We start from the raw sequence: 59,409 nt of genomic DNA on the forward strand, positions 1-59,409 counted from the left end.
CAAGCATGGGAGACAGAGAAAAAATGGCCCTTTCTCCCTTTTTCCCTTACTGCACCATGCAGCGGGTTTGGGAATGCTTGGTGATGTTTTAAGGCAACAGCTGCATCAGTGAACATGAAACCAAGAGGGTGGGATATTCCCAGCTCTTACCGCATCTAGGGCAGTGAAATTCAAGCCCCAGCATCACACTGTGTGACTGGCATTTCCCGACATTGCCCTAAGCCAAACCCCTCCTGGGGGGCAGTGAGAGAAGCTCACAGACCCTGTCCCACCACCTCCACATGTCCCTGGACAATGGCATATCCCTGTGGTGTCCTTCTTGGGGACCTCCAGACACCTTCTGCAAGGTCAGAGGGTCTTTGAGGGACCTCAGCAGCCATGCTGAGCTGGACCATGGCTCGTCCACATGCATGAGCATCACTGGGCTCCCGCAATCCTGAGCAGAGCAGGTTGGGCAGGGCATTGACCACGTCTGAGCCTCCACAGGGAAGTGTCCCATGACATTTTAGGAGCTGTGAAAAGTATAAGTGGCTTCCCTAGGCTGAGTCACCCTCCAGAGAAAGCATCCCACCTCCTGCCTGTTGAGGCCATCAGAGCAGGGTGCATGCTCTCATACAGAGCCCCCAGCATTGAGAACCTGTGCATCAATCTGTTATGGCAAATGGAGACACAGAGAGTTGTCAGCAGCCCCAGTGTTGTGGACTGGTGTCAGAAAATGAAGGCAGCCAGGAAGCAACATGTCACAGACAGGTGGAGCACACTTTGCTCTTATGTAGCTGCTGGTGAATCCTGAAATATTATGAGAGAGGTCGGAGCATCTACCCTCATCTTGCGATATAGGGGGGAAGTCAGGAATGGCCTGAGGTAACACAGGAAAGGATGAACAGACCAAAAAGAGATGTTGGGCTCTGCAGGACCTTGGAACATCTCCTTGTCCGTGGGAAGATTGGGTCCCTGGGAAGGTGTCCCTATCCTGTGAAGATCTCCTGGTCTTTGGCAATGTGCACCATGGCCCAAGGGAAGACAGCCAGTATTGCCTGTCTGCAAGTTAACATTAAATGCATTCTCCCTCTGAATTTCTCCAAAGTGCTTTCCATAATAAAATACACGGTTATTAAAAAATAAAAAATAACTCATTTGGATTCTACTCTGAATGTTTTTTCGATTGAAACTGTTGAGCTGCAGCATCTTTGCCTCCAAAGATGCCCCATCAGCATGGATATTATGTTTGGAGAGGAGCTGGCAGTGGTTGCAATGCCCTGGCACTGTTCATTGAAAAAAACACATTTTGCCTAACCAAAAAACAGTAAACAACTTCAGTTCTTGAGAGCTTTGGAGCTTATTGAGATTGTGAATATTTCATGCCATGCTGCCACTAGCTGCAGGAGAGCTAATGGACCCATGGCCTTTCAGTGCGCCTTGGTGGGCAGGACTGGCATGGGGCGAGCGGCTGCTCCAGCCACTCCAGTTAAAAGGCTCTCACAGATGCTTTATTTTACTTGCACAAACAAAAAGGACAGGGCAAGCCAAATTAGTGAGCAGAAACGAAATCAATAACCTCCTTCGAACCAGGCATGAGTGCTTTCATCTCTGGAAAGGAATCCCTCCTGCTTACAAGCCCTCTTCTCACTCCCTATGTTCACCTTTGTATAAAACCCCTCATCCCTCCCTGGGGTTGGGACTTTATTAGAGGCATCAGCTGAGCCCCTGTGTTCCCCTGAGCTGTCTGGGGGCAACTGAGGGGACTCAGCTGCATCCTTGCATCCTCTGACTCCTTCCAAACACAGTGAGAAGTAGAGCTGCTGCAGGGCTATAGGTTTCCATAAGTGCCTTTATCTGTGATGCTGATGGAAAGCCAGCTTTGACAAACACCAGAGCTCCCTGTGTGACTCCATAGAATATGAAGAAGAGGTGATGAGTTTTCCTACTCATTTCATTTTCTCTCCAATGATTAATTTTCCTTAGGTCTGAACCAGGTCATTCCCATCTGCCCAAAAGTGTATCTTTCCTCCTCCAGTTCCTCCAGCTTTGGGAAAGGAAATTCTCATTAAAAAAAAAAAAAAAAAGGCAGAGAAATAGGGCCAAATGTTGAAAACTTCTGAACTTAGAGAGTAAGACTAAGGGAAGGTTAAAGAAACCTCCAGTGGAGATGTCAAACACCTGCAGACAGATTACCTTTGACTTGGGGCAAGTGGGTAGGTGACTTTGCACTGAATAATGGGGCATGTCCTTTTAGCCACCAGTCCTGTGACTGGTTTCCCATGCAGATGGTGGAGAACATCATGTGCGTGTCTCCCATCAGAGGACAGATAGGAGAAGATGCTCTTTTTAGACTTAATGTGTCTCACTCTAAGCATCTGCTGGTGCTGGTGGTGACCAAGAGGTGCTGAAGGTCAGATCCAAGCCCTGTGGAGAGGGGTGATCCACTACTGTCACCCCAAAAGTTCATCCCATGGGTGGCCTGTACTCACCCCACTTGCACAAATCCTGCCCTGCTGGTTCCCATTGTGGTCTCTGCTATCCCCATTCTTCTGTTCTCTGCCCAGTGAGGAGCTGCTGTAGCAGTGCACCCACATACAAGTGCTGCATAAAGTGTGTGTCTTCTTGTCTGTATGTCAATCCATGCTCCGCTGTGGGTGCTGAGAGGTGCCACTGGCATGGCCACAAGTGATCCTCCCCAGGAAGCAGTGGGATTGCAAAACAGGCAGCAGGAAAAGTGCTCTGCAAGGATCATTTGCATCCTCTCGTCCTCCCACAGGAGGAGGATGCTGCAGGGAAGAGATGCGGACTGGGGATGCTCAGGCAGGGGAGTGCCTTCCACAGGGCTTGAGGCTGTGGGCAGGGTGGCAGAGTGAGCAGGATGCTTCAGCCATGAGAGGGCACTGCATGGCACCGCACAAAGCCGGGCCGTGCCAAATCGCGGGCTGGTCCAACTTAAAGGCCGTGCCAGACCATGGGCCTTGCCAAACCAGGGGCTGTGCCAAGCTGCCGGCCCTACGGGGTCATCAGACATGCCAAACAGTGAGCCATGCCAAGTGTGGGCCGTGCCAGCCTGGGGACCACACTGGGTCAATGAGCTGTGCCAAACTGGGGAGCATGCCAGAGAGCAAGCCATGCCAAATCCCACGCTGTGCCAGCCCCCTCTGCCTTGGTTCCCAAAATCATTTAAGCAGCCAGCTGCCATCAGCTTCCAGCCCCAACCTGCGTGTCTCTGCCACCAGTGTGGCTCTATCCCTGTGGGGTCCCTCCTGGAAAGAGCCATGACAGGGTGGAAAAGTCCTAGAAGAAACAGGAAGCTTAGGTAGAAATTCATCTTTTTATCACTGTCACCCTGCTCCTGGGAGATGCTGGGGATGTCCCCTCACAGTGACATTGATCTGGCCCTGCAGGCACATCCCCAGTTGGTCCAGCAGCTCCAGGTGGCTTGGGGAGGTCACAGCCACAGGAACATTGGGGAGGAGGTGCCATATCCAAGGGGGCAGTGGCAGAGCCTTGTCTGACCCTCAGCTGCCCTTGCCTTGAGCACTGCTGCCCTGCAGCATGCTCTTCTGTCACCTTGCTGCTGTATTTACTATTTCTTCCTCTCCCACCCCCTCTTTTGTGTTGAGACAGACTTCCCCGTCTCTATGGAAACCTTCCTCCTCTCCCCTCATTTCTTCAAAGAGGTTTTCAGCTGCTTCTTTAGAAAAGAGCTATTTTTAGCCCCGGCTTCCCCTGCTCCCCCACCCTCTGCTCTCAGCACACACTTTTCTGAATGAGCTGCACCCACCCGGCTGCCACCAAGCACCCATGGGTGCCACATCGCTGGTGAAAGAGCTGCTTATGTTCAGGTCCATAGCCCAGATCCTGTCATTTCCCTTGATTTATTTTATTTTAATTTTTTTTTTTCCGGGGGTATTGAAATAAAGGAAAAGCTTCAGTTCTGCAGAAAGGTCCCAGGAGCATCTGCAGTCTGCACTGTTCCACTGCCAGGTCCTTGTTTAAGAGGATCAACAGTATCCTTTGGGACAAGCAGAGTTCATCCACTGTCACTGGCTTCCATAGTTGAGCAAGGTGTGAGCTCCAGACAGGAGGGGCTTCCAGACAGGTCCTTTCAAAGCCTGCCTGGACAGGTTGCCCTGAGGCATGAAGGTCAAGGGGTCAATCTGAGACCACCACCACTGAAATCTCTGGGGGCTGCCTCCTCCCAAATCAAACTGTGCCATTGCATATGTTGGCATCTTCATCCTGTCCACGATCCCATTTTTGCTGACGAGATATGCACACCTGCATCTGCCTCAGTGAGCAGGAGGTGAATTCTACTTTTCCACTTTAATCACATTAAAAATGCAGAAACACTGCCTAAAGCCTTGGTGCTGGAGGAGCATGGTGATGTCTGAGGAGCTGCCCTGAGCTGAAGCATGGGTAGAAGAAATTCAAGAGTCTATCAAGAAAATGAATAGTAACAAATGGCCAGGTCCAGATGGTCTTAAGCACATATTTCCACGCAGGATATGATAATCCTAGCAATCCCATGGGTAAACCTGACAGAAGAAGCATGGCCAGTGAGGCCTTTCAGGAAGAAACAATGCTTCACCAGTCAGAATGGAAAGGAAAATCTTTTTGGGTACTAACATCTGTTTAAAAGATAGGAAGTGATGTATCAAATCTGAGGTGTCCTTAGGAAGGTATGGTTTGGCGAGAGAGGAAGTGTCCTGGAGAAGATTCCAGCATCCTGGAAAAGTCACATTTGGGAGAGCTGGATGATCCAGCTGGGAAAGGGAGAGAAGGAAAGGGCTATGACACAGGTCACTAAAATCCTGAACTGTCGCGAATGGTTACAGAAATGATAACAGAAAAAGTAAATGACACTTAGAGAAATTTCCAAGCGGCAAATGTGAAGGCAGCACATGAAGTTGTTTCCCACACAGCTTCAGTGTGCAAAGCTGCTGGAGGCAGCCAGGGTTCAGCTGCCAGACCTTCAGGTCCCAGGCCTGAACACCAAGCTTGCCTTGGGGTGTTAACTGCTGCAGTGGCGTTTACCTTCTGCCCTTCATAACCTCCGCAGAGGAAGCAGGGACATCCATCCTGTTGTCACACCATGCCCCATTCCATGGCCTATGTGTTCCTCCTGACACCTGCAAAAGCCACACTGGTAAATAAAATCCAACCTGGGGAATAACCTGGCTGTCAGCACCGACCATCTGCAGCTCAGGTGCAAGGTCTTCTCCATGCAGTCCGTCAGCCCAAGTAGTGGTGTGGCCTGGAAATTCTGCATAACCCATGATGTCTAGGCATGTGCCTCAATTCAAGGTTCACTCCTGGGTGCTGTGATGTTTTAGGTATGGACACCACTCTCTGCACATCAGAGGTGCTGTGGCAAGTGCCTTGTGCTGCTTTTCATGTAAACCCAGGTGGCATGTGCCAGACACGGGCCCTGTCCTTTCTCCAGGGCTGTTTGGGCTCATGGTATTCATGCCACCTTTCACATCTCATACTTTAAGACATCCTGTTTTTCATGCTTGCTTAATCACCATGCCGGTTAACCACACAATGACTGAATCCGGCAGCTAGAAGCACCACAGCCTCCGGGGGAGCTGACACAGGAAGGAACAAATCAAGGTCTGGCAGGGGTAGATGTACCAAGGGCTGCTAAACCCATGGCCTGTCTCTGAGCATCCCCAAACAGAAGCTGTTTCCTTCTGGCTTTAAATCTCCTGCTGCTGCTGTCTCTGGCTGGGAACTGGTTTGGTCCCACACAGAACAGCCACTGGGAGAGTATTCGGAAACAGTTGCCCTGAAGTTGGTGCAAAGTGATTTTGCTCATCAGCTTGGCTCACCACCACCACCACCACCCCCACCACCTCCCAGCTCACCAGCTGCCCTGGTGCTGACAGCAAATCGAGAGAGTGAAGAAAGGCAAAACCACACGAAACCAAAAAAGCTGAATACTGCTTTTCAAGGATCCTGCACAACTGCAGAAGTCAAAGCTGTCAGGCAAGGCAAAGGCAGAGCTCAGGCCCCACTGGAGAGCCCTGTGCCACTCCATGCAGACAGGGAGACCAGCAGGGTCAGACAATGATTTGTAAAACTGAAGACTTCAAAGTTCTCCTTCATTGCTGAGTTCCCCTGGTCCATTCCTGCTGCTCTGCTCCTGGCCCTGACCATCAGTTTGGAGCCTTGTACAGGGCCTGCCAGGGTTTCAGTCTCACAAATAGGATTTGCAAAGACATCCAGCACTTGGGATAAGAGCCTGACAAACTGCAGGAACCCTCACTTCCCAGCTCAGCAGTGAAGTAGAATAAAATCCCCCTTGCAGGGGCCCTTGGGTTGTGGGATGCAATACAGCAGAGTTTGCATCTGAAATTCAACTTGTGCTGGCACCGTCTCTGATAATTCATGTAGGGGACCCCTCTGGCAATCTGGGTCCTGAACCAGACCCAGCCTTTCCCACACTTTCCTGGCTCATGTCACCCATCCTAAATCTCAGCCAGGGTTTCAGCTGTGTGATGGTTCAACTTGCTTTATGGCATCCAGCTGTTTACCCCAAAGCAGGAAGGTACCCTCTTGCTTTTTAAATTGAATCTGTGAATACCAGAGGCAGGTGATTTAAAAGCAAAAGGAACCCAAAAAGTCTCCAGGTCTTCACTGTTCCAGGAAGACCACTTCCCACCAGTCTCTAATTGCTTGCAGATTGCCCAACTGTGGAAGTGAGACTGCTTCCAGCTGCTGCAGATTAAATGCAGCTTGTAAAATCATAATTTATTTTTCCATTCCCCTCTCACTCTTCGATATTTTTAAGACAACTGGTAACCTAGAAAAGCTCTTATATTGTATGGCCAAACTCACTTTTGGATGCAGCCCAAAGACATGATAGAAAGCCAAGGTCAATGTTTTTATATGAGCTTCAAGCCTCATTTCTTGAGATCTCCGTCTGCGATTAGGATGAATGGTTCAGTGCCTCCACTTGCATTGGCTTTGCCAAAACATCACCAGTGACATCCCTTTGTGTGACATTTAAAATCAAAATTTCAAGTCTTTGCATGGAGTGACTTCATTCTAAAAAGAGAGCACAACTCTTCAGAAGGATAGTTAGGATGCTGGAAATATGCAGATTTTACCCCAAGGTTTTGTTTCTCCAACACAGTGAATTTTCTTCCTGAGAACTACAGTAAATTTCAGTTTATTTCATCATGAAAAAAGAGTGGTGAGTTCATCCAGGGAATGTATCTCAAACCTCATCCTTGCCCCACTCTTCATAACCTGAATGTCTCCCCTCTGCTCCATCTCATCTTCAAACCCCCTTGTTACACATGCAGAACACTGACCCCATGCTCCAAGGTATGTTTTAGCTATTTTATTGAACTTTGTGTATGAAATAACAGTTTTAAGTTCTAATGAAAAACATTAAAAAAATAAATTCAACATCAGGTAAAAAAGTCACACAACCAAAAAAAAATCACTCATGTTTACTGGTAACTGAACACAAGACCCATGGCGCAGTGGAGATCACCAGGACAACAAGATGCATTGGCTTGTTTTAGCATCAGACCAGTATCAACAGAACAAGTTGAAACAAGTGAAACACAGTTCACTGGCCAAACCAAAATAAAAAAGAAATCAGAGCAACAAGACTGCACTTTACGTCTCCAGTCAAAAATTGCATTGTTTCTGTGACACCTGATCACTCCTTGCAGAGAAGACTGCTTGGTTTTTCAGTCTGATGCACTGAATTTCACAAGGCAATATTTCACTGTTCAAATATATCCATGTGTGGTCCTGCTGAGACAGTCATGGAGACCTTTCAGTACCACCCAAATCACTCACAGCCCAGTGACAAGCACACAGACACGGGAAAGCAAAGTCAAAATTATATCCAGCCATCTCAGTCACAGGAAGAAACCATGAAAATAAATTGCATAGTAAATGATGGGAAATTAATAAATGAGGACCTCCTCCTGTGTTGGAGTCAGGCTGCAGTCGGTCAGGCTGCAGCAGCCCTCTCCTGCAATGTTTTTGGGACCTCCTTGAAAGGTCCTAAATTCAGCCATGGGAATACTCCACCCTCAACAATAAAGGCAACTTTCTTCCTAACACATCATCTTAGGTGCACACACATTAAGTTTTTAGGCATTGCTTTACTGGCACTGCAAGGCCTGAATAACTTGAATGGTCAAGTCCCCCTCCCCATACACTAATGGCAGCAAGAGGGGCATGGCAGCAAACACATCATTTTGCTCTAAAACCACCCCATTTCAAGTACTGGTCTGCGATTTCCTGGCATTGCTACTTCTCTTAATGTAATTAATTGTGCATGTCCAGATATTTCAATGACTTTCCTGATGCCAGGTAAGGTGTTCTTCTCCAAAATCACCCTCAGAAATTGTAGGATCCATCTGAAACAGTATCAGTGGCCTGGCTTCAGAGTAGTCAGAGAAAATGGGTATGGAAACATACTGGGGACAGCAGCATTTCAGGCCATTTATTTTGAAGATGCACTGATGATGTCATCTTGGAGAGGGCAGAAAAGTGTGAAAAAGAAAGGCAATTTACCTGTATCAAAGGCTGGCAGACAAAAACACCAGGATTACAGAGCTTTGCAATTTAAAGGGGCCACGGCATGGCTTTAATCTCAGCTCAAGGGATAACCTTCTAGAGGAGTCTTTGTAACAAAAAGAAAAGCAATAGAGTGGGGAGCACACTGTCTCCCAGAGCTTTTTAGGAGAGAAAAACTGTCCCTTTAATTCCTTAATTTTAAAATATTTCAGTAGTGGTAGCAGCACGTGAGCATCTGTTTCAGAGAACATCCGCATGTGTTTAATTACAACCATCTGCACACAAAGGCTGATTTTTGAGGGTTCTCACCAGCACTTGTGGAGAGAGGCTGGAGGCCAGGCCAGTACTGCAGGAATCCTGACTTTTTCCCCAAATCTAGGGGAGCAAGCAGAACCTCACAGCACTGTGTGCATCATTTCTGAAAGCCCTCTCCAGCCATGCTGCTGAGCCCCATTCCACCCACTGTGTCCCTGAGTGTTCATGAGCACCCTTGTAGCAATTGAGACACCTTGTGAAATCTTTTGCTTTCTAATTTTGCCTGTTTCTTACAACATCCCTTGGCTGGTGTGCATGAACATCATCCTAGTGGCTTTATGCAACCCTACAGCCTCAAGTACCACCCTGTCCCCTTGAGAGTTTGACAGAGCCCTCCAGTGCCACTTAGAGCATCCTACTGGTTTTCCTTGCAAATCTTCCAGGTTGGGCCCCACAGCAAAACTCTTGTTCACTTTAATATCAGCCTGAAAGGGAGAAGGGATGGTGGGCAGCATTTGCTGCAGACAGCAGCTGGAACGTATACATGTTCAGTGTCTCAAGAGCATGTACAATGCATGAGTTCTCATCATCTGAACATAGCTTTGAAGGGCCATGAATAAAGATGAGCAGCCTGCAGTAGGATGATTATGTGAATAAATATATGCTACTTTTTTTGGATTTTCTCTTGCTGTCAGCCATCATTAAATCAGTTGTTTTTTGTTTTTTGGTTGTTTTTTTAATTGACTGGATATATTTTTTATTTGTCTTCCCTTGCCAAAGTCAGACCTCTCTCCCCACCCCCTTCCAAAATGGCATTTCAAAATGGCTCTCCTGACATGATGGTTATCTTTAAAACACAAAAGACTATATTCAGAGTCGTGGCAACACAGGTAATATACTGGACCAACAGTTGAAGCCTATAAAACTCACAGTTACTTTGATAAAGCACATTAACAATTAGCTGGTTCAGCAACCAAGCAAAAGAAATCCAACAGCATGGAGCACACGTTTGCCAAATGGTGGTTTCATTCCCAGAGCCACTATGTACAATATCAAGAACAGGCTGAAATTAGGCAAATTTCCATCGCTTTGAGATGTCTGTTGGGCAGGTTTGGGGCTGCATGGAAGAAGCAGAATGGCCAGAACTCGTGGGCCATCTCTGCTTTAGGAGCTCTGGCTCAAACCTGACCCATAAAAGGCTCTGCTCTTCCCGTCACTTTGTTCTTCAAAGCACACATTTCAAACCATAACTGGGAGACGCTTTAACACAGTGGCTATTGAAACCGGAAAAGGTATTACACACACACATATGCCGTAAAAAAACTCTCTGTAACACCAGTGAAAAATAAAAATAACTTTTGTACTGATACATTCTATCCCCCCTCTTAAGGGCTACTATTTCATGTTCCAAAAGAAACTAAATTTAACACCTTTGGGACAAGGACTTCCCAAGAGCCGGGGCTGTGATGCAGTCCAGAAAATCAACTCTCCTCCTGCCAATGTGTGATCTCGTCTGGTGCTGGTGCCCTGCAGGTGACACAGACTACCTGCTGAGGGATGCTGGATCTGACCTGCCATGAGCACTTGGGGCTATTTGCAGCCCAAACCCACCAGCATGGCAGAAAGGTGCTTGCACCTCAAGATATTTTCAGATTTGCCAAAGTTTTTGTTCAGTCTCCTTTGCAGCCTCAGGAGCAGGCTGCAAATGTCTTGTGCTGCAGAGGAAACTGCAAACAAATATTTTTTGCAGCTATTTAGCAGTTTGGGATGTGACATCATCCCAAAGAGTCCAGGTCCATCTACCCTGAGCCTGCTGGCAGCTCCATCCTCTGCAGTGGGGAAGAGAGCACTGCTAGGTTATTTGGGGCTCACAGTGAAGGAACTGGGCTCATTTCCCAGACACTGGACACATGTTTGTGGTCCAAGCATTAATTTTGGTACTGGGGAACTGCAGCACAAACCAGCCTGGGGAGAGGACACAGTTGCCCTTTACAGGACATGAGAATGGATGCCTGGGATACCTGGGAAATTGGGTTGTTACCTGTGCCAGGTTAAGTTACAGTTAGCCATGAGGTGACAATGCCTGCGAGCCCATCCTCAGAGCATCCATGCTGTGGTTATCACCAGATCCTCAGGGATTTGCTGGCAGAGCAATGTATGGGGTTGAGGCAGAGGGGATGCCTCTCCCAGCCACCTTGGGCTGGCCTTCAGGTAGGACGTGGCCAACAGTGAGGATAATGAGAGCCACTGCTCCAATTAGCTTTAATTTGAGCTTTTTTGGATTTCACACCTCAGAGAGCTCCATTGCCATAGTTCCCTGGCACCCCCAGCTCATCTCGTGGGCTCAGGGACCTGCTCCTGGGCTTCTGACAGCAACCTCGGCCCTCAGCCCACCTTCCTCTGCTCCCATTGCTGCTGAAGCCACCGTGGAGCCTGGTACCAGCAGCACCACACCCACACCCTTCCCAATGCATCCGCAGCTACAGGGTTCCTACCACACTGGAAATAAATGCAATCAAGCCCAAGAAACCCTGTCCTACTAAGGGCCAGATGAACTCTTGCTCTTAGTTCCCCAAGGTAACCAATGTAGCTTTGAGTAGCACTGCTGTTTTTTCACTTTTTTTCTTTGCTTAGCATCCCAGCCCATTTTCCCTGTCCTGCACCTGTGCAGAGCTTCAGTGACTTTTGTTTTGGGAAGCCAGAGAATTGCTTCTGTGGCTCCACCACCACCATAGGTGCACGGGCACAGGAGGAATTCAAGCCCAAAAATGAGCCGTGGTTTGTTGTTGTTATTTTTTTGTTGTTGTTGTTTTGTTTTTAAATTAATAAATAAACATGACCTCACCAAAGTCAACATGTCCTTTTGAGAACCACATCAACTCCCCACAGTGGAGGGAATTTCTCAATTCTAATTTTGGTTGAAGTTTGCATGCAGGGCTTAGCCAGAAATGAGGACGACGTCTGCTGCTGAAGTACAGACAAGTCCAGAGCTTTCCCAGTTCCAGAGGACAGCTCAGAAGCCTACCTGGGCTTTGTTTGTCTTCAAAGCTCTGCTGCAAGAAGACGTGGTGCAGACAGATGGTTGCTTTGTCATGGGTGTTCCCCTGAGCTTTCCCCCTTCAGAGCCTTTCTTCCAGGTAGATGTTTATTTTTAAAAGCATCCTCACTTGGGCTGTGACAGAGCATCCCACACATCTCCCGTGGATATTTCCTGTCCATGCCCAGGGTCTTGTTTGAAATGTGGGTGAACAGCTCAGCTCCCAGCATGTTGGTGGATGCAGCCCAGGAAAGCCAGGTTTTGCCGTCACCCTCCATGATGGTCTCAAGAGTCTACTTCACGCATGCTCCCATTTGGGCTCCCATTGCCTCCCCTTGTGCATCTTCTGCTTCAGAATCAGCCAGTTCATTTCACTTGGGCCAGCCCTGATGAGTGACTTGCTTTTGCAACAGCTACAAGAACCTCTTTCTCCTCCCTGCAGAGGTATTGTAGTGCAGGTGCAGAGGTTCTTGTGCCCAGCTCAATCCCACCAACATTAGTTTCACGCAGATATCCAACTTTCTGCAAGTATTGCCTTGCTTCTGCAACGGAGCATGTGCTGGGCATGTTTTAGCCTCAAAGCTGGGATGGCAGCAGGGTGCAGATGGAGCTGGGGAGGTGGATGAAGTGAGAGCCAGAAGCAAGAGAGAGCATCTACCCCTTTGCTGCTTGCATTGTACCTCTGCAGACCATTTATCCTTTTGAATCAGGCTGATGCTTACCTATACTGTCCTAGGAAATGCACTGAGGTTATAAACTGCCCAGTTTTGACAGCTTCACAGTGGACAGCCCACAGGGGAAGCCAGCCGAGCAAAAAAACACCAGTGTGCAAAATAAACCAGTGGTGGGCGGAGCAGTGATGCATTTCCCTTTTATTATAGTATTAGGAATAAAATACTATAATATTCACTTGGGACCAAAGTACTGTGTAGGAGCAGAGACAGGTACATGAGCTCTCGTGAAATGAAGTAGGGCATGACAACTCAGGATTGAGTTTTTCAGCTATTCCAGCCCTGGAAAAACTGTCTTTTCTTCTTTTCTTTTCTTTTCTTTTTTTTTTTTTTTTTTTTTTTTTTTTTTTTTTTTTTCCACAGAGTTTCTGAAAGCAAGGCACAACTTGTGGACTGGCTGACATGATTTTCCTCAATGTTGGTAGAGATGGGATTTTCCTGGTGCATTATGAGGACTTGAAGTAAATCACAGCTTTGGTGTGGCACATTCCTACTTATAAAGAGTGTGTACAGGAAAGCCAGAAAATAGAACTTATTCACTTCCCACTGCTGAAAAAAGCCTGTGTCATTGGAAAGAGAACACTGTGAGCAACTGAATTTTCCCCATTTCCCTCCCATCCCAAGTGAAATATTTGGACTGCTTATTAGCAGCTCTGCTTAACATTTCCTTTCTGGTTACTTAACCTTTTATATATATATATAAAAAAGGTTATATATATATATATATATATTAATGAAATAATGTCCAAATGATTTCCACCTCCCCTCTGCCTTTTTTCTGGATTTGTTCAGTTTCATTATATTGCACATGATCTGAAAATAATCTTCCAGCTGAAAAGATGATCCCTGGTACATAATGCACTTGTGTTAGAAGACACAGATAGCATAGCAAATGTTTAACATGTTGGAGTGCAGGAGGACGGACCTTCCATCTGTCGAGGTTGGGATGTGTGTGATTTTCTTTGAGGTGTTTTATTCTTCAACACAGGCCTGAAGCTCTTAAATTCGAAGCTTCTGTTATCTGTTGGGCAGATCAAACAACAGTTTTTATGCACAGCCTGGCTTTGAAAACAAGCAACACATTGTTATTTTTTCAAGGCAAAGTGGAATAGATCTTGCACATTGGTCCCCTTGGACAACTTTACATCCTCATTCCTCACAAATGAAAAGGGAAAATTTGCTAATTAAAATTGCTTAACAGACTAAATACAACACGGTCTAAAGAGAGCTAAATCTAGAAAAAGATTCATTAAACATATTTCAATTATTAACTCTTATCTCACATTAATGACAAGTTCCAAATCCAATCCAGAATAATTAGCATGAAGTGGGTTTTCCTTATCACGTTTTTATCTTAATCAAGCTGGGTTTGTGAAGACTTGATATGATTTACATGGTATTAAGCAACTGCTCATAAATCTGATGCAGATTTCCTGAGATCAGCAAAGGGAGTGCAAGAGCAGGGGCTGATCTCACTCCCAAACTACAGGCTGAGCCTTCCAAGATCCTGACATAAAATCTTTATTCCACTGCTTTCATCACTCTCATCTTCTGAAAATTTGTCCTCTGCTTTCAGTCCATAACCCATCAATGGGAGCATCACTCTGCCCGCCCATGGATGGGACACAGCCCTATTTTTACAGGGTGTTGCAGGTTCACAGGCATTACACACCAAATGGGTCCTGAATTCTACCTCTTTCAAGGTGATATTTCAAGTGGGAATTAGTAAAGTTTCCTATAGAGAGGTTCATTAACTATATTAAAACCAGCGTGTGGTGTGCACTAATAAGACGAGCACTACCACCAAATCAGATTACGTGAGCCAGGTGCTTTGTTAGCAGCTGGTGATGAGACAGCCATGGGAAGGATCTGTGTTAATGGGTTAGAGCCGAGTGCTAACGAACCCAGACCCAGTGGTCCCAGCTCAGCCACCAAGCCCTTCCCCAAAAGGAGCCTGCTTTCCCTCAGGGGAGACACAGGCTGGAGACAGCAAGCTGGCAAGGTAGGACAGAATCCATGCTCTTTGGATGCTGTGGGTGATGAGAGCAGGGAGAGGAAAGGGGGAGGTGGGATTTTCCACAGGAAGCAAATATGCCTTGCAAAGCAGCATGGTATTTGGGGAAATACGCTCGCAGCAGGGCTTAGAGCTCCTTGTAAGGGTCTCAAGGCATGCAGCTGCCCAAGCACCCGCTTATCCTGCTGTGCCAGAAAGGCAAGTCATGTACTGAACATGAACTGGGGCTTGGGGCTTAAAGGGGGGATTACATCCCGCCCCCACCTGCCAGCAGGGAAGCACTCCTACTTTCCTCAGGATCTGTGGTAACACCACTGGGATCCCCCAACATGGCTGGAGGGTTACACAAATGCAACCCAAATGAAGCCTTACTCTGAGTGCTCAGCCAGAACGGCTGCAGCTTGGGCAATGCCCTTCATTTGACGGAAGAGGGACAGCAGAGAGTGAGTTCTGCACACCCAGTACTAGCTGTACGAGGGCACGCTCCAGGCACGTGCTCAGCCCCAGGGGCTACAGCACAGCAAAGCTTGCTGCTGCAGGAGCTGTCTCACCGGGCACTTCCTGAGTGCTGAGACACCTTGGCATGTAGTGAGATGAACCGGGATGGAGATCAAGGGACACAAATGCAAGCAGAGCCCAGCTTTCTTGACCCAACCCAATCCAGCACTTTTGGGTACCCCAGTGTCTTTCCAGGATGTATCCCTGCCCTTGTAGACAGAAACTCCAAATCCTCAGCCTAAGGATAACGTTATTTCACCAAATTCAGCTAGAAGAATAGTGGGAGTGAGAAGTCACAAGCATTCAATAGATGGTGGTGCTCTGATTCCTGAAGGGATGCAGATGTATTCCCAGCATACAGGGGTGATGAAATCCTCCCCACTTCAACAGAAACAGAGGATATTAAACAGCAGCCATGGAAACTAGATGTTTTTCAAAAGGTGAAGCCAAATAACTTGTATCCAAGAGGTTGGAGCTGGTGAAGCAGCTCGCAAGACTGTGTGCATTGAGCATTTCTTGAGTCCTGGACCTGGAGGAAATCCAGGACTGGAAAATAGCTCCTGTTGGGCCAACTTTTTAAGGGATAAACAAAGTGACCTGCAAAAGTGTGGGTCTGTCTCTCTTCCTCTGATCCCAAATAACATGCTGGAATGGCTGAGGCTTTGAATACAGAATTAAAGTGCAGGATGTAATTGATAACAATTAATGCAGGTTTGGGGAAAACAGATCTAATCACATTAACTTGATAGCTCTTCTTACTGAGCTCCAAGAATGGCTGATAAAGGTAAGTGCTATCGTAATATTTTTCTGTAAGGGACCTGCATGACATCTTGGTTAAGAAAATGGAGCAATAAAGTCAATTTGCAGGACACTTCGCAAAGCAGATGAACCCAAGCTGCAATAACTTTTTGCTTCTCCTTGTGTATGCTTTGCTTTCCCTGATCAGCACATTTTGCAGCCAAAATGAGAGAGACATTGCTGAAAGGTTTGGTCACTTTGAGACAGTCCCAGGAGATGAACATCCAAGTCTGAATTTACAGTACACAGGTTCATGTTTAACCCAAAGTCCTGGGTTACACATTTTTGTCCTGTGACAGCCCAAGGTCCAAATCATTACTGAGTTGTTTAATGGATGCAGAGACCAGCAAGGAGGGAGAAGAGAATTTTGACTACAAATGTATGGAGATTTTGGGAGAAATGGAGCATAAGGATGAAAATGCAAGTGCAAAGATGAAAAAACCAAAGGAAATGGGAAGGGGAGACATAGTGCAGAGCTGGTGTCCCTGGGAAGCATGGTAAAAAACTGGGCTTTGCTCCAGATGGGGGAAATCACCCCAGTTTATGAGTTTTGGGGGGTCTACATAGTCTGTAACCTTCAAGTAAGCTGAAAACCATAAAGTCTTTGGGTGATTTCTTACTTAGTGCTCTAAAACCGCCTCTTCCTTCCACATCACATTTCAATGCTGTATTTCCAAACATTAAGCAAAGTCACTTGGTGTCATTTTACAGGTAAGAGAAACTGAAGCCAGAGGACTTGACCTGCCCAAAAAAACACCCAGCAGGCCAGGAGCAAACACAGCCTAGACCTCGCTCATACTTCAGGTCTGCACCACAGTGAAGCCTGTTTTCATGGACCAGCTGCAAAACTGCACAGCATCAACATCCACACTGCAGTGCACTAAGATCATTTTTTTTCTACCACTTAGCCAAACAGCAAATACATTTTTTCTGAAATGCAAAAATGCTTTGTGAAGTGTGCGTTCATCCTTTCTGTGCCCCGTTACAGTTTACATTACATTTGGGTGCTCATGAGAGCAAGATCCTGAACAAAGGTGCTGCTACAGGAGCCCTGCTCTCCCCCTGGAACTGAGCCTTCAGTGCTGCTGCAGCTGATCAAACCATGACACAATGCAAAAGGATTTTCCATATCTATCCGCTATGGAAGAAGCAAGCAGAGCAGCTGGTGCTGGTCAGCATCAAAATAAAGCCAAATGCACTCTGCTTCCTTGACAGCCAGAGCAGAGATAGCCAGTGGCTGATGTAGTTGTGTGAGCCGCACATCCGAATCAAGTCTTCCCACACAGTATGTGTAAAGATGCTAAAAATGAAATGCAACAAATGCAGAAGAGCAACAGACATGACAAAACATAGCTATACTCTGAAAAGCATCTGAATTACAAGTCGCAAGGAAATGAATCAGTACTGAACAAACCCAGCAACACATGCTGCCGTTTGCATCGCTTATCCAGGGGTCTTTCCATCTGCCAGCATGTCTGGGCAAAGATTATTGCTGTTATGAGCAGGTGAAGAGCAGCTATCAGGAAGTATTTTAGCTGCTCCCAACCACAGTGACAAGCTGAATGAGATAGGAGACAGGTTTTAATTTACTGGAGCATGTCCTGCTTCATAAGGAGAAAACTGATGGTGCCCTGCAGGGACGTTCATGCATGAAGGTTTCCCTGTCCTGCTACAGAGCACCCTCAGCACTGAATAGTCAGGCTTTGTGAGTAATAAGACATGGACAGATTCGTGAAACTTGTGAGGTGCAAAAGCAGTGCCTTGTTCGTGGAGGGAAAAGTAAGCAGGGGGCTCACAGGGGATTTTCTCAGAGCATTTTTGGATGAGTTTTGCCAGCAGCAGGGATAACATGGCTCCATCTGAAAGAGCAGCATGGGACCCCGCACCCACCCTTTTTCCATATGGCGGATGGTTCTCATGAGCAAAAAATATGATTTGCTTTCTCCCAGTGACAAACAGCAGGAGCACAGACAGCAGCCCTGACGCCTTCCAAGCACAGAGCAGCAAACACGCGTCCTGTTAGGTGGGATGAATATCTCATTGACGGAGGCACCATTACTCATTTTCCTGCTCAGGAAGCCAAATGCAGAAGTAAAAGGTCTCGATTGTGTCCAGGGCTTGGTCACAGCAGAATCACGAGTGTACAGTGTAGAAGCTGGCTGCAGTGGGGTCGTTGTTGGGGCTGCTCTGCAGTGCTCTCCCAGGAGCAGATGTGCCCCACACTGTGCAATGGCTCTGTTGTTCATCAGAGCTCCACACCAGTCCTATTTGTGCCCTAAGAAAGCCCTAAATCACCACTCCTACAAAATATTCCAACACTCCCCTCCCACCCCCAATGAAGGAGCAGTTCCCTGAACCAGGGAACATCCACACCCAGATGTCCCCATCAGCAGGGTGATGGCTGCGGCCCCAGCCGTGTGGTTCTCAAGGCAAATGTCCAATTGCAGACACGCATCACTCCAGACCTCGCCACCCAATGTCTGGTTCCTCATGCTGGTGAGGGCTCAGGCCACCCTGCACCCACGGGGCTGGCAGCCTGCAGCTGTGTCAGTGCAGCCCCTGCTATGCAAACAGCACTAGGGGTGCTGCTAAGTGCAGCACAGCAACAGCCTGTCCTGAGCACATGCCTCAGCTACACAGCACCACCCAAAGACATGCACCAGAGAGCCAAGAAACCTCTTCAGGCTATGGGTGTGAACCCACAACAGAGAAGGGTGCAGAAGAACAGTACCAGCTCCATGGCAGTGAAAGAATTTATAGGACATTGCCCTACCCATGGCATCCTATTATGTGCAGAAAAACCCTATTTGCCTGCGCCCACTTGATTGCCTTGGCACAAGGACGCAGGTGTGTACCACAGACTGAACATTCCTTACCAGTACACACAGTGCATGAGATTGAAGGGTAGAATGCTTTGTGGTTAAATCCTATATGTCTGTTTTCACTTTCAGGTTTGCAGCTGGCCCAGAGATCACTTGTTAAAGCATTGAAATAGGGAAGAAGGCAGTGCCTTGCATCAGGCTGGGATGGGAGCCTCCATGCACTCTTACACAGATATGCATATTTTAAAAGCTTGGCAGAAAGAGGGCTCCAAACTACACAATTAAACAGATTTCATGCAGAATGCTATCCACAAGCACAAACTGCCACAAGAGACCTTGTCCTGCTCTGCCAGGAGTGACCCCTTGGCAGCAGATGAGCTCCTGATGGCTCCTTTCCTTCTGCTGGGGAAGCTGCTGGTCTGCCCTTCATCTCTGCTAAACAGTCCATAAACTGGTGATGACAAAGAAAAAACAGTTTCTTTTGTCCCTTTTGTCAAGTAATGGAGCAGCAACAATTGCCTGGAAAGAAATCAGGCCCTCCTGGAGCAGAGATATCCCCCAGATCTCCTATGTGTCCACACCTGGGCGGGACAGATCCTGTCTTGTCTCCACTAGTACCTGGAGAGCACCTATTGGGCTGGAGAGCAACAGAACCTTTTTAGAAGAATGTAGGCCTGAAAACACACAAAAAAGGGGTAAATAAGCAGGAGAAAGAAGTGAGAACATCAAAGCACCAAGCAGAAGGGCCAGGCAAGGGGTTGCTGCATGTCCCCTGTGTTCCCCTGAACCAAAGGCAATGCTGACCCTGTTCCGGGGTGGCATCCAGGACCAAAAAGCATCTGGGGAGGCAGGGACCCTAAATGTCAGCCAGGAGCCCTGGGCAATGACTTTTCTCCACTCAAGGCAGCAAGCTGTGCCATCCAAGCCCTGTGTCTTGCCTTGGGCATGCTTGGTGTCCAGATAAATTAGTTTCTTCGCAGCCTGCAAAGACTGGGGTTTAATGTTGGTTCCCAGGTAGTGGTTAAAACAGTCCTAAAACTGAAGAGGAGGCACATTGCAAGACAGCACAGGAAGCCCAATAACCAGCTGGCTATGAAGGGAGCAGTCTCGCAGCACTCCTTCCAATTCCTGCCAGGACATGCTCAGCAGCCACTTTCAGAGGAGCGTCAGACCATGCAACAGCACAAAGTGTTTCTCTCACCGTACGTTACCAAGTGAGACACTGACAGCACAGAGGGAAGAAGCAGACAGAAATGGGGCAGAGTATAGCAGGGATATCCCTGTTTTTTTCTGCTTGCTACTACATCTCCAATTTCTGTGTATATCTTAAAGATGGAGCAGCAGTGCTTTGATGTTTTTCAGCAATGCCATTCTGTGCTTTAACAACTACAGTGGATGAAGTGGCTTCCTTACCATCTCCCTGATATTGTATCTCTAACTGACAATACAATCCGTTTTCAGCTATTCTGCCTCCACAAAATAAGGCGGGGATTAGACAGGAAAGCAAACGAACAACCAGCAAAGTTTCTGCTTATTTTAGATTGCATTGAAACTGAAAATTGTATGCTGCCAGTTCCAGGCAAACATGTGGTTTCTGTGCAGCTGCCACAGCAAAAATGCAGAAGCAAAACTCATCGGTGAGCTCTCCCAAGGGGGAGTGCTTCCACTGCTTTTAAACTCAAATCCTCCTTTTAGGAACAGGCATGTGGAAAGGCTTTAATAATAATAAGTGAGAGTTTATAGCAAGAAACGACATCTCAGCCTGCCAGCAGTCTGGGGAAAAGGTGCTTGGGGGTATTCCAGAAAGCCCCGTGTTCATCAGTGCTCCCTGGGAAGCTGTCAGGATGAAGGATGCCAGGACTGTCACCACCTGCAATGCTGTGGAGCATCCCCCTAATAAAGATGGTTTGAGCAGATCCTCAGCTGGAGAAAACTACCACAGTTCCAATAAAGCTGTCACATACCATTAGCTAAGAAGCTGCTTTGATGTTTTCCTTGGTTATTAATGTTTTATTAACTGGTGAGGACACTTGGGCTAAGGAAGAGTGTTACATGTATATGTTACAAACTGTCCTGACCCTTTTAACATCTGGGTCTTTTAAAGTCCCAGCTAAACTCCGATTTTGATGTGGCCAGTCTCTCTCAGAACAAATCCCCTTTTCCGTACCTTAGGAAAGTGCACAACTTGCACAGGTTGGGGTCAAATTGTTCTTTATTGAAGGAGGCATTTGGTGGCATTCCCGTGCACTTCACCACCTGCAAGGAGTCTCTTTGCTCTCAGCCCAAAAGCCAGTGAAATTGAGCACAGCTGGGGACAGGCTGCTTAAAGCCACTCCATGCCCTATGACCTGCCAGCCCCATAAGCTTGCTTCCACCACAGGGACCAGCCTGAAACACCAAAATTCAGCAAATAACTCCTTTTTATGCAGAATTGAAGAAATCCCACTATACAAAAGCAGCACAGCTTTCCTTCAGTGCCTGCCTACCTAGAACTCACTGTGCAGCACTAAAAAGCAAAGTGGAAAGCAAATATAATCAGAGGAGCCATAGGATGGTATTCCATTTACCTGACATGCACAAAAATACATGAAGGCAACCAGGGGAGCTGGAAAACAAAACCAACGAGTGGAAAACATGAGGTTTGTTCCCAAAAGCAATGTTATCTTACAATGCAAAAAAATCTCTACCCCGTGCAAAGCTCACCTGATCCCATCAGATGTCCTTTGGCCCCTGGTGTACACAGAATGATGAAGGAGGCACGCTTTCCCTGGAGGGGTTTGGGTTACTTTTCAATCCTGCTCTTAATAGATCTGCATTTGTCCCCCTTGTTTCCAAAGTCTGCCACACTTTCCCAGCTGAGTTTTCCTGGTGGCTGCTCGGGGCCATTCTTGCCCTTGGAGGATGCTTTGGGGGAGCTTCAGGGTTTCATGTGGCATGGGGCAAGCACGGTTCTTGGTGGTGTAGCGCCACTGCTGCTATGTCCAAGCGGCTGCTCATGTCTGCAGGACGAGGCTTGGCTCCCAGATTTCACTGCCAAGGTGTGAACTCTTCTGGGAGGAAGAGGGGAGTTTTGGGGTGTGCTTATTGCCTACAGGTGGGTGTTTGGTTCATGGGGACACGGTGCAGAAGGGGGTGCAGCGACAATATGGGGATGCAGGGATGGGTGCCCTGCGAGTTGCAGAGACACAGTGTCCTGCGGAATGGCAGGGCTGGAACCATCTGGAAGCGTTTTTGCAGGAACGACAAGGACCAAGGGGGATGGGAGAAAGGATGCCATGACAACCTTTTGGAGTTTCCCAGGAAACTAGGGTAGCCATGGCAACTGTATCACTCCAGTCCAAATTAGTGACTTCCGTTGGAAGGCGTGTTCACCACTCTAATCTTCTTGCGATAAGCAGCTGTATCTCTCCTAAATGCATTGCAAAAAGGTGGAAATATCCCTTTTTGTCCAGCTTGGTGGGTCTGAGGCTGCATGGCCACAGCAAGGAGCCCATAGCAGAGCTGGCATCTCCTGGTCCTCGCCGGCATCGCTCCCTGCATACCATAACCATTCAATTTTGCCTTTTGCCTTCCCCTAGAGCACACAGACCCGCTGTGCGGCCACAGATTTTATGCTGGATGGAATAATGCCATAGTGCTGCAGGGGAAGGGAATTAAGAATAGAAAATTAGTATTTTTGTTTTGTTTTGTTTTTGTTTTTTTGTTTGTTTTGTTGTTGTTGTTGTTGTTGTTGTTTTGTTTTGTCTTTAAGTCAGAACTGATTGCACTTGGTCTCTGACCAGATTAGAATTTCATAAATGATCTAGTGGGAGAGAAAAGGCAATCTGTGATGTGCCCTAACGGCACACCACATGTTTCAATATTAAGCACCATTTAACAATGTGGTAACAGAGACTCTCTGCAAAATTAAATGGTTGTTTCCTCCCAGCCCCCTTATAGTGTGCTCTGCAACATGTTTTCTTCATCTCCCCACCCAATCCAGGGCTGCTAATCCAACAAGTGAGCTTATGTGATGGAAGGGAAATCGGCTCCACGCTGCCTGTAGGGAAGGGGGGGGGGGAGAAATCAGGAGCAAAGCAAGATGTCCCCAAAAGCAAGAAAACAAAAGCAGCCCTGCAACACGTTGCAGAACAAACACCTGCTTCAGCGGTGAGAGTGTTTTGTCTTCTTCTTCCACCTCTTTAACTGTTAGCTGTCCTCTTTTCTTCAGAGCAATTTAAATCCCTTTAAGATCTTTAGAAAGGAAAGATCTAAAAAAATAAACGTATAAAAACAAGGGCATACACAGACTGACGATGGTGCATGTTCCACACAACACCAAGTACATAGTCACTTTGCATTTATTATTTTTTACCACATCCTCGGGTTTTGCTGCTGTTTTGTTTTTAAACATCCGTAAAGATCTTTTTGATATTCACACAGTTGGGATTGTTTGTGGTTGTGCAGTTCCCTGTCTTAAAGGCAGCCTGTTTGAATGCACTGTGGTTGATTCCCCCCTCCTCTATCACCATGTACTCGGACTTGCTGAGGGTGGAATTGCTGCGCGCCTTCCTCATCTCCTCGGTAGACGAGAGGTGCTGGCAGCTCCCAACATGCATGTACTGGGCTTGCTCCTCGCCTTCTGTCTCCCGGTGGTAGAAATAGTTGAAATTGGAGACTATCACGGGCACGGGCAGAGCAATGGTTAGCACCCCCGCGATGGCACACAGAGACCCCACAATCTTGCCCCCAATGGTGATGGGGTGCATGTCCCCATAGCCCACTGTGGTCATGGTCACCACCGCCCACCAGAAGGCATCAGGGATGCTACTGAAACCTGAACTGGGGTCATCAGCTTCTGCGAAGTAGACAGCACTGGAGAAGAGGATGACACCGATGAAGAGGAAGAAAATGAGCAAGCCCAGCTCCCTCATGCTGGCTTTGAGGGTCTGCCCCAGGATCTGCAGTCCCTTGGAGTGTCGGGAGAGCTTGAAGATGCGGAAGACCCTGACCAGACGGATGACTCGGAGGATGGCCAGGGACATGGCTTGCTGGCCATTGCCTTGCCTCTCTGCCAGCTCAGTGCCTAGTGTGATGAAGTAGGGGATAATGGCCACAATGTCAATGATGTTCATGATGTTCTTGGAGAAGGTGGCCTTGCTGGGGCAGGCAAAGAAGCGGACCAGCAGCTCAAAGGAGAACCAGATGATGCACAAAGTCTCCACCACAAAGAAAGGATCAGTGAAGGATGACACCATGGAAGTGGCTGAGGACGAGGAGTTGGTGAAAACATCAGGTGGGAGAGGGCCACCGCCTGTCCCGAAGGTCCCCCCAGTTCCCTCATAGTCGTGGTCATCCCTGAATTCAGGCAGGGTCTCCAAACAGAAGATGACGATGGAGATAAGGATGACCAGGACAGAGACGATGGCAATGCCTCGGGCTGGCCCAGAGCTCTCGGGATATTCAAAGAGCAGCCACACCTGACGCTGAAACTCCTTGTCTGGGAGTGGCCGCTGCTCCTCCCGAATGAAACCTTCATCCTCCCGGAACTTCTCCATGGCCTCCTCCCCTAGCTGGTAGAAGCGAATCTCCTCAGAGAAGATATCGATGGGGACGTTGACGGGCCGTCGGATGCGCCCACCTGACTGGTAGTAATAGAGGATGGCGTCGAAGCTGGGCCGGTTGCGGTCAAAAAAATACTCATTGCGGAGGGGGTCGAAGTAGCGCATCCTCTTACGGGGGTCTCCCAGCAGCGTTTCAGGGAACTGCGCCAGTGTCTTGAGCTGGGTCTCGAACCGCAGCCCGGAGATGTTGATCACCACCCGCTCGCAGCACTCGTGCTCCCCACTGCCCGCGGGGTGACCGGTGGGGCCGGCAGCCGGAGGCAGAGGGTGGTCGTAGCGGTCCCCCACCAGCAAAGGGTGCGGATGTTGCGGCTCCTCCAGCAGGGGGTCTCCGCCACCGCCCCCCCCCACCACGGTCATGCTGCCTTCCTCCGCCTCCTCGCCCTCTTCCTCCTCGTGGGGCCGGGGGCCGGCGGGGGGCGGCTGCTCGGTGTAGCCCAGGTTGTGGTGGCTGCTGCTCGGCGGCCGGCCGGCGGAAGAGGCAGCCGGAGAGTGGAGCAAGCTCCGGCGCTCGTCCATAAAGGTATGGGGCGGAAGGGGAAAGGGGGGGGCGGGAGGGAGAGGCGGCGGTCGGAGCCTCTTCTTCCTCCTCCTCCTCCTCCAGGCAGAGGCAGAAGCAGCCGTCCCGCTCCTCCGGCGGCCGCCGCGGCTCTGAGCAGCCGAGGCTGCTCTCAAAAAATCCGCCCCCAGCCCTGGCACCGCCTCGCTCAGCCGCCAGAGCACCCCCCGGCCCTGCCCCGCAGACACCCCCCCGTCTCACTGCCCCCTCGGCCAGGGGAGCCCCTCGGGCACGGCTCGGGCATGGCCTGGAGGGAATCGGCGCCTTGGCCGGGGGGCGCCGGGGGGCGTCGCGAGGCTTGGAGCGGGCGCGGATTTGGCGCTGGCTGGAGGCGCATAGGGCAGAGAGCATGGGGGGGGGGGAGGGAAGAGTGGGAAAGGGGGAGTGCGTGTGTGTACCCGTGTGCAAGGGCGTGTGTGTGCAAAAGTACGTGTGCACACATTTGCCTTTGCGTGTGCATGTATGTGTGTGGGTGTGCTTGCGTGTGTGCATGTTCATATGTTTGTACATGCACGTGTGCATGTGCGCACACAAGTATGTGTACGTGCACATGTGAGCATGTGTGCACATGCATATGTGTGCATGCCTATCTGCATGCACATACTTGCATGTGTGCATGTGCATCCCCACAACAAAATCAATGGCAAAGTGAAGCTGAGCCACCTCGACAAAGGCAGTTTCACTCTGATCCCCGGTCTGCATTTCAGACTTTCCTGCAAGGCTTTCTTTTTTTTTTTCTTGCTTCAGCTGATCTCTTTTGCAAATAATTCAGCTTTGGTCAAATGGGATTTTTTTTTTTTTTTTTAAGAAAGCCCCCTCCACAGATACGTTGTGCTGGCAACTGCAGCATCCCGACGACACATGCACACAGGGACACCCCCGCACAGTCCTTGCACCCTGCTCTTCCACCCTGGTTCCCCATTTTCCCAAGCCCCCTTGGTGGCTCCCTAGAAGTGCTTGCATTCCAGCCATGTGCCAGGTGAGGCTGCAGGAATTCAGGCCATTTCTGTGACTGTGCGAGCCAGGCCGGGGCTGTGTATGAACGGCCACCACACTGCCACTCCCACAGGAGCCCCGCCATGGAGGAGGCAAAAACCCTGCCAGCAGCCCTGCTTCAGCTCCTCACCATGGTTATTTTTAACAAGCACAGCCTCCAGAAGGTAGGGAGAGAAACAGATGAAAAGATCAAACTTATTTATACTTTAAATTAGAAACAAGCTGTACAAAATATACAAACCCATGGGGGAAAACAGCAATAAATATTTCTGTAGGAGCCGAGTCTGTACTACACATGGAAACAGATCTGAGCAAGCCCAGCCTGCCTTCCCCTTTCTGCTGACAGGTCTGAGAGGGGGTTACAAGCCCCCAGGCAGCAGATGTCATGGAGGTACCCCATTGTCAGCCTCAGCGAGGTGTCTGGCCCAAAGGATGCTCCTGGATGTGGTGTGTGGCCAACCACCAACCACCAGCAGTAGCGCTGCCCTGGTGCTACGTTTTTCACGTTGGCAGCAGGGCAGCAGCTCAGCACGGCTGTTGGAAGACAGCCATATGAAGGGACACTCATCTGCAGGCCATGTCACCCTGCCCTGGCCTTGGACACACATTCCTTGTCACTACCCCCTCAGCTTTAAGCCCCTTTTTTTGAGTCCTGTGCTGTTTACTGCTGAGTGTTGCCCAGGACAAGGGAGCTAGGGCAACAGGCTTCTGGCCTTGCTCCCCCACCATTCCTATGGCAATTAACAATGCTAATCAGCAACATGTTTCCAGCAAAGCATCCCTCCCATTCTACACAGCATCACATGGGACAAAGCAGGAAACTGAGCTCCAGGGCATCTTTAACCCCTGAAGTGCCATTACTCTTTAGAGGATCAGAAAAAATCCTGGAAACAACCGTTCCTATCCAAAACCTAGGCACTGCTGTCTGCAGTTTTCATGATTGTGCAACAGCCATCATCTGCTCCCTGCATACATGTGTGTAGCACTTACAGAGTTTTCTGGCTCATCTCTTTGCTAGGATTTCTGCCAATAAATCACTGTCATCTGGTCGAAGACAAACAAACAGGGCTGCTTTATACCATAAACATTTATTGATTACAAAAGGCTTAAAGCAACAAGGCATAACATCTATAATTGCAACAGTTTACATGGATCTTAGTTGGGGGAAATTCTTTGGAAATCAGTGCCGGCCCTATCAAGAGGGCCATGTACCTTCAGGATGCTGCTGGGAAAAGCCCTTCCCTTAGAACCAGGTGGAGGACTGGTTCCCCCATCAGCTGTAGTGCAGCAACAGACATTAATCCCTCAGCTCTGGGCAGCTCTGGTCCAGCATCACCTGGCTCAAAGAATTTTGGGGGGGTCTAGCCCAATGGCCCAAAGCACTGTGTGGCTGCCTGGCCCTCTTTCTTCCTTGCTGCTTCCACCCAATCCTATCAAATCTAATTAAGTTCTGTCAGGCCAGCAGCTCACTACAGCACCTCCAGCCCTGCAGGCAACCCTGCAGGGGGAGAGGAGGGGGGTTGCACACAGGCACATCACCAAGCCCACAGTTGGTCAAGCAGCCCAGATTGTGTCCCAACCACTTGAGCATGGTTGCAGAGGCATGGGGTCAGTTTGGGTCCAGGACAACCAGTGCTGATAAAAGCCTAGGGGAAGGGACATCTCTGCAGTCTCCCTGTTGCTTTCCTGCAAAGTGCAGCATTAAACACTCCTCCAGGCTGTGGCTTTTCTGTTTAATGCAAGATGTCCACATCCTTCCCCTGTGAGATCCTCTCTGCTTTTTCATCCAATTCTTCCGTTGCATCTGGTCTCAACAAATTTAATTTTATTCCTAAAGGCCATTTAGGAGATTCCCCCGTGCAATGATCTACAGGCTTACCTATAACATCAGCTGCAGTTACTACAAAGCAGAAGAGAAAGCATCACTCTTCATCCTGTGGCCTTCTTGGGGTGGATTTCCAAGCAGTGAGGACACAGCTTCACCTTTCCCACTGCCAGACCAACCCAATGGGGGTACTCCTTCAGACTCCTCCCTGAGCACAGAAAGCCTCCAGACCCTTCATCCCAACCCCCAGCTGGTCCCAGGCATGGGTTCCCTGCCTTGAAACCTTGCCAAACTCCATCTCAAGGAGCCTTTTGGGCTTGGCCTTGTTCCACCCCACCCCTGCCTTATCCCCTGCTTGCCCCACTCAGCGCTGTGTGTCCTCCAGCCTCAACACCTGTGTGTGTTGGAGAGTTCTGCCCTCCCTCATTCTGAATGGGAACCTGCCTCCATTGACAAATCTGGGACAAATTTGCTATTCTTTATTTCTGAGGATCAGAAACCTTTCAGTGCTAACACTGCTACAATAATACCTTAATGCACCATAAATGTATTGTCTCTCTTCCCACAGCAGGGAAAGCACAAAGCTCCAGCTGCTCCACTGGGACAGGATTAACTCACTCACGACAATTCTCATGTTGTTTTGGAAGCATGAGTTCACCTTGACCTACCTCTGCTGCTTGTAGCCATACTCAATCATAATTCTGTGCAAACATTACAGGTGAAGGGTCAACACTGCCAGCTGGGTCACTCATTACTTCCTGGGCAGAGCTGAAACTTTTGCAAATGGGTCTGCAGAGGACCTTCAGCATCAGACAGCTCAGCACCAACTCAACTTCTCAAAATTAACTTGGAGTAACACAAGTTATGTAGCTAAAACAGATGAACGGATGCTATAACCATGCTTTGCTTAGTTTGCTTCAGCCAGGTTTAGTTGCTTGCTCTTGATGTAACCTGCAGCTGGTTCTTCCCTGCCAGCTTATCCCTGATTTAATTACAGTTTTTGCTCTGCAGCTGGGGAGTAAGTCCTACATCGCTACCACTGTCTCCAGAGTGACCAGTCCTGCCATCCCCACCTTTTCTCTCATGCAGACAGGCAGTGGGAATATCCCTGCAGCCTCAGATGCTCCCATCTCACCTCTGTGCCAGGCAAGATCATGGAGCAGACCCTTCTGGAAACTCTGCTAAGGCACATGGAAAGTAAGGAGGTGACTGGTGATGGCCAATGTGGCTTCACTAAGGGCAGATCGTGCCTCACATATCTGGTGGCATTCTATGATGGGGCTGTAGCATCGGTGGATAGCAGAACAGCAGCTGACATCACCTACCTGGACTTGTGCAAAGCACTTGACACTGTCCCCCATAGTATCATTGTCTCTAAAGCTGAGAAATACGGATTTGATGGCAGGACCATTCAGTGGGTAAGGAACTGGCTGGGTGGTCGCACTCAAAGAGTTGCAGTCAACAGCTTGATGTCCAGGTGGAGACCAGTGATGAATTGTGTTCCCCAGCAGTCAGTACTGGGACCGGCGCTGTTTGGCATCTTTGTCAGCGACATGGATAGTGGCATTGAGTGCACCCTTGGCAAGTTTGCTGAGGAGACCGAGCTGCATGGTGTGGTCAACACACTGGAGGGAAGGGATGCCATCCAGAGAGACCTGGACAGGACTGAGAGGTGGGCCTGGGAAAATCTCATGAGGTTCAACAAGGCCAAGCGCAAGGGCCTGCACCTGGGTCGGGGCAATCCCAAGCACAAATACAGCACAAATACACGAGTAGAAAGAGAACATCCTTGAAGAGAAGGCCCTGGGGGTACTGGTGGATGAAAAACTGAACACGAACCAGCAATGGGCGCTTGCAGCCCAAAAAGCCAACTGTACCCTGCACCAAAAGCAGCATGGCAAGCAGGGTGATGGAGGGGATTGTCCCCTCTGCTCTGCTCTCATGAGACCTCACCTGGAGTCCTGCTTTCAGCTTTGGGGCCCCCAGCATAAGAAAGATGTGGACCTGTCAGAACAAGTCCAGAGGAGGGCCACCAAGATGATGAAGGTGCTGGAGCACATCTCCAACAAAGGCTGAGGGCATTTGGGTTGTTCTGCTTGGAGAAGGGGAGGCTCTGGGGAGACCTTACAGCAGCCTTCCAGTGCCTACAAGGGGCTTCAAGAAAGCTGGAGAGGGACTCTTTGTCAGGGGGTGTAAGGATAGGACAAGGACTAATGGCTTAAAGCTAAAATAGAGTAGGTTTAGATTGGGTGTAAGGAGGAAATTCTTTACTATGAGGCTGGTGAGGCATTGGAACAGGTTGGCCAGAGAAGCTGTGGATGCCCCATCCCTGGAAATGTTTAAGGCCAGTTTGGATGGGACTTTGAACAGCCTGGTCTGGTGGAAGGTGTCCCTGCACATGGCATGAGGGTTATAATTAGATGATATTTAAGGTCCCTTCCAAACCAAACCATCCTATGATTCTATGACCCATTCAGGAGAGAAGTGCTGTCATCCCAGTGTACACAGAGGTGGGCTCACAGATGTCTGGCTTCCTTCAAATCAGGCATCCTATCCCATCATTTCCTTGTCAAGCCACAAAAGCACCAAATGAGGGTAACACCTCTGGGTTGACAAATTCTGCCCTACTTGCCTCTGCCAATGCCACCCAGGAGGCAGCAGGAGGCATGGGAAGTGATTCTTGATTTCCCAGAATGAATCTGGTGTTCTAACCATAAAGCATGTGGTCCTTGCTCCTGTCCCTGTCTTAGACTCTGGGTGTCAGTCAGTTATGGAGCAAACCCTTGAATCTCTCCGTGCCTCAGTTTCTCATCTGTATATTAGGAGAATACTTCTCGCCTCCCACTTACAGTCTATTTAAATCCTGCACCAGAAGTCTTTTGCTGAGCTCACAGTTGGAAAAGATGAGAAAGATACAGAAACTTAGGGTAGGGAGCAAAAATCAATGTTTTCTGAATACTGTGGCTTGCTTAAAAGTCAGCACAGGTGAAGAGCATTCCTGCAAGATCCATACAAACCCTTAACAAGGCATTTAGCACCAAGCACAATAGGTTACAAAAACACGAGGTCCTCTCCTACTGCAGCAATCCAGCTAACAAATGCGGCACATCTTTAGAGAACAATCATTACTATTAGTAAATGGGGGAAGAGAAAATCAAACTGCCATCCCAAAATAATCAAGTATGGACAGGAACTTTTTGTTGTTGTTGTTGTTGTTGATGATGATGCTGTGGATTTACCAGGAGTATTGCATTACTTTGCCATCAAAGAACCAGATTTTGTGGCTAAACAAGATCAGCCAAATTACTCTGCATCGCCTTGTTATTTCATGTGGTATCTCCCTCAGCTTTAATGGAGCTCCTGAGCTAAATTCCATCCAATGCTTTGGAGACCAAGGAGTTAAAACTCAGGATAGACTCAGATCTATTTTAATATCCTAAAAATGTGATTACAGGGTGGGATTATGTTGGCCAAACAATGTTAATGCAAATTCCCCTGTAATGAGGATCATGTTCCGGGCCTTCACAATGACAGCAAAATGATATCGTGACTTCTTATGCAGCTCCTGTTGCATGCCATTATTTGGTCATTAAGATATAAGATTACATTGACAAAGAAATTTAACCACAAATCCATGGAGATTGCATGGCAGTGGTGCTGTGTTTTCATTACGGACTTACAAACATCCACACAGGTGCTGGACGGCTGCATTTTGGCACAGTCAGCAGGATGCAAAGCGGCTGCCTGGGGGCTCTTGCATGATGCAGGGAGAGCATCAGCCCTAAATCAGGCAAGAGCTGGGTGCAGAGATGTGACAGCCCCTGTTTGGGGCAGGAGGAGTCATTGCTTGTGCTTTGCTGAATAATTTATTCCAGGCATGTCACTTCTGCTTGGGTTTGGTGACAGTCATCCCATCCAGTGAGCTGGCACAAGGCAGCATTTGCAGACTACTTACACCAAGCAAAGCTGACAGCAGCAAAAACTTTGATATCAGCCCCTCTGACAGCCAAGACCAGCCATCCGTCTCAATGTGGTTGGAGCAGTCTGCCCTAACCCACAGGATTGGTCTCTTTGCAACAATATTCTAAGTGAAATTTTCAGGTGAAATTCAAGACATTCAGGGTGTGTTGCTGCCCAACTCTGTTCAGCTGCACAAACAATTCTGTTCTTAAATAACACCATTTGGTTTGTACAGAAACACTGGAGAATCTACAAGTTGTCGCTATACCACAAAGCATCCTTGTAAAGGCCCAAATGTTTGTTTTTGGAACATGCGCCCTTCACCTTTTTCCCACTGGTTAGTCAGTCATATTCAGAAGAAAAAAAAATGCATTACAGACATTGTCTGATTTTTCCCACTCTGTGTCTGTGGTTGGGATGGGAGCCCACCTTATCCCTCCTGTCCCTGGCACCAGGGACTCCCAGCAATGAGGTCAGTGTGAGCAGAGCAAGGAGGAGACCAGTGGAGGACATGAGCTGTCTCACCAGCACACAGGTTCCCACGATGTCTGCACCACCACCTGGAAAGCAGGCTAGGTCTTTCCAAGTATGTTGTGTCTCTTGGATCTCTTCACCTTTCCCCAGTACTCCTGATTGTGTTGTGACTTTTCATTTGCTAGTTCAGTGAATATTGTGTTGGAGAGAACACAGCCTGGGAACAAATAATGTGGGATGATGCAATAGCATCACAGTGTGTGTGTGTGGGGGGGGGGGGGGGGGGGGGGGAGAGGTTGGGATGTGTACAAATTTCCACTAACCAGGTCTTTGACGTCACTGGGGAAGAGCCATAATTTTGCAAATCTTGTGTGAGGAAGGAGCCAGTACAAGGAACTCAACTTCATGCAAGTGTGGTTCTTGGAGAACCAGGCTGGTCCCTCAGGGCATCCCAGTCCCCTATGGCCAGCAGGACTGGGGAGTCCAGATCCAGACCTACTGAGCTCTGGGTCCCAACCACCCCACGTAGCAGTGGCAGCCCAAAAAGCCAATCCAGAAAGTTCTCTGATTTCCACTAAAATCACACTGAAGATTTTACCAGAGGTAAAATTGCTGGTGGTTACAATGGGGAACACAAAGGGTATGAGAAAGTTGAGAGGAGACAGAAAAAACATTTCATAGCACATCCCTTTCCACCTTCTAACAAACACAGCAGCAAACTCACTGGTGAAATTATTCAGAAGCCATCCAACTTCCATTAGAGTTTGATAAAGTCAGAGAAAGAAATGGGACAGCTGCTGCATACCTGTAAACATAGAGCAGTGTTAGAGGGATGCTCCAGTGGCTGGATCCCCTGGCGACACAGTCCTCAGGCTTTCAATCTCAAAGGAAACAGGTAAAAAGAAAATTAAAACTTGCACACATCACCAGACAAAATATATTACTGCAGCCCTGGCTTCCTGGTTTAAGCTAATTAATGTTTGTACAGTGTTTTGAAACCAAAACAAACAAACAAATGCAAACCAACCTTACATTAATCACTAATACTGTCATCATTCACTTTCTAGCTGGCAGCCTAGGGGAAATTCACTTCTGCCTGAAGGCCCTTCTGTCTGCCTCCCACATCTTCACGGTGAATTTAGCCCATGACCACCAGCGCTGGGAATCAGCTCGTTATGAAAAGCTCTTCCTCAGCTGTAGTGTGTTGTAAAGCTGGATGTTATTTTCTGCATTTGAAAAGGGCTTGCAAGCACAGAACAGTTTTCAAAACCAGGCAGCAAGTTGTTTTTCATTTAGCTGTTACATCTGGATCCTGGTAAATCTGCAAAGCTGACAGCCAGCACTGTGTTCAGGTAAAGCTGGAGCTGCTTACTGCTTCCCAGCCCTTGGGCAAAGGCTACATTCCCAGCTGGGAAAGCCAAACCAGCAGAAATTCAGACCAGAGGAGATTGTGCAGCATCTTGCCAAATGTTCAGGAGAGCTCAATGACCTGAGCTTGGAAGCTCAGCCCTGCAACTTAATTCTTCACAGGTTTCTGCTTCATAGCTACACCGGTTCTTGCCGAGGATTCCCCTCCTTGCAGAGCTCATTTCTGAGAAACTGATAACTCACTCTGAAATTCCCTCCACACCAAGTGTCATTTGCAATGAGGAAGACACTGAAAGCATGAGGGTGGCAGACATGTCACTGTGTTGCAGACAAGCAGGCAGACAAGCCCCTTGTTGGGACCCAGGGGTGTGATGCTGGGAGCTGCGTAATGGGGTAGCACTGTCCTGCCAGATCACCCATGGGTGCCACAGCGGCTGTGTTGATTTTGTTGGCCAGTGGTCTTTTGGCAAGACACAAGCAGGGTTAGTAAAAATGAAAGAGATCTGCTAGCAAATTAACACAAGATTCTCTCAAATGATTTTTCTTAATTAACCTCCAGAGCAAAAGTAAAAACAACTGCTTTTTTCCATTTCTCTAAGCCCCAAATGACAAAGCAACTGACTTGGGATTTTTTTTTTGTTTGCTTGTTTTGTGAGGGGTCTTTTTAGAGTTTCACCATTTGATTTCTTTTCTCTGATATATCAGGAAAACCAGGTCCTTGCTCAGCCTGGGGACACCAGCAGGGTTGATCCACTGTCACCTGTGACAGTAACCCCAGCAACAGCTCAGCAGCCAGCAGAGGCAGGAGAGGATGCTGACTCACTGCCTGCCTTGCTTTCACAGCTCACCCTTAATAAAAGGCATTGCCAGAAGAATCTTGCTATTCCTTCCCTCTCTGTATTCCCCCAGCCCCCTCCCGTTTCCCTTCCCCCCCAGAAAAAAAAAAAAAAAAATCTCAATTATAAATGAGCACGTGAAAAAATATCAGGGCACAGCAAGGCAAGTTCAGTTTCACAAATGAACTCATTTCAGTTCAAAAGGCAGTACCCACCATTAATACACTAAAGTCATTAAAAACAGAAATGACTGCCGAGATGGATGGTTTTGCTGCAAGTCTAAATCACTGAATTATTAACAGCCTACATATAGCAAGAAAAGGGGGGAAACTTGAGAAGACCATCTTAAATAACTTCAGAAATAACGGAAAGTCCCTTTTCTCCTTTTCTTTGACCTCATTTCTTTGTCTGCTGCTTGCCTTCTTTTTTAATGCAAATCTTGCACTTTTTCTTCTGCTTTGTTCCCCTTCTTCTCTTGCAGAAGCACAAAATGAGAACCAGAACAGCTGAGAGAGGAAGTCCGAGACTTCATCCTTTCTCACAGCTTTTCCTCCTGGTGAAGTAATTTTGGATGGAGAGTAATGGAAGTGTATCAGGAAGGGAGGGGACAGGGAGGGAGCCACAGGTCCCCACTGTGATGTGCTCCTGCTGGTGCCTCCATGGGAATAAAGCTCAGTGACACCCCTTGTAGGGAATACCAAATCTTTGAGATGCTTTTGGAATTGCCAAGATTTATTTCTGCTTTTGTAGGATCCAGTCCATCACGAGGAGCATGTCTAGATGCCACCAACTCACTGTGAAACTGCTGGCAACTTCACAGTGTCTGAGCTGGTTCCCCTCTCACTCTGACCCCAACGCATACTACCAGCAGCAATGGCAGACTTCACCATTCACGTGAAGCCTGAGTTTCTAGCCCTTGTACAGAGCAGAGACAGAACAAACCCAGCCCAAGACATTATTATCATCCAAAAGCCTCCTGTGGTGCCTGACAATTCTGGGGAGGGGGAAGAGCAGAGGGTGAGCTCTGACTCACAGCTGGGGAATGCATGAGGGTGGCAAAGCCCAGGCCATAGGGGTACGGAGGCTCTGGGGATTTGGTAGAATGCTGAACACCAGCTCTGCCTCCCCTGTGAGCTCTACCCACACCCTGGGTGGCAGCAAGCTGTGATGCCACAGCCTGTCCCGTCTTCACAGCCACTGCTTTGATGGAACACAATCCTCCTTTCTCCCCAGTTCACTTAGCTGGTGACAATCATAACTTTTAGGGAAACCTCCATAGGAGCCCCTGTGCCCTAAGGCCAGGTTTCTCCAGCATCCACACCAGGGAGCAACGCTGCCGGGAGATCCAGCCACCTTCTCCTGCTTCATGCACGGGGACAAGGTGACAGCACACGTTGCCTACCCCATGCTCTCTGTGGCGGGGTTTCAGCCTGTACTTGTGCATGTCTGTCTGCCCCCTGCTTGACACGGGAGCTTTTAATAGACCCATTATACCAGTGAAGGCAGCGCAAGGCCTCTTTGCAATGCTGAATTGTAAATGGTTTTTAATGAGGATGATTCATGGCAGCTGCTGGCCCCACTGCCAGCCGTTGTGCTGGTGTCTCATCATGAGGGAGCTCGGAAGGAAAGTTTACGGCTCCTGCAACACCCAGCCTTTTGCAGTGTGATGGAGAGACTGAGCAGCATTTCAGTTTGGACCTGAGGCTCATCTGAATCTCCAAAGCAAAGAGATGAAAGGGCTTTTGAGCTCTGAAGTGTGCAGAAACACCCCAAAATATGAAGTGCAAACCCCTCCTTCACCATCTTGCCCAAGGACAGGGAGAAATTCAAAGAGCAGGGATAGGAGGAGCTGCTTGGCCATTTCCAGATGCCTGACCTACAAATGTTTGCCTGTGCTCTGCTTCCAGGGTCAGGGAAGGGCTGAAGGGCTCAACTAAGTGCCCAAATCTGCATCTGGTTTAGTCCATTATTCATTGGTCCACTCAACACAAGACTTTGGGACTGTTTCCAAATGTGACATACAAAATCTCTGGGAATAAGGAGTAAACCCCATGTCCCTCAGGCCTGATTGCCGTACTGGCTGCCAGCCATCACCCTACTTCCTTGTTGCCACAGACATTCTGTAATGACTTGGGGAGATGGTGCCTCAGTCTCCCCACTTGTAAAATGGGCCGCAGCTATCGATGGTCCTTTGTGAAGTGCACTGAAACTTAGGGAAGACATGATGAGGGTGGTGGTGCTTGTTATCCACATGTTGTGGTTTAACCCTGGCAGGCAGCTCAGCACCACCCAGCCACACTCCCATCTCAGCAGGATGGGTGAGAATATTGGGAATGTATGAGTGCAAGAGCTCATGGGTTGAGATGCAGATGGTTTACCAGGTAAAACAAAAGTTGTGTGCACAAGCAAAGCAAGAAATTTCACTGCTTCCATTGGCAGGCAGGTAGTCATCCACTTCGGGAACGCAGGGTTCATCTAGTGTGTTTCTGGGGAAGACAAATGTCATCACTCTGAACGTCCCCCGCTTCCCCCTTCTTTACCCTAGCTGCTATTGCTGAGCACAACACTATGTGTTCTAGGGTGTTCCTTTGGCCAGTTGGGGGTCACCTGTCCTGGCTGCGTCCCCCCCAGCTCCTTGTGTACCCCCAGCTGGTAGGGCAGCATGAGAGGTAGAAAAGTCCTTGCTTGTATGGCTCTGCAACAATGAAACTGTCAGTGCGGTATCACCACTATTTTCATCAAAAATCCTACATACAGCATCATATAAGCCTCTGTGATGAAAATTAACTCTATCCCAGCTAAAACTGTGACACTGCACACATTAATTGCATTTTAGATCCCATTGTGGGTGTGGATGGATTTCAACATTTATTAGAAAAAATAAAAGCTTTCTTGCTGGTCAGTCTGAAGGCTTTCAGAATCTCTCTGATGTGCTGTGGATAATAACCCATTTATTTGATTCATTTTCACTTCTGCTGTCACTCTTTGAGAGCAGCCACACAGACTTTGTGAATGGATGGGAAAAGACGGAGCTGTGATCCTGCCGAAAGCTGCTCCAGTTCTCATTAATGCAAATCCCCACAGGGCAAACTCCCAGCCCTGCACTCATGTGTGAGGAAGCTGAAAACAGCAATAATAATAATAATAATAATAATAATAATAATAATAATAATAATAATAATAAAATAACAGGGTGGATGCTAGAAACTATGAAGTGCCTCCAACAGATTTTGTGTGTGTGTGCACGAAGGTCCCAAAACACAAGTGACAGCAACAGTCGAGGCTTTTGTCAGAGTGAGAGTGCTAGGAATAATTGAATCACTGCCTTGTTACATACAGACCGATTTAGCCCCTCATTATGCATTTGGCAAGTACTTAGCATAACGAATCAATTTAAAATGGCACATAAGACTAAAGTAATTTATAATAAAACTCCAAATCATGATTTCGAGGCAAGACTAAACCTTCCCTGTTTATGCTGAATGGATGGTGAAGCAGGTTGTGATGAGGGTGGGGAGAGTTTGGCACAAGCCTTGAAGACTCTGCCACCACCTTCTGTCCTTTGGTCAGACACTTGGTGTCCATCTAGTGTCCTCTGGCTTTGGACCCTTGTACCCCAATTGGATGGGTGATACCTGTGTTTCAGAGAGTATTTTGTGTCTGGCTCCTTTTACAGCTGAGGGAGGCAAGGCTGATCTGTAATCCTTATTGGGTGGCCCTGGCTGTGCACATCTCCTCTCTTGCTATCCAAAAAACAGCCCTAAATCTAACACAGATTCCTTTCCTGAATTTTCCCCCCATAAATCCCCTTTCTACCATGGCATCTGAGCTTATTGAAGCTCTGCCATCCCTCTCTGTTGAGCAGCAGTACTGCCCTGCCTCCCAAATATTATGCAGTTCAATGAGCTCAAAATGGTGAGATGGGTAAGAGGCATCAGATGTGGGTGAGATGGGAAATCCAAAAGAGTATTGAGATGGAAACAAAGCACATAAACCCATAAAGGCTTTGCCAGCATCTCCATACGTGCAGCACACTACAAGAGGTGCAAAGCAAGGTGGAGCCCAGTGCATGCAGTGCTCGACATAGGCTTTACTCATGCAGTGTGGTGGAGGACTGCAACAGCATGCTCATGAAGCAGCTGTCTGCTAGGGCTTTACCTCCCTGCCTTTTAGGAATTATAAAGCCATGATTAAAAAATACTCCCACTCTTTCATATTTAAATAAGTATAGATTTTCAGGCTAAGGGAAAAAATAATAATAATAATAAAAAAAATACCAGAGACAAGGCTTTGCTCAACTAGATCTGAATAATTCAGGATGACTAATTCAATGTACTGTGGGAAAGTGCCGAAGAGGCACTCTTACCAGGATGCATGCAGACCCTTACTGATACAGCCTGCGACATCCACAGGACAGTTCATCAGGGATTTCTGGGACATTGCTGTTTGCAGTTTTCAGCCTGTTTTCCTCCTGAGTCTCCAAACAGGCTGCTTTGCCCTAACACCATGAGTAAAAGATGAGTTCATGGGGAGTTTGCTGGGCTGGGGCCACCTGTTTCCTCTGATTCCTTAGAAGAGGTCCCAAAAACACACCAGAGCCCCATAGGTTCTCTGCAGGTTGCAGGCAGAGCTGGGAGGGCTGGAAAATCAAATTTGGCTGAAGCACTTGGTGAAGCACCAGTTCTACAGGGATGCTGCTAGTGAATGACAAAAGAAAGTTAGTTCCTAGGCTTACAAAAGGCGGGTATAATCCTTAGTCCCTTTATTACAATGTAAATCACACTGTGAAAAAAAAATAAATATTAAAAAATAACCTCTGATATTCCCACTGTTGCAGAAGCTGACGCAGTACTACCCATATAGCTATTGAATATGTACAATAGCAGCTCCAGTGCTGCTATTTTTTTTTTTTTTTTTGTGATTCTATCATTCTATATGGCTGGGGAACAATTTTAGTTGAAAGACATTTCTGGAAGGATTTGTGCAGGAGCAAGAGTTCATGGTAACTCAAAGCAGTCAAGAATTGTGCAAAAATATTTATGGAAGATTGTTACATGTTGTAAGAAATCAAGCTGCTATTTTTGCTTTCAGTTTACCTATGAATATATATATATATATATTAAATCAATGCTAAAGTCCTTAGGCTTAGGATTTATTCCAGGAAGTGTAGGGATAAAATTACAAAGTTATTTTGTATGGTGTTCAACATATAACAACAAAATATTCTCTCCTTAGTATTATCTCTACTATGCAATAAGCTATATGGGTCATTTCTTACACAATATTCTCAAACCTCTGCCATGCTATGCTGCTGCTGCATGTTGCAGTTAGAACAGAACAACAAATATTTTAGTGCAGAGCATGAAGTTTTGTTGGGATAGACCCTGTAATCTCCAAAGAGCTGTCCCTGAATTCACAGCAGCTTTACCAAATTTTAGCAAAATTAAGGTCCTTGTTTGCCATTAGGACAGTTGGATCCATAGGGATCTATACATCAAATAACCAAAACCAAGTAAGCATCTCCTTATTTGTCCCAAACTATTCCTTTCTTGCTGAAAACTCTCAGGTACCTTTTTTTTTTTTTTTTTTTTTTTTTTTTTTTTGGGCTAAAGGCAACTTTTCCCTCCTTCCTCTGAAATCTGAGACGTTCACTCCAAAAAAATGCATTCATAATAACATTACATAAAATACTTCATGGGAGTCAAAACCAGAAGGAAACATTCTGATTTCATTAAAGTTTGCACACTCTTATAAATTTATGTGAAAAACCACAGTTCACAGGAAATCCCCCCAGAATCTCTAGGAAGACTAGGGAGTTTCTGTGGAAAACTGTAAGCTCAGTTATCCAAGTCAGAGAGGGAGGGAGATGTGTGTGCATGCACACATGTTACCCAAGCAAGATTCCCTCCCCAGGTAATTGGGGCAAGAGGAAGCATGCACAGTAATTAATTGCTCTGCTGACAGTTCTTCATTAGTATTTTGTTGTTTCCTGGGGATCTGCCTTCCCCAGCACTGGGGAGCCCAGGCCCTATGGACATGCACAGCTTATTTGAGGACAATGATGCCAGATGGAGGCCGAGGCTGGGCTCTGAGGATGGGTGCCTCTCCCAAGCGCTGTCACATCCCCTCCTTCCAAGCTGTGCCTATGTAGGATGCGTGGCCTCCAGGGAGGCTCCATTGCTGATGCAGCATTCCTGATGCAGCACAAGGTTTGCAGCGCAACATGTTTATAGGCAGATGTATTATCTGGGCCAAATCCTGCACACGGGGATACCCAACACATCTCTTGCTGACTTCATTAAGCCTCCTGATCTTGCTGAGTGGCACAGGGTCTGTGTCCCCAGCCAGCTGTCCCTGCACATGATCATGGAGCATGGCAAGGGGACAGTGAGGCAGGGGGACACTGCCACACATAGGGGATATCCCTTTCAGCATGACAAAGAGCATGTGTTCCACCAGGCAACCAGGAAAGGCAGGAGGGAAAGGAAGGACTGCAGGAGCACACATCAGCTCCCCATAACATAGGGATTTTGTCTGTTTGTTTGGTTTTTAGTCAAAGGATGAACTGGTCAAGACAAATTTCAGCTCCTGCATTTACCTTGAATTCTACCCAGATCCCAAATCTTGAGAGAAGCCAGGTCCTGGCTGCATAAGGTCAGCCTATAAGTACAGTGATTATAAACTTTACTGAGGAGAATCTACCTTTCCTCCTCCACCACGGCACAGTCGATGTGATCTATCTTGCTGACCTGGTTTCCAGCTGTCCCCCCTCTGGAGCAATGCAGGGAGGTGACACAGTTTGGAGACCCAGCTGTGGCATGCAGTGTATGAGCCAGTACCTTGGGCATCCTGCAAAAGTCATACTGAAATCTAGGAGGGGTGAAAATTTCAGCACTCATCACTGCAGTGATCTCTTCTAAAAAGCTGACTTGCTTTAAAGCACCCAAAAAGAGCTTCACACTATCAAAAATTCCCGTTCCTGGTCAACTATTGCTCAAAAATACCAATAGCTTAAGTCTGGCTATTTTGGGGAAACTTTCCCCAAGCTGTGTCCCCAAAGCACAGAATAAATGCATTCTTAATTGACAAAGAACTTAAGAACATGATCTGGGCTTCCTCACATCTGGTTTGATGTTAGGACAAAACACAGACTTAAAGGGAAGCAGGAAGGCTTCTCCTTGTGTCTCCCTGATAAACACAGAACCATTCCCAAATCAAGCCTGATTTGCGGAGAAGAGCATTAAACCTCATCTTAGTGCAAAACTTCCTGTATGTTTTCCATTCCCCCTTTATTACACATCTGAGCTTATTTGGCTATGTACTGCAGGCACTCCCTTAAGGAGGTCCCTAACAATAGCAGAGGACAGTCCCTGAATTGCAAATTTTAAGGCTGCAGCTCAGAATATCATGGAAATGGGTTATCATTTTAAAGTAAAAGAGATGAGGAGGAGCTTCTCTCTGTCAAGTGTTTTAGCACTTGAAGCTAACATATAGAGTGTTGGGCACACAGCTTAGCTTTTTTTTTTTGAAAAGTGGATTTTGAATGAAAGATGCAATTTTGCTTAGGAAGAAGATTTTATCTCCTCAAGCCAGTCATGGCCCTTGGCATTGCCTTGGAGCCAACATGGCCCTCAACCACAGCAGTCTGAGGTCGAGTTTGTTTCTTGTCTGTTTTTTTTAACACCAGCTGGGCCCAGGTGGTGGAAAGCAGAACTAATGTAGCTGATCGATGCCATTTATTTAATTTCTTTTTGTCTCCTTGTGGGGGTTTTACTCAGGTGGGCAGACGAGCTCCACCACAACAGCTCTTCCCCTCTCCTCAAAGAGGAAGGGCGAGAAAATACAACAAAGAGAACTTGAGGTTTGAGATGAGAAAGGTTTAATTAAAGGGAAAAGGAATGGGGAGAAAAAGAAACCATAGAAACAATAAGTCTGCGCGGAAGCACAGAGAGAAGGAAAAAGATTATTCTCTACTTCCCATCAGTGAGTGATGTTCGGCCACATCCTGGGAAGCAGGGCCTCAAAATGCGTAGTGGTTGTTCAGGAGGAACAGCCCCCTCCCTCAGGAGAGCCCCCCTTTATATTGCTGAGTGTGACATCAGGTGTTATGGAATATCCCTTTGGTTGGTTTAGGTCAGCTGCTCTGGCAATGTCCCCTCCCCACCGCTTGCCCACCCCCAGCCTGCTGGGTCATGGGGGCTTGGAAGGAGTCCTGATGCTATGCCAGCACTATGCAGCATTAGACACAACACTGGAGTGATACCAGTGCTGTTCCAGCTACGAGTGCAGAGCACAGCACAGTGTGGGCTGCTGCAGGGAAAGGTGACTCCATCCCAGACAGACCCAACACACTCCTTCACTTTTGTTTGATGCTGGACCTATTGTTCTGAAACATCCCATGAAGACACTGCAAAGCTCCTGTCAGGAAGTGATCCCGTGCATTTTCAGAGCAGAACAAGCTCAGCAGTGGCTAAATTCTCTCTGGTTCTTGTGTTAATCCCTACTCTCCATTTTCCTTAATAATCTCTGTATTGCTCCATTTATCCTACTCTGCTGACCTCCCGTTACACAGGCTCTCCTATACTTCCTGTCTAGGAAAACCAGGGACTAGGTTTGTGAATTTCTGATCCATGCAGTCAAAGACCAACTGATGTGCTAAAAATCCTGGCTTCACACTCACAATCTCATATGCTCCCTTTTATTTTTCCTTCTTTTCACAGATACCAAGAGTTTGGGGGATGTCCTCGGACACATCCCCACCTGCACCAGGACTCACTCCCAGCCCTGTCTGCAAGATGGGCACCCAGGGGTGGCAATGGGAATAAAGGTGGGACCATCCCCAGGGTGGTCTTCTTACCTCAGATGGACCCAACCACATATGTAGAGAAAATAGGAGGAAAAATGGCTATTTCTAGTAATCACTGCATGGATGGGAAGGTGCACTTTTAGAAGGAAAAAATAGCCAAACATAATGAGTCCATACAGAAAGCCTTCTGCCCTGGGTTATTAGCTCTGCTGGAATACAAATGTTGCAGGACACAGCTCTGCTGAGAGTCAGGCAGTCTGTTGCTGGGGGTGGGGGGGTGGGCTGTGAAGATACCCAGACACCCAGCTTGGTCTCACAGCTGTGCACTCAGACACCTCCTGGTGCACACACCAGCCCTGTCCCCTTCCCAAGGTGACATGCAGAGCCCATAATGACTCCAGTTTTCTGCTCATGTGCCTGTCTGTGACAAGCATGGAGATGTTTTGCAGAGGGCAGAAAAGATCACTGATTTCACCCAGTCTTCCCCCAGCCATCTCTAGCTCCCAAACAGGCTCTTCTAGAATCATACACATTAAAATCAGATGCAAATCTCCCTATCACAGAAATAACCAACTGATACAAGCTTTTGTTCCTTCCTAGGCACAAATGTAATTTGAGGAATGCTCTTCTCTGTGAGAAATGCCTGTTTAACCTCTGTGCTATCTAGAGGTAGTTGAACGCCACGTGTCCATCTGCAGAAGCTGATAGTGAAACACTGAAGGAAGCAGATATGATCTTTCATTTCTTGTCGGTAACCTCACAGCCAGCCTGCTGCCAGCCTGCTCATTTTCTATTGTGCAAGTTACCAGCTGCATCCTTCCAGGTCCTAACAGACCCCTTTAATATCCATTCAGAGCCTGACAATTCTACCAACATCATTAATGAGAAGATTTGGGACAAAATGTTTTTTGCACCTTGGTTTTTGTTCATTTTTTGAGTCACAGCTGGGAGAAGGCAGCTTGTTTTTCACTTTGTAAAGAAAGCTGCTGGAGAATGGTGAGTCTTTGTTCTTCCTGGGATGCTCAGAGAATAGGCTCTTCCAGCATTCAAGTCCTTAGGAGGCCATTCAGACACAAGGCTGTTAGAAAATGGATTACAAAACCCATTCAGCAAGTCAAGATGAAGCAAAGCTGGCACTGTTGATAGCCAGCCCAACTGCTCTCCAGCTCCCCAAACCTGAGACACCTAGGCACTGGCTTGGAGAGAAAACCTTTCTGCAATGTTCAGCAACACAGCTGGAGAGCCCCAACATGGAGATCCCAGATCAAACCTTAGGTCTGTTCCCAGCATCTATGATATATCTTTTATTGGGTTTCCTGACTGTGGCAAAGCCTCCACCCAAGCCCATTTATCTCTTTCCAGATTAACAAACCATCTTGCCAACCCTCTGGCAAGAGATGGATGATGAAGGGCAGCAGACAAGCAAGCCCACCGCCATGTCCTCAGCAGCAAGTCTGTCACTGGGATGAAGATGGAGTATTGAATTACATAAAGTGGCTGCAGTGGCTGTCCCAAGCTCCTGCCAAGGACATCCCAAGGAGAGGCTCTCCCTCCTCCCCATGTCTGGCCATGAGACATGCCCATAACTCCTGGAGAGCCTTCCACAGTGCAGCATGCTTGGCAAGCACCGCATCACCAGCAGTACTTAACATTGCCCCCATCACCATCACAGTAAGGAGGCATCTCTTTACCTTTCAGCAGTCCTGCATGCAATGGGATGATGTCTTCTCCTGTGGGCTGCTGCTGGTAACCCCCACCACAGTAAGAGTGGAGTGTATCTGTTCTTACTCCATACCTAAAAGTCCTCTACCAGACACTGCTGCCCACTGTGTGAGGCCTTGCCCACGGACCTACTGAAATACCATTTTCATTAAAAAAAGTTACAATTAAAAGTGTTAACCCTATTTAGAGATAGGAAATTGAGGCATAAGGTTTCCTCCATCAGCTTCATCTCAGAAATGAGCAGCAGATCTGACCTCAACATCCCTGCCACTGAACCACAGGCACCTCCCAGCCCAGAGAAGCACACACCTACAGCAGCAGCTGTTGGAGTTGAACAGCAGCTCACTTTGGTTGCCTTTGCCCAAGGATGACTGAATCCTCCCCATTTCCATCACTGGGGCTGCAGCAGGATCTATTTCCAATCCAAGAGCCTGGCCAGCATCATCTCCCCAGGTGAGATGTGATGGGGGATGTGTGACACACCAGCACGCCTCTATTTTAAGGTGCTGCTGTGCGACTGTTAGAGAGGTGTTTTTCTTTTTCCAAACCTTCAGCGCTGTAAACATAGCAGCAGGGAGAAGGTGGAGACAGCTGCCTCATCAGAGCACAGCCAGGCGTTCAGCTGCATCTTTGACCCCTTCTGTCCAAGGGAGAACCATCTTCAACTCCTTCCATCATGGAGACCAGCATCTTCAACCCCTCTTATCCTGAGGATCATCATCTTGAATCCCTTTTTATCCCAGAGACCACCATCTTAAGACCCTTCTATCCTGGGGACCACCAACGCAAACCTGCAGGAGCAGATCTCAGTGCCTGGCTCAAAGGTGCCCATGCCTATTTCATCACCTCTGTTTGTCTTTCTGCCACCCCAACTCACACCCAGCCCAGGGCTGAGCTCACTGTGTCCCACCAGCCCTGCCATGAGAAGGTACATTGTGCTGAGTTCCCTCCTGTCAGGCAGTTATTTGTCTGCAAGCATTTGGGAAGGTTATAAATGCAGAAGCAAAAATAGGCAGACAATAACACCACAGTGCTAGAGCTACAGTACATGTTGTTTCAGAAAACTTAAAAATCCTTCAAAACCATACTGGGACTACAGCCCAGTCATGGTTAAGCTGGCTCCGTTAAATATGGTTGTGTTTATTTTTAATATTAATTCTTCTATTAAACTTGCACTGACTGGTGTTTGGGAAGGCAGGAAAGTAAAAAAGGGAACATTGAGCCTTGGAGACAGGCAGGGAGCTCCACTGTTTTCCTTATCCTGATCAAAATAATCCTAAAAACAAGGAAAAGCTTGTCACCCCAGCATCCCACCCTTTCATTTGCAGTGGGATCCACAAACCCTCTGGCAGATCCAGTACAGCTAAGGAGAAAGCCCTATATTTTGTGTCTGATAATGAAGTAAAAGCACATTTATGGGATTAGCTGAGCTAATCTCTGGTAAATGCAGTTTTATTGAACCATGCTGGGAGTCAGAAAACAATCAACCATTAAAAAAAAAAAAAAAAAAAAAAGTGGAGGTGCAGGTATTCAGATCCAGACAGGGAGAGGCTAGGAGAACAGGCAATGATAAACACTAAAATCTAGCAATTAACCCAAAGCTGTGCCTGGAGGAGAGTTTGTGGTAGATGGAAGAAGCTGAGAGAAGACTTCAGGGTCTCTTAGGCCCTGGTTGTGCATTCAGTGCTCAACTATGTGATTCTCATAGAAAAAGAAAATTGGGTCAGAGGGATTCATTTTAGCTTGCACTGGACTTGCAGCCCACTGGAAATACGTTCAGGTGGGGCTGCATTACAGGTGCAAACAATGAGATGCTTCCCCAGATCTTCATGGCACACTTCAATGGGGACCACCAGCAGTGCTCAGTACCCCTGTGGCAGAACTACAGCTAGTGAGCAGGAAGGCAGGTACCTGGCCCACAGACCAGGCACCAAGGATGGCCCTGGCTCCTTACAACACCCTGATCTCTGCTGCACCCCAACCTGTGCTCGCCCCTAAGGAAAGCTGCAGCAAGAGATGCTCCTTCCCCTGCAGCAAGGGATGCTCCTTCCCCTGAAGTGAAGCAAGGGTAACACTGTCCAGTGCAACCATGGCTAGACCATGAACGCAAATCTCCGCTGCAAGCACTGCTGGATGCATTTCAAACCCCAGACAGTGCTTTTGTTTCAAGCCTTCAGGAACCTATTCTCTTGCTTTAACATGACTTGACATTATCTTTCCCAGGTACATCGTCTGTCTGCTCCTCTCTCTTTCTGGTTCCTTGAGCACTGCTAAGCTGTCCACCTAAATCCTCCGCTGCAGCAGGGGCTGCCCAGCTGTTTGGAGAGGGCAGCGATGTACATGGGGCACATGGGGCCTATAGGAAGAAGACCTATGAGATGATGCTTTCTTCCCTTTAATTGCAAGTAGTGGGTCAGACCGTGCTCCCATCCTTCCCTTTGTGTGTTTATACAGCACCTTGCAGAGGGATGCTGTGATTCACAGCTAGCTCCCCCCAAAATCTACTACTATGCAAAATAGAGTGATGAACAGCTGGATGAGATCCTACAATACTCTGATTTTGGTAAAGGGCTGCAGCATGCATGGTGTAGGGCTGCACTGAACAATTCAAAGTGCATGGAGAGCTTGAGACATATGTTGAAGCCAAATGCCTCTCAGTTCCCAGCTCCCACGCCCTTTGCCATGTCCCCTCTCAGCAGCAACAGCCCAGCAAGCCCAGGCTCAGTGTGCCAGATGGAGAGCCTCCAGGCAAGCAAGATGTAATGCACTAAGCAATCCCGCAGAAATCCCAGGCCCAGATCCTCCATCTGCTCTCGTAGCCCCCCGGCGCCTGTGGCCAGCCTCCATGGGGTTTCCTGCATGTCGGAATCCCAGCATGACACCAATACTCCAGGTGGCAAGGGTAAATAGGGCTTAGGTGGGGAAATACAGCTGTTCCCAGAAGAATACCTTGGGGAAATATTATGGTAGCCTTGCAGCTGATTTCAGTGAGGTCACCAGCCAGTGCCAAGGCCATAACACAGGGCAAGGCTCTTCTCCCCTGGCAGTGGCTGTGTGTTGGCTGGGACACAGGTGACACAGCTGGATAGGGATGTCATAGCACCATGCTCTACATGTCACAGCACCATGCAAGCTACAGACCCCAAACCACACCTGCATGAGATGCCATTGAAGCCTGCATGTTCATGCTCCATGTATACGTTTTCTAGTCCACTGCAGCAGGGCAGAGAAATCCCAGGCAAGCCAGGTCTGGCATCCTTCCAGCTCGCTATGAGCCATCACAGAGGGAGGGCAATGGAGTTGTGGATGCAGAGTGTGGCAGGATCCTTGATGCAAGCCCCAGTATGCTATCTTTAGAAGGAACACATGCTATGCTCAATTTCTTCTGCTCTATTTCCTCTGTGAAACCCTTCCCCATGCACGCTCGCAGGGACACAGACAGAGGAGGGGGCTCTCTGTGTCCCACAGCCAGTGCTAACAAAACCAGTCAATGACCACCAAGCAGGCTGATGCATGAGCTACGATACCACAATGCATCTACTCCCACTGAGGACTTCCTCATTGCTGTATACAAGCCATGGGGACACACCACTCTGTTGGGGCATGGAGCAGAGCCACCCTCTGCACAGCTACTCTGTGGCCAGCAGCAGGTTGGTGTAAACTCTGGTGCAAAGATTACATAGGATCCATCCCCAAACTCGCATCCAGCATACGGACACATCTATAGTCCAGGAGCTGGTGGCTTCCATCCCTTTATACACTCACAGATGTCAACCTTTTAGTAACAACCATACAAGCATGCTCAATGGAAGTCTATAGTGCCAGTAGGTCTTTGAATGAAAGAACCATCCAGGAAATCACATCATCTCATTTGCCTGGGTGTCATTACATAGGGTAAGCTTCTCCATCCTTGGAAGAGATGGATTTCAATGCCCTTGGCTGGGGAAAAGTCCTGGAGTCCTACCATAGGGTTTTCACTGCCAGACTGCTATAAATGGGACCAAAGTGTATTGCCTGTCTTGCAGGCTCTGCCAGAAAACTGCTGATGGTTTCTGTGGGATATGAGTGTGATCTCAGCCTTCCAGCTCACGGTCTTCCTGAGATTTAGTCATACAGTGACGCAGTTTGCAAACCCCAAAGAGGTCAATGCACTGGAGAAGCTCTGAGCTCAGAACAGCTTCTCCACATTCCCTGAATTTTAGAGAACACCAGGCTTTATGGAAATCTGCCCCCAAAACCAATGTCAGAAGTAAATGGCAAGTATTTTCGCCACTCAGAAAGGGGTCAGAAGGAAATTAAACCCAAGTGTGAACACAATGGAATGAAGAGACACACAGACCATCCCTGCACACTCCCACCTCTTAAAGCGTTCTCGGTCTGCCCTCACCTTTGGGGGTTATGACCCAGCTAAACCATGTGAAGTAGAAAGATGTTTGGAAAGGAGCTGGAGGCTGTTCTTCTGTGGTGGCAAACCCCATCAGAGGTGCCAATGGCCAAAGCAGGGCTCTGCTGGCCTGGTGCAGGTCGTACATGGCCACCCACTGGCCATAGACCCAAAACAAGACCATTTTCTCTATTTGGGAAAATAAATAAATAAATAAACTAAATAGAGAAATAGCTCATTTATTGCCTTCAGTGAATTTAAAGCACGATCAATACCACACTGGTGCATGATTTATTAGGGGGTGACAAGGCTCTGACCCATACTAACCTTGCTTGCTGTGTGTGACAGTGACCCAAAGCAAGCATGCAGCCCCATGTTGTCTGGTGAGAGTTCTGGCAACTTCTGAGCTGTTGCATCAGCAGAGGGATGTGATCACAGGAGCTCTAAGCAGAGTTTAAATTCCTCTTTTGCAAGATGTTGCTTGCTGCAAGGTGTCAGCTCCTGTTTATTTGCAGAGGTTAAGAGAGGGGGAAAGTGGGAATCCTGCAAAGGGATCCAAACTGCCCCAGATCTGGGGAGGGAGAAGAATCCATCCTCAGCCCTGGCAAAGGGGAAGTTTGCCTCCTGTCCTCCCTGAAGCAGTGCATATAGAAGGGGTGCAAATGGCTCAGCAGTTTGTATTACAGCATCCAGAGCACAAGTCTGACAGACACTGTATTTCACTGACCCCAGGAGGGATGGGGAAGAACACAAGGCACCTTGCAGATATTTATTCCTCCTTTTTAAGTGGAACAGGAACAAAAAAGCCCCTGCAGTCTTCTACAGAAAGCTGCACAGCAGACCCGCCAGCCAGGCAAGCAATTAACACATTGTCAAGGAAGCAGGAGAACAGCCCTAATGACAGCCTCTAGTTTCTTCCTTTTTGTTTTGGAGCCAAAGGGAAACAGAAGAAGAAGATGCTCACCCTGCAGGCCACAGGTCCAACTCGAGGTGGTGGCATTAACACAAAGCAGCCTGGTGTGCCCCAAATCCCAAGCAGAAATGGTGCAGGTGTCTGTGGCCAGGCAGTTAGAACCACTGTGACAAGTTTCCTCTGCCCCTGGTAGGGCCAGGACATTAGAAAGGCCACTTCGTTATTCCAAGATGTACAGCTATGCCTCCAGCCAACTGGGGCTGCCCTGGCTTTTCTTGCAGCTTCCTCCAGAAGCTCCAGAAGCACTGCCAGAACTCCAAAGGGATAAAAGCAAAGTCTGGAGGTAGGAGGAGAGGAGTCATTTCTCTAGGCTTTTCTGCTGAAAGTGTCTGAGGGAATTCTGGTTTCAGATCTCCTCCAGCACCAAGGAGGCAGCCAGCAGACCTGTTCTGGGGGACACACAATGACAGCTGAAACTTCTTGCAGAAAGCCACCTGGACCCACTCTGTTACTGGCTTTAATGTCAAGATCCTGCTCCATCTGCTACACAGGCTGTGAACAGGATTTCAAACTTGTAATAAATGACTGAGTCCCAAACAGGATTGCAATTAAAGTTTACAATTTATTAAATGAATAGAGGCAAGCAAACAGCGCTGGGTGCGGTGGGACTCTCCGCTCCACTAAGACACACACAAGTTACATCAGGCGGCTGTTCTTTATGCTCCTAGGCTAATACATATTCATCACCACTTTTGGAAAAGGCAGGGTTATTATAATTAGTTTCCCAGGACTCAAACCATCCCATGGATGCATGCGTATCAGCCTCTGGTGGCCCCTCTGGGGGTTGCTCGTACTGAAGGCTCGTAGTCTTCCTCCCAGGCTTTGTCCTTCGGTCGTTCTTCAGCTTTCCCCCTCTCCTTATTTAGTAGTCTCTGGGCTGGATGTCAGAAAGTTGTGTCTTGTGTAATAGTCAGCAGTTATCTCAAAAAACTCCCCCCTATTCTCTTATCTCCCAGACCCAAGTCTCAAGGTTTACCCTTCAAACCCTCTATCAACACAAACTGCTAGACCATTCTTTTGCAAGATACAAGAACTATATATGCTAACCACTGTTTCTCTTGGACTTGTGGTTATACAAGGGTATGTAAGACAGAAGGTCACATTTCGTCATGAGGCCCTAGCACTGTTCCATATTGACATGAATCAGATGAACATATTTCACAAAACTCATTTTCCATCTCTACAGTGGTAAAGAAACTCGGACAGCCTCACGGGGCATGAGCAGTGTTTGCAGACAGCGCAGCTGCTCCTTGGGAGCAGGATGGGCAGTGCTCACTCCAGGATACTCTGATCCTTTGTGCACCTGCAATAAAAACCAGAAGAATGATGGAGCCACAGAGGAAAATGTTAAACTCCTGAGAGAGGGAAGATCACAACCCAGGTCTGGGTTTTGGGATGACACAGCAATACCTTTGGCTCCTTCTGCCCAGGAATGCTCTTGAACATGGCTGAAATGAGGAGAAATTGAACTGGGGGAAGGGGGCTCTTTCATTAAACATTCATACAAAAAAAGCACTACTCTCCTTAATAAATTACAGAAATGTATTCCTCCTCAATTAATATGCATCACTACTTACTTCTCTAAGGAAACCAAGCTCTATCCCAGGGACTGAACATTAATGCTTTCTGTCAGCAGCCCATAGCAGCACTTTGAGATTATTTTTCAGTCTTTTTTTCCACTTCTCCTCACAAGGTGGTAGTTTTTAGCTTGCATTTTTTCTGAACAGCACAAGCTAAAGACTCATAGGTACAATATTTAAGAAAGAGCATCATGCTAGGAATACAGAAGCAATTTTGCTGCACCAGGTAGTGCTACCCATCCCCGGTGGGATGGTTTTTGTTTTTGTTTTTTTCCTTATCTGGAAGTATAAGCAATACCTCTTGCTGATCTATATTTGGACTGAGATGTTTAAAACCTCGAAAGGAAGGAGACAGAGAAACCCTCCTGTAGAATGAGGTAGGTATCACAAAAGATGAAAACTGGGGGGAAGCAACACAATAGGTACCCTGTATTGCCAGTTTGACAGTTCCCAGGGGATGCTGAATAGGTGATGATGCTGAGGTCCAAGCCCAGGAGCACTATAACCTACCCCAAGGCAGAGCCCGCACCCAGCTCTTCAGACCCTCACAGATGGGGTCTCAGGGTGTTCCTGGGGAAGCCACATCTGTACCTGAATACGGATTGATGATGTGGGTTATGGTTTAGCTGAGTCTCTGTTGCACATCTCTCCACAGGTCCTTCAGAAAAGATCTTTGACCGGTTCTTGCTTGAGCCTTTTACTTTGTGTCTCCTAGACAAGCTACATTGGCTCTCTCCAAATCCTCTCTGATTGCCTGGATCTGCCCTTTCAGAAAAGGCCAGCATGCTGCTGCCTGCAGCAGCTCTCTGCCCTGACACACATTTGGCAGCTCCGTCTCTCACCTCCCCAGATGCCGTATGGCACTGCCCAACTTCAGTCACTGCTGTTCACAGCTTATGCTAATGGGGCAGGCTGTGAACTTAAGCAGGGGGTGCAGACATACGAGCACTAAGCTGGCTCTACTGTGTGGACAGTCACCCTCAGGTAGCCAGCGAGGTATCTCCTTCCACAGCACCAGTAAGGCTCAGAGTCCTCATGCCCCGGAAATCAGAGCCGCTTCACATTCATTGATTTCTCCTTAAACCACCCCAAAATCTCTATGAGTGCAACTTGTAGTGCAGCATGGTTCCTGCTGGTCACAAATCCCCATCACTTGGTCACAGGGAGTTGACTCTGACAAACATCAAGCTGGTAAGCCATGTCCAGCAGCACAGTACCATCACAACACTGTCATTTGCTTGGAACATTAGGAACAAGGCAACATTACAAATAAACAAAACCAAAATGACTTAAAACCTACTTGAACGGGTCCTGCTCAGGAGTACCTGGAATTGATGGATCCCAAATTTTCACTTCACTGAGCTGCTCAGAGAAGCTCGTACAGAAAGTCGCTGGAAATAGGCACACCGGAGCTGGAAAGAAGCTCAAACTGAGAGAAGCGGACCTGCACACACAACTGCCCCTCCCTGGTAAGCAGTTACACATTATGTGGAATCATAGATCCTTAGAAACGACGACTGTCCTGGTAACCTTACAGCTTATTCTCCTTATTAACAATCGGACAGTTTATGAGCCTGAAATATGGGACCAAATTGATGTCAATTTGTGGGACTCTGCAACTAAAAACGACAAGGTTGCAGTGGGATTGCTCGGCACCTGGCGAGCTGTCTCTGAGGCCTTAAAGAGCCCTGTGGGACCACAGTCAGAAACGTGTGGTTTGCCAGATAGTGAGCGAGCTGCGGGCTCCTTTACTGATCAGACTGCTATGCCATCGGCCCCTCCACCGCTATAGCCATCGCAGGCCTTTGCTGTTACGCCCCCTGCTGACCTGGACGTGCCTTTTGACCCAGGCCCTATTGGCCTTGAAAATGTTATATATGGAGTGGTAATTCGTGTCGAGAAAATGGTTGGTATAAATAAAGAAGGGAGAGATTTGGGAGTGTGGCCATGGGGGTCGGAAAGCCCCATCAGACTCTTAACGACGAGGCCATCAGGAATATAAAAGAGTTTAGAGGGAACAAAGAAGGGTGATTCAGGAGACTCCATGCAGTCTCCGGTTTCTTGTTCTCCAGCTGGTCTCTTGTTCTCCAGCCAGTAAGGCATGGAAGTTGCTGGGTGTTTGCTGTTGCTGTTATATGCAAAGTTGTTTGACCAATGGAAAGTTGTTTTTGAAAAAGACTGCTGTGGGGAGAAGGGTGTAAGAGAGGAGCCTGTCCTTAAAAAAAGTCAACACAATGAAGTTAGAAGGGATTAAAAGGAACAGGCTAGCAGAACGGAGACCAGGACAGGAACAGGCACAGTGATTGCCTCATGAAGATGGGTTCGGCCAAACTCAGCAAACTGCTCAGAGAAGCACGTACAGAAAGTCGCTGGAAACAGGCACACAGGAGCTGGGAAGAAGCTCAAGCTGAGAGACGTGGACCCGTGCACACAACTGCCTCTCACTGGTAAGCAGTTGCTCATTATGGGGAATCATACGTCCTTAGGAACAAAGGCTGTCCTGGTAACCTTACAGCTTATTCTCCTTATTAACAATCGGACAGTTTATGAGCCTGAAATATGGGACCAAATTGATGTCAATTTGTGGGACTCTGCAACTAAAAACGACAAGGTTGCAGTGGGATTGCTCGGCACCTGGCGAGCTGTCTCTGAGGCCTTAAAGAGCCCTGTGGGACCACAGTCAGAAACGTGTGGTTTCCCAGATAGTGAGGGAGCTGCGGGCTCCTTTACTGATCAGACTGCTATGCCATCGGCCCCTCCGCCGCTACAGGCCTTTGCTGTTACGCCCCCTGCTGACCTGGACGTGCCTTTTGACCCAGACACTGTTGGCCTTGAAAAGGAGATGGATATGCTTTTCTTTGATCCGGGAAGAGCGGGATACGTAAGGCCCAAAGGCCGAGTTGCTTGACAACTTAAAGCAAGACATATTGTTCAAAAGGAATGGAAAATAGAGACTTGTTTGTAATTAAGGAAAGGAGTGGAAAATGGAGACTGTTAAGCCATGGAACTTAAAGGATTGTTTGTTACCTTTTCTGATTGTACATATGTATAGGTGTACTTGGGTATAGTACGTAAAAGCAATGATCTGTATATGTAGAATGTTTGATGTTCGTGTGTGCGTGTTGGTAGAGGATAGACTCCCCGCACACCCAGTGCTGTTTACTTGTCTTTTATAAATATTACTAAATTCAGATTGAGTTGAGACTTCATTTATAATACAGGGATGAGGGCAGCTGTTCTTCTGCTCACACAAAATGCACTTTTCATACCGGGGTGCTTACAGCAGGGCTGCTTCAGTTGCTTTTGCTTTCTGCTACATTTTTATGCCAACTCTTCTGGTGAATCCACAATGCACTTCTGCCTCAGAGCAGACCAGAACGTCTCCAAGAATTTTCCATCAAAATCGCTGTCACGCTTTCAGAGCCACATGCGTTCCTCAGCCATTTTCTGCCCTCTTGTGAAGGTCTGCAGAAATCCAGGGCTATAGCAGCACTTGCAGCTCTTGCAAACCCATGCTCCCATGCTAGCTTGTTTCCAGGGCAGAGAGCTGAAGAGGCTGTGTCAGTTGCTGACTCACATCACTAGAGATTTCCTGAGCATGAATGAAGGGTTTCAAGGACCACTACCTCTCCTAAACAAAGAGCCTGGATACCAGTTCTACAACAGCCTGCACTGTGCTCAACTCTATTTTATTCCATAATTGATCACTTTTTAAAGTCCTGAGCCAGGAGATTCATTCCCCCTTGCACAGCTGGCCTTGTCTGGCACAAAGTTCTCACTCCCTCCATCCAGCCTAGCCATGGGCTTCCCTGATACCCTGTGGGAGGAAAGGCTGATCCATCTATTGGCTATAAAGAGCCCAAATGTAGCCATGTGCTCTTCCTACCAACAGCTCCCTGGGCTCACTGGCCAGCACATTTCAGGGTTCATCCCTCCCACCTCTTCTCATGACCTTATTTTGTGTACTGCCTCCACAGGACTCTGGGATTTGGTGGTTTAACCCCAGGTTTAACCTGAAGAAGTGGTCAGGAAAGAACAGGGGTGTAGTAAGCAACCTGGTCTCTGCATGTCCTGCTTACTGAAGACAAAACACTTTGTCCAGAAGGAGCAGGAAACTTTGGCTCTAATACACATTTTGTGCTAGGGTGGACCACACCAGCATGGCCCAAATTTCCATTTCAATCCCATATCTCTCACCTTGGCTTAGTGTAGGAACAAAAGGGATGTGACTCATCCAGGAACCAGACAGACCATGGAGAGAAAGGGAGGTCTATTGCCTTGCTGCACACACCCCCTTCCATCCACTGGAAACTTCGCTGCCTCATCTGATCTACAAGTGATTTTATTGTTCAGAGAAAATGCTTTCTTGTACCAACCCTCTGTAAATCTGTATCTGCAACTCCTCCTGCACCGCCTCTGCTTTACAACAGAGGAAACTGAGGCACAGAAAGGGCTGTGACTAGAAAAAAAACGACAATCCCCATTAGAGACTACTGCATTCATCCACATACACCAACTACAAAAGCCACCCTGAAGCAAACTCCACACAGCAATTGGTATTCTCCTTCCCAAATGTGTCAGTGACAGATGCCAACAGCTCCCCAGGGCCCCCTTCATCTTCCCTGATACATTTAATGCTCTCATAGCTTGTTACCAGTCCCATCAATTACTCAGCTTTGGCATGATGATGCAATATGAGACACAACCCAACCCATGGCTTTTAAATGCCACAGACATAAGGAGAACAAACTATTTGGTCTTCTCCAGTTATTTGTCACAGCCATAGCAATACTGTTGCTTCAAATGAAAGGTTTTATTCTAGACTGCATGATCATTTGCAATGACAATGACAATACCATGCAAAAGACTTTTTCCTTCCAAGAGCCAATTTTATCACTTTTTTTTTTTTTTTTTTTTTTTTTTTTTATCAGAGCCTTAGGCTCTGAACCACAGGTGCTGCCAAAGAGCTGCTTGTATTGACACCGGCACCATCCCAAAAGATGACAATCAGCATGATTCAGTGTGACCAGAGCCATGAGCCAGATGGCATGGCCACCCCACTCCACTCCCTGATGAACACTCATCACCTCACTGCCCAGGCAGCTCTGACAAGCAAGGCAATAGGAAGGTCAAACCATCTGCTTGTTCAGAGCTCAGTGCCATATTTTAGTGTGAAACATTTAGAGACTGGAAAGCAGATCTTAGACTTCCTCATTATGTAATTGCTTTAGTCTTGCTTCTACCCAAATTTCCATGAGTTTCCAATCATTTTGAGTGATAAAGCTGAACAGCCAAAACAGGAAGAGGAAAGCACCCAACACTCATGAGAAGCATCAGGGCAGTTGTCCTTCCTGGGCTGACACTTCCTCAGTAGAACATTATGCTACATGACAAAGCCAGAACTGACTGTACGCCTGGCACAAGAAAAGTACCTGTTTCTCATTATTTAAGTTTCTGAAACCTCTATTGCTAAAATATTTTGAATTCTTCCTACTGTTGCCATCCCTCCCAATGCAAAGCAGCTGGCATCTTTTCTTACAAGCAGCTGTATTTTATAAGAGTGCAATTACTGCCAAATGTTTGGAGAACCCTGAGACACATGGGCCCATCTACTCATGTTTATTAATTCCTCCTGCAAAGCAGGCTTCTTTTTGAAGCCTAGCTCTCCCACAGACCTAAGGCTCAATTTGAGCACTTGACCTGATCCCATGGCTGACACTGCTTAGAGGAGCACAACTAGACATGACCTTCCAAGCTCTCCCTCATTCTGAGCTTTTCTGCTACCTAGGAAGATTGTCATGGCTGAACAGGGAACATCTACTGAGTCTCTGGGAGGAAAAAAAGTTTATGTCTGGGGAAGAAGGGACAGGCAACTTGAGGAAAGAACAAGGAATTTGGTAGCATATGCAGGGAAAAATTCCGAAAGGCTAAAGCCTAGCAGGAGCTCAACCTGGCCACTGTGGTAAAAGACAAAAAAAAAAAATGTTTTTGTAAATCTATTAACAGTAAGAGGAGGACTAATCCTTTCCTGGTTGTGGTGGTGAACATGACTACTGAGGATAAGGAAAAGGCTGAGATTCTCTATGCCTTCTTTACATCTGTCTTTAATAGTCAGACCAGTTATCCTTGGGGTACTCAGCCTCCTGACCTGAAAGTCTGGGATGGGGAGCAGAATAAACCTACCACAAATCAGGTGGATACAGTTAGAGACCTGCTGCTCCACCTAGCCTGTCACAAGTCTGTGGAGCCAGAGGGGGTCCACCCAAGGGTGCTGAGGGAGCTGGCAGGTATGATTGCTGAGATGCTTTCCATCATCTATCAGCAGTCATGGTAAATTGGAGAGATCCCAGAGGACTGGAGGCTTACTATTGTGATGCCCATCTATAAGAAGGGTCATAATGAGAAGCTGGGGAACAACAGGCCTGTCAGCCTGACTTTGGTGCGAGGAAAGGTGGTGGAACAAGTCAGTTTGAATGCAATCATACAGCATATGTGGGACAACCAGGGGATCAGGCCTAGTCAGTATCAGTTCATGAAAGGCAAGTTTTGCCTGACCAACCACATCTGCTATGATGAAGTAACCTGCCTGGTGGATGAGGCTGTTGACATAGTCTACCTAGGCTTCAGCAAGGCCTTTGACACAGTTTCCCACAGCATTCTCCTAGAGAAGCTGGCAGCCCATGGCTTGGACAGGTACACTCTGCTGGGTTAAAAATTGGCTGGATGGCTGGTCCCAGAGAGTGGTGGTGAATGGAGTGAAATCCAGCTGGCAGCTGGTCACAAGTAGTGCTCCCCAGGGGCCTGTGTTGGGGCCCATCCTCTTTAATATTTTTATTGATGATTTGGATAAGGGAATTGAGTGCGCCTTAACTAAGTTTGCAAATGACACAAAGCTGGGGGGAAGTGTCAATCTGCTGCAGGGTAGGAAGGCCCTGACTCAGCCAGACCCTTTATCAGGAATAGTGCAGCCAGCAGGACCAGGGTGGTAATAGTCCCCCAGTACTCAGTTCTGGTGAGGCTGTACCTCAAGTGCTGTGTTCAGGTTTGGGCCCCTCACTACAAGAAGCACGTCAAGGCCCTGGAGTGTGTCCAGAGAATAGCTACGAGGCTGGTGAAGGGTCTGGGACACAAGTCCTGTGAGGAGCGGCTGAGGGAACTGGGGTTGCTTAGTCTGGAGAAAAGGAGGCTCAGGGCAGACCTCATTGCTCTCTGCAGCTCTCTGAAAGGAAGGTGTAGGGAGCTGGGGGTCGGCGTCTTCTTGCAGATAGCCAGTGATAGGACCAGAGGGAATGGCCTCAAGTTGTGCCAGGGGAGGTTCAGGTGGGAAATGAGGAGCCATTTCTGCTCAGAGTAGTCAGGTGTTGGGATGGGTTGCCCAGGGAAGTGGTGGTGTCACCATCCCTGGGGGTGCTCAAGGAAAAGCTGGACATGGTGCTTAGGGACGTGGTTTAGTGGGTGACATTAGTGGGGGAGTGGCTGGACCAGGTGCTCTTGGAGGTTTTTTTCCAACCTTAACGATTCTGTGATTAGGTAGGTTTAACCCTCAGAATCGATCTCAGGCCTGCAAATCTGCTTATTCCTTTGCCTTCAAGGAAAGCCACCACAAAATGCAGAAAGCAACTACGTAAGAAAG

General features: G+C 47.8%; 1 protein-coding gene and 2 long non-coding RNA genes across 6 annotated transcripts; 1 reads left to right on the top strand and 2 right to left on the bottom strand.

Annotated features, from left to right (window-relative positions):
* Window positions 1–7,321: 7,321 nt before the first annotated feature.
* LOC311423797 (potassium voltage-gated channel subfamily A member 3-like) lies at window positions 7,322–24,924 on the bottom strand. Of its 4 annotated transcripts, XM_084498241.1 has the most exons (4): window positions 21,394–24,924; window positions 21,258–21,295; window positions 13,484–13,579; window positions 7,322–13,118 (listed from the first exon to the last, which is right to left on the bottom strand). In XM_084498241.1, the coding sequence occupies exon 1, from the start codon at window positions 24,810–24,812 to the stop codon at window positions 23,076–23,078; it is 1,737 nt and encodes a 578-aa protein (XP_084354367.1). In that variant the 5' UTR covers window positions 24,813–24,924; the 3' UTR covers window positions 7,322–13,118; window positions 13,484–13,579; window positions 21,258–21,295; window positions 21,394–23,075. The 4 variants fall into 4 exon arrangements, with proteins under 4 accessions (XP_084354367.1, XP_084354366.1, XP_084354365.1 ...); XM_084498240.1 differs by lacking the exon at window positions 21,258–21,295; XM_084498239.1 differs by having other exon boundaries at window positions 7,322–13,579.
* On the top strand, window positions 24,701–46,399 carry LOC311423800. The gene is made up of 3 exons (XR_014685858.1): window positions 24,701–24,816; window positions 43,032–43,138; window positions 43,718–46,399. It is a non-coding gene; the product is annotated as an uncharacterized lncRNA (long non-coding RNA).
* Window positions 30,596–33,916, bottom strand: LOC311423798. Its single transcript, XR_014685857.1, has 3 exons — window positions 33,135–33,916; window positions 32,431–32,988; window positions 30,596–32,324 (listed from the first exon to the last, which is right to left on the bottom strand). It is a non-coding gene; the product is annotated as an uncharacterized lncRNA (long non-coding RNA).
* Window positions 46,400–59,409: the final 13,010 nt, after the last annotated feature.

This window comes from Aythya ferina (assembly GCF_964211825.1).
Source record: "Aythya ferina genome assembly, chromosome: 25".
Taxonomy (NCBI): domain Eukaryota; kingdom Metazoa; phylum Chordata; class Aves; order Anseriformes; family Anatidae; genus Aythya; species Aythya ferina.

Bases quoted from the DNA above. Each gene is read 5' to 3' on its own strand.
- LOC311423797 (XM_084498240.1), bottom strand. From the start codon at position 24,812: ATGGACGAGCGCCGGAGCTTGCTCCACTCTCCGGCTGCCTCTTCCGCC.